Here is a 70,365-nt window from a genome sequence, read left to right on the forward strand (position 1 = left end):
GTTCAAATTGTGCATCATCATATTGCATCATGAGAAATGATTGGATTACTTTATTCACATTGTGTAGGACAAGATTGCTCAACATAGATACAAGGACATGGAAGCTTCAGAAGGCAATTTTTTCAAACTAGAGCATTGTTGGGAGTTGCTCCAAAAGTGCGAGAAGTGGAAGTTGATGGACAAAGAATCCCCACCAAAGAGAGGCTCATTTACAAACATGGATGAATATGAGGATGATGATGGCCCAAGAAATTTGCACAAGCCCGATGGTGACAAGAAGACCAAGGAGAAGATGAAGAGAGAGCAAGAAGCATCAAGCTTGAGGGAGAAGATTGATGCCATGGTGCATTCCAACGAGTCGATGTTGTTGAAATCGTTGGAGATCAAGAAAGAGTTGGCCGAGAAGAAGGCGAAGGAGAAGCAAGAAAAGTGGTAGTTGCTCAAGGAAGAGGGGCTGCGCAAAGCTTCCATCGACGTGAGAAGAGCACGCGCCGTCGAAAACAAATCTATGTCCATGTTGCTCGCCGAAGAGAACAAAATCATGTCAATGAACCGCAATGACATGGACGACCTCACCAAAACATGGCATGATATGGCTAGGAGAGAAATCTTGAAGAGAAGAATGGTGGCGTCGGCCGGTCCATGCTACAGTTTCGATGATGTTTTGTCCGCTCCATATGGTGGCAATGTGGATGATTTCGGTGCGGGAGTTGGAACAAGCGCCGGAGGTGGATTCGGTGGCGCCGATGAACGCCAAGGTGGACTCGATGGCGCGGAGTGAAGATCGATCAAGATGATGCCGGACATAAGCGCAAACCTTTTGCAGGGCCCTCTTTTGCGTTAGCCGTGATGAACTTGACTTCTATTTGAGCGTAAAACTGTTTATGTCGTTTGAATTTGAACTTGTTTGTGAAATCCTATGTTAAATGTGAGACTTGCAGTTTATCTGTTTGCGGGTCGTCACGGTGGTGTCCGAGTAGAACCCGCATAGTTGACCCGTAAAAAGCATATTCTGCAAATATACTTTTTTACGGATCCGTTTGTGAGGTCTGCAACTGTGCCAGCCCGCGTCGGCCCGCAAAAGCGGTTTTACGCGAACTGCAAACGCGTTTTGCGGGCCGGCGAGATGCGGGGTCTGCTAAAGTTTCTCTTAGAATAACGAGCACACTAATTGACTACTTTTACAAAATACATAATTGATCTACTACTACTCGAACATCTATATTGGTTGAAAAGATTTTTGAGTGCATTCAGTCCTTTAAACAAAAAAAGGGAGGGAGTACTTATTTCGCTTTCGCAACACTAAGGGCATCTCCAGCCGTTGGCCCCCCAGGAGGGGCAAAAAATCGCCCCCTGGGGCGCACCGGCGCTAAACCGCGCACTGGGGGCGTGATGCCCCTCAGTCGCGGCGCCCACGGTTAGTCAAAAAAGTCAAATACGGCGCAAAAACGACTCAAATTTAACGCAAATATCGGCGAGTTCGTTCAAACTTAAACATATTTTACAAAAAAGGAAGAAACTACCGCGGGCTACCCCCGCCGTCTCCCTCGCCGCCCGCCTCGCCGCCCGCCCACGCGGTTTTACATGCCGAGGAGGCTGTAGAACCGCGTGTAGTCACCGCCGTCGTCGTCGTCGTCGCCGCCGCCCCCACCTACGCCTCCGCCGTCCCTGCTGCATCCCTCCCCCGGTTGGCGCGGCGGGTTGGACGGTCCGGGGGCGTCGTCGTCGTCGTCGCTGTCGAGGACCACGACGTCGTGCTCGTCCTCGCGCCCACGCTTGCGGGCGGCGATCTCCTGCAGGGCCCAGCGCTGCCGGACCATCTCGTCGCGGAGGTAATCGTCCCGCGCCCACCGCAGGGCGTCCTCGTCGGAGAAGCCGCGCCGGGCTATCTCCTCATACTCCGCGGGGAGGCCGGGCTCCGGCTTGGGCTCGATGAGGACGAAGTGGCCGGTGGGTGGGGAGGCGTTGGCGCCGATGCGGACGCCGAAGCTGCGGGTGCGCGCGCTGACCGGCGTGCCCTGGGGCTCCGGCTTGACGGGGCGGAGGCAGGGCGAGCCGCCGGACGAGGAGGAGGACCCCCCCGGTCTCCATGCGCCTCGGGGTCCAGGAGCTTCCCCGGCGGCGTGAGAAGGAAGGGGGGCGGGGTACTCGAGGCGCGGCGTGTTGCCGCCCTCGATGTATTTGAGGACGGCCTCCAACGTGCGCCCGGGCACACCCCACCACCGACGCCGGCCGACGGCGTTGAGCCTGCCGGAGGGCTCGACGCCGTTGGTGGCCTCGAGCTGCTCGGCGTGTCGGCGGCGAAAGTAGGGCTCCCAGAGCGGGCTGTCGGGGACGTACAGTGGCCCCTCCCTCGCCGCACGCGGCAGGGACGAGCGGATGCGTGCAATCTCCGCACGCCGCGCCGCGCCGGTGGGTATCGGGGGCACCGGCACACCGCCGGCGCTGATCCTCCACGCCCCGGGTACCCGCATGTCCGACGGGACCGGGTACTCGGCCTCAAAAAGGAGGCGAGCCTCGCTCTCGTGAAGATGGCGGCGGCCGAATCCGTTCGCCGCCGCGCCGTCGCCTGGGAAGCGCTCGGCCATGGGTGCTGGAGACGGCGAGAGAGAGGAGAAGGAGGAACGACGACGGCGAGAGAGAGGCGAGGGAGGAACGACGACGGCGAGAGAGTACGAGTCGCCGAGTGCTCTGGGGCGCGTCTTATATAGGCCGAGGCGCCGCCCGTGCGCGAGCCGCCGTGAGTACGCGTGGCAGGCGAGGGACGCGCGTCATCCAGTCTTCACTGCGCCGCCGTGAGGCATCAATGGCGCAGGTTGACCGGTGTGGCAGCTTTGGCATTGATTCGTCGCGGGAAACGAGGTGATGAGGACGAGGAAGGGCCGAGAAGAGGGTAGAGTCGCTGACGCGGCGGGCCCGTGGCTGTTTCGCGCCAAAACAGTTCGCCCGGCGCCCCCGGGCGTCCCCAGCGCGCCGCGTTTGGCCTGGGTCCGCCGGCGCTGTTTTCGGCCCAAGCCGGCGAAAATCGGGCTTCTGAGAACGCGACTGGGCCGATTTTTCGGCGTCGGCGTAAAAAAAACGTTCTGAAGAGGTCTTCCTGAGGGCGCGGCTGCAGATGCCCTGAGCTCCAGGGAGGCGGGCGTTGAATCCGCACTTGCCTAGTTGACCGAGCGGCCGCGTTGTCATCTCCACTTCCACCCATTCCTCCCGGCGATGGGTTTCATCGTCGGGGACACGCTCGCGTCGGCGGTGGTGAAGGAGGCGGTGAACATGATCCGCGTCGCGGCCGAGCGCGAGGCGGGGCTGCTCTGGAGCTTCAAGGACGACCTGGGGGCCATGGGGGACACGCTGGAGACCATCCACGCGGCGCTCAGGGACGCGGACGCCGCCCGGGGGCCGGCGCCGGCGAGGATGGACGAGAGGACGCGCCTGCTGCTCGGGCGCCTCAAGGCGGCGGCGCAAGACATCGAGGACCTGCTGGAGGAGTTCGCGGACGCCGGCGCCCGGGGCCGCCGCAGCAACTGGCTCCGCGAGGTTCGTCGTGTTTTACCGGAAATTGGCATGTGTCATGTGTGCATCCACTAGCTCTGAAGCTGCAGTTTCCAAAGTGTGCAATTTTTTTAGCAAAATGTCGCTCTCCCTACTTTTGGAGTGATGTGGTGATGGTGGATTGTTGTTCAGACGAACTACAAGCTAACCGTAATTTACACGAATGTTTTTCTGTATCTTCATAGTATTACTGCAAACCTGTAGAGAACCTTCCTCTCAGTATGTTTCATACGTACTTCCATTTCACCATCTTTTTCCTACTGAACGGGCGTTAACTACTACCAACAGGGGCCCCGCTGCCGCTGGTGCTATAATATATCTCTGTCGCGCAGCATCTTGGCTCACAAAATGAAGAAGATGAGGGAAAGATTAGGACGAATTCAAGCAGATGCTGGCCTTGCTAGATCCCATGGTGGCACGAGTAGCGACCTCCATGATCAGGATGATGATATCAGCCGAAGAGAAACATGGTCGGATTTCAGAGAATATATCGTGGGGAGAGAGGAGGACAGAGAAGCTGTAGTGAGCGCTTTGCTCAGGCACACCGAGAAAGAGCTCTCTGTTATTTCGATTCATGGCTTTGGCGGTTTAGGGAAGACGACACTTGCCCGGCTGGCCTTCAATGCTGAGCCTGTGATTAGAGCCTTCGATTGTAGGGTCTGGATTCATGTGTCTATGAAATATGATTTGATAAAAATTGGCAAGTCGATACTTTCCAAACTTGAAGCAAATTGTTCTGGTGATTTGGATCACTTGAAGACGCAACTGAAAGGATTGCTCAAGGACAAGACCTTCTTGATCGTTCTGGATGACATTTGGGAGGAAGACCCGCATGAACTGCTGAAGTTGATGGATTTTCTGAATGTTGGTGCAAAAGGAAGCATGGTCTTAGTTACTACACGATACGAGAAAATCGCTATAAACATGGACCCTGTCCTGTGCCACAGGCTGGAGAGTTTATCTGATGGAGAATGTTGGGATCTTTTCAAGGAAACGGCCTTCGTCTCTCAAGCCAAAGAAGCAAGACTGCAACACATCGGCAGAGACATAGTAAAGAAGTGCAAAGGTGTTCCTCTGGCTGTGAGATCGCTTGCATTCGTACTAAAATGGAAGGAAGGGGTTGATGAGTGGGAAGATATCAGGGATAGTCACCTCTGGGAATTGGAGGAAAAACAGGATATATCTTTTGAGAGTGTCCTACCATCATTGAAGTTGAGCTTTCAACATATGTCTGCCACCTTGAAATTATGCTTTGTGTATTGCTCTGTCTTCCCAAAAGGCAGTTACATTGATAAGGACTTGCTGATCCAACAATGGATTGCACTTGGGTTTATTCGGCTTAATGAGGCGTTCCATCCTGAAAGGCGCGGTGAGGAGTATGTTAAACAACTTTTGGGGATGTCCTTCCTTCAGATTTCAACTACACAAACACCTGTGAGTCACCCTGTAGGCTTTTATAAATATTTTCTCAGGTTTAGTTTCATTCTGTTCCTTATCAAATACCAGATAGTCGCATACCATGACCCAGTTCCCAATTTATGGAAGCAGAAGAACCAATATGTGAATTCAATATGCAATCATAGGTGTAGATGTCATCCAAGTGTTGTGATTATTTATGAATATGCATCACTTGAAAATACGAGTATATGTCGTTGGTGTTATCCAAATCAGCTCATTATACTTTTGTGTTGGATTGTTCTGTTGTTTTTGTCTTTAAAAGTGGAATTGCTCAGCATTTGGCTGCCACATGGTGTTTGTTTGTAACATTTTTTCTTCCAGATTTCCAGGAAATGTATTGAAGCACCACATGTATTCCGTTTGCATGACCTAGTATATGACTTGGCAAGATCGCTGGCGATGGTGGACCTACTTTTCCTTGACACTGAGAGTAACCTTAAAGTTAGTTCCACACACAGTGATTGCCGTTATGCAGTGCTCACCAATTGCAATCCAACAACTCTCCGTAACAACATGATGAGAAAACTGAGGGCTCTCCATGTTAACGAATGGAAGCAAGAAAAGATCCCTAACAAAATATTTTCTACTAAATTCTTGAGAGTCTTGAATTTAAGTGGATGTTCTCTTTTGGTGCTGCCAAGTTGCATCAAACAGTTGAAGCTACTGAGGTACCTTGATGCTTCAGGAATGCAAGATCAAACGCTTAATCACTTGAGCAGTCTGCAGAATTTACAGGCATTAAAGCTCTCAGGTAGCTTGATTGGGGCACTTCCACATGACATGGGTTCTCTTGAGAAGCTGCGTTACTTAAATCTGAGTGGTTGTTCTAATCTTTTGGTACTGCCAGAATCATTATGTAGTCTTGGAAAGTTGCAGTATCTAGACATGTCGAACTGCTCTGCAATTAAGGAGTTGCCTCCACATTTTGGCAATCTTTTTAGCCTGTCAACTCTGGATTTATCATCTTGTTGCGACTTAACAAAGCTTCCAGAGAGTCTTGGTAGCCTTCAAAAGCTTCGTGTTCTAGATCTTTCAAACTGTTGGAAACTTGATGCATTGTCTGATTCTTTTGCTAAACTTGATCATTTGAAGGGTCTAAATTTGTCATGTTGTTATCAACTTAAAGAGCTACCAGAACTATTTGGCAACCTTGAGACTCTGGATCTGTCAGATTGTCACAAGCTTCAGAAATTGCCTGAATCTATTTCTGGACTTAAAAATTTGAAGGTACTAATTCTATCTGACTGCTGGGAACTAACTGTACTTCCTGAGTCATTCGGGAATCTCAAACAACTCCAGTATCTAGACCTGTCAAGTTCTCAGATTTCTGCATTGCCTGAATCTGTTAGTGAACTTGTCAATTTAGAGCATATGAATATATCATGGTGCACGGATCTTCATAATTTACCTGGTAACTATGGCAATTTAGTCAAACTTGAAGAGCTGAACATGTCATACATTGGCAATGGTAATGTCAACATTCCGAAGGGAATAGCTGAAATGTCCAATCTCAAGATTCTGCTGGCGGATGGCCTTATCAATTGGTCATGGGAAAATGAAGAAGATATCGTGTTCTTTAATGCTTTAAGTAGCTCCAGGTCTAGTTTTTTCTTTACTGGGGAGAATAAACCAAGTGATTTAAGCATAAAGGATAATACTCTTCAAGTTGGAGATCTTGGGCGTGTGCAGAATCTTGCGGAAGTTGAGGAACTGCAATTATCGAAAAGGCGGCAGCTGCGCTCACTGATTGTCTCGGGGCATGGTTATGGGACTGGTACAGAACTAGCACAAGAACTTGTGCCTCAAGAGGCCGTGCTTGAGAAATTGCAACCTCCAAGGACACTAGAGCGGTTTGAATTGTTGGGCTGTACTATTTCTACATTTCCTAGTTGGATGACAGACATTGCATCTTTCCTCCCAAACCTTGCTCACCTTGAACTACGCCATCTGGAAACATGTGGCTGCCTTCCACCCCTTGGACAACTGCCTAAGCTACATATGTTGGTGATATCTGACATGCCTCACATCAAGGAAGTCAATCAAGAATTCTCAGGGGGTGCTAGACCATTTCAGAAGTTAAGAAACATTGTGATAGAGAATATGCCAAACCTGGAGAAATGGCACACAGATGCTACTGTAAGTGGCAATGATGTGGAATTCATGTTCCCAGTTCTTCATCATGTGAAGATACACAAATGTCCAAAGTTGAGATTTCAGCCGTTCCTTCCTCGATCTGTGTCATTGGAAATTTATAGAAGCAATCAAGTTCTATCGTCAGGAGTTCGATCAAATGGCCATTTGTATTACATGCCAACAATAAGGGTGCTGATCGATTCCTGCACACTATCTTCTGATGGTTTGATGGGGTTGCAGTCTCTTACCTCCCTCAAGTTCCTCGGTGTGCGCCACTGCAAAGGTCTGGATAACTGGAGAGGTAGCATTGCCATGCTAACTTCACTGAAGAGTTTAGATATAGCAATGAGCAGTGTTCCTGAATGCTTGGGAGGCGTCACTTCACTGGAGTGTCTGAAAATCCACAACTGCCTAGTAAATTATAACACTCTAGAGCAAGTACTACATCTTACTGCATTGGTGGACCTGTCGCTTTGTTGTAGCCACCCGACTAAATTAGTAAATGACCAAGAGGTAAGAAGCATAACCAACAAGATACGTTTTTCTTACTTTGACACGCTTCACTCTTCACAAAATGACACAGATCTGTATAGAAATTACATATATTTCATGTAGGGCATTGCGTGCTGTCATTTAACATCATAATCTGTCAAATCATAGACCCATGAATTGAAAAAGATAATTTTGTGTGCCAACAATATGCAGTTTCTGGTGGAACCAGCCAACCAGGCTTCAAGTAGAATTCAGAATGACAAAAAGAACACAAATGGACAATAAACCTCAAAAAAATGTAGGAGAAGAATCATAATTTCTGATAATTTGGCATCTTCGTTTTACAGGTCAATTGGTTGACGAATATGGCATCCTGTCTCAAGAATCTTGTAAATCTTGAGCTTGACAATTTCATTGGCTGCGACCGACTTCCCCCCCTTGGCTGTCTAGAAAAGCTACGTTCATTGACACTACGACAGATGCCTGATCTCAAGACAGTGCATCAGGATATTTCCGGGGGCAGCAATTGTTTGCCGATGCTACAAACCCTCAAGATAGGGAGCATGCCTAATCTTGAAAGGTGGACTACCGCGCATGCTCCTGCAGCACATGCTGCTCATGTGAGGATCTTACCTGATCTTCAACTACTCAAGGTTTTTGACTGTCCAAAGCTTAAGTTTGTGCCATTTCTTCCAGTCTGCTCAAAGTGCATTATCAGTGTGACTAGTGACGTAATAGTGCCGGAGCACCATGATGATCCTGCTCCCTGGGACATGCCCACATCAGAACTATTCTGCTTCTATTTACATGGTAGATGCACAGGACTCCAATACTTCAAAGTCCTGAGATTACTATCAGTTTATGGCTGTACAAATATGAGCAGTTGGCAAGAAAGCATCCTCCTCCTTACCTCCCTTCAGAAACTGGAGTTGCATGGGAGTGACATGCCTGGATGGTTGTGTAAACTCTCCTCACTGCGTGAACTTCACATCATAAAGAGCAAACCACCGCTCAACCTATCCCAGTTTGTTTATGATCGTCACCAGATTGCCTTGAGAATCGAGGATTGCCAGGGGACACTCAAGCAGGTGCCTTCTGTGGTGATTTTGGACATGATAAGACACATTACTTTTGTGGAAATAATTGGTGTAAGTTCTGTCTTGCACCTTAAATATACGAACATGCCATTTTTTTAAATGTTTTTTGATACAAAAGTTATGCAATTACTTTCTTCCTAATTCTTAGCCGATGTCAAGGTAACTGTGCAAGGTCCATTTCTGAATTATACTTTTCACCTGTGCTATTACGTTGACACCCCATGCAGAAGTGTGACGTGCTTCTTTCTATGTGCAAGATTCTATCGAGACAATGATTCTGTAACACTAGTAACTAGAATTCCAAATCATCCTCTTCTTTTGGGTAACATTCATGTAATTAAACCATTTTTCTGTAAAAAATGTATTTGAATATTGTGTGGCACAGTCAAACAGTGATTTCAAGATTTTGGCATAATCTTATTTCATTCAGTGACATGACAAGATGGTCACTTCCATCCCTCATCTTGTTCTAATGCTCTAGCATTTTTATGTCAGTGTGAGCCGATAATGCATGCAGAGTGGCGAAATGGTGAACTCTTCAAGTGCAAACTTCGAAAGTCCAGTGAGGTGAGTATGGCTTGATTGACCTACTTAAATGCTTTGGCTCATGTAGACATCAGATTAACCTTGTCGTTCTAATAGAAGATGGCATTCTAATTTAAAGCACCTATTTACCCTCACTCATTTCGATCAAAATTTACCGTCACTCATAACATTTATCATGTTACTGGTTCCTCTTGGTGTAGTATTCATTATGATTATTCTAGTCCCGTAAACAAACATGGAAGCACTCATATGGATACTGAAGGACATGGATATCTCACGAAATGATGGTGAAAAGTCACCTTGGAATCATAGAATATCATGTACCCGAGGTCAATTCTCTGAAGCTAATTTGACAATATACTAGAGAATGGAAGCAGCACATAGTAGGGCTTTAGGGGGTGTTTGGTTAGGCTTATTGGAGGTGGCTTTTGTCTTATAAGACAAAACCGAAAGAAACGTGTTTCTGTAACCTGTTTATGTTCTTTTGGCTTTGGCTATTGGCCTATATATTATAATAGCTGTATGCTTTGGAAGAAGCTTGTATTTCAAAAGGGTTTTTTTGAGAGAAAAGAAGAATCTATTCAACCAATATGCCCTAAGGCACGGCCATGCATAACTTATAAATCGCACGTGGAAGGGGTGGGCGATTATCTAATATCTAATCAGTTTGCCAAACGACCTACAATATTCCCACAACAGAGAGCCCACAGCCTTTTTTTTTGCAACAGACAGTGCACATCCCAACCAAACACGCCCTTATACTCATGTCCCTTACGAGACTGCACAGTTTTCTTATTCCCATGATAAGCTGATATTACTATGCTACAAAGAGTCACAAACTTAACAGAGTAGACTGAAGATTTTCACTTTGCTGTTGCAGTGGTACATGCCGGATGCAGATGCTGGGTCACTGCCGACCATCCTTGGCACATGGCAAGAGGTGCAAGCAGAAAACTCGAACCTCGATACTTTTATCTGTTTGAAGTATCCTGAAGCATGGTCAGCATTTCTAATCCCACTGAAAACTCTACGGTCAATGCAGGAACCGACAGAGTTCCTCTCTGGTGATGCAGCCAACCCTGACCAACCAGGCCCTTCAGGAACCAAGTGACTGATGATGATGATGCGAATAAGGAGATGGCGGCGGCGAAGACCTCCCTCCGCCGGATGCTTCTTCCTCGGTGAAATACATGAGTTTCTCATTTCTGTTGTGTGCTGCAAACACAGCACCCAGCTGCAAAACGTACTCCTTGCTATCCGTATTGTTGCTTCGCGTTAATTTGAAGCCAATGCATCCACGGTGATTCGAATCGCCGCATAGGCAATATGTTCATGCAAATCAGGTCTGCGAAAGTTGTATATGGCTAACTGGTTTGGTTGTGTTGCTGTTCAGAAAAACGAAAAGTGCTTTGGTTGTGTTCAAACGGATTTTACAGATTGAAGGGTCCATTACTGGAGTCAGCAGTACTGTGAGGGTATATTCATTGTATTGGTAATATGACGTGCAGAGGGCAGGCCTGGCGCAGTGGTGAAGTCCTCCCCACTTGTGCCAAGAGGTCCTGGGTTCGAACCAGCCTCTCTGCATTGCACTTTGCAGGGGTAAGACTAGGTTCCTATAATCCCTCCCCAGACCCCACCTTGTGTGGGAGCTTCTATGCACTGGGTCTGTCCTTTATTGGTAATATGACGTGCCATGTCACAATATCAAAATGTTGTTGACAATTTGGTGTGCATGGGTTATCTGGGAGCTACTTACTGGTCTGACCTGTACCAATGTGTAATTCCAACTTTCTCTTCTTCTCTTATTTACTCTGCGAGAATAGTTGAATTCGTCTTCTAAGCAACTACTCCCTCCGTTCCGAATTACTGTCGCAGAAATGGATGTATCTAGTTGTGTCCCCCGGTATCTAGATGTACCAATGTTTTGCTTTATTCTGCTGAAAGTTTCAGTCACTGTTTGTTTTGCTTTATTGCCACTACTTTAAATAAGAGAAGAAGAGAAAGTTGGAATTACACATTGGTACAGGTCAGACCAGTAAGTACTCCCTCCGTTTCTTTTTAGTCTGCATATAAGGTTTGGTCAAAATCAAGCTTTGTAAAGTTTGACTAATTTTATATTAAAAAATATAAACATTGACAATATGAAATCAATATTATCAGATGCATCACAAAATGTATTTTCATACTATATAGTTTTAATATTGTAGATGTTCATTTTTTTATATAAATTTGGTCAAACTTTGTGTAGTTTGACTTTGACCAAATCTTATATGCGGAGTAAAAAGAAACGGAGGGAGTAGCTCCCAGATAACCCATGCACACCAAATCCAATCTACTGGGGGACACAACCTGAATTACTTGTCGCAGAAATGGAGCTACATTTCAGACACCGGGGGACACAGCCTGAAAATAAAGCAAAACAAACAGTGACTGAAACTTTCAGCAGAATAACGAAACTCAAGTGCTCAACTCACTGCAAGAACCGCCACATCTGCATCGACACCAAATGCTTCATCTAAGAGAAAATGCAGCTAGCAACTTTAAAGTAGTGGCCATTGTCAACACATTACAGACTGATGCCACTGCATCATTGTTCAAACAGTTTCAGAATTTTAGAACCGTGATGCCAACGAAATAGGTTTCCTACTGTCAGGAGAACAAACCAAGTTTAGCTAACTAGCAGAAACACAAAAACTGCTGGGTTTTCCTGAACCCATATCTCAACGGAAGGAACCGGGCTCTAATGTCATCGTGTCCGAGGCGGCGACACTTCTGAAGACGTGGACAGGAAGGCGACTTGTAGGGGTATCTCTCTACTCTGCATCAACATCCGCGTACCGCAGCCGCGCGTGAACTGAATTAGCAGAAAAATAGTTAAGCAGTTAGGCATCATGTGTCACAAGTGCTGCAACAAGTTTAAATACGAAGATAATAAAGAAGATGTACAGAACCTCAAAACAATGTAATGTGTTACTCGGTACAGTTACAGTAGGCTGAAAAACAGAAATCATCATCTTCTCTGTAAGTCTGAACTAGGCAGACCGAACTGATTTGGGTTTTGAAGTTCAGAAGTTTTCCACTAGTGGCATACATATGGTATATTGGTATTAATTAAATTGAAGAACTGAATCATCTGAATGGAAACACAGTGGCATCAAAACCAACAGTTTCCAACTAGCTTCAGACAAACAGTGTGTATTTTAGAATTATGAAATGATTTTCACCCCAACAAACAACTAGCTTCAGACAACTGATTTGATCCAGCAACTTTTACTGATGCCTATAATCCTACAGCAGTTCAGATTCCTAACTGAAACAGAGTAGCAGCAAAAGTTTCAGCAAACAGACTGCTTTTCAGACTACTAGTTTCGATTCGAACACTGTTTCCCAAGCACGGGCAGATCAGCACTCAACTGAAATGAAACCCAAAACATCCGGACAAGTTCAAGACTAGTGCAAATAAGAGTTTCTTGCCAAAGGACAAGAGTTAGGATAACTTAGGAAGTAGAGGGGCTCTTACGAGGCGTCCCGGCGATGACGACGACGACGTGGAGGGGCTGGCGGTTGTTGGGCAGGTCGACGAGGAGTGGGAAAAGCCGGCCATCACGTGTGGGGAGGCACAAGACGAGGTCGCCGACGCCCAAGACTTGGACGGCGTTGAGCAGCCTGGCCAGCTCCTTCCTCAGGTGGAACACGGATCTCCCCCTGAACGTGTGCCAGCCGCTGGTGATGAGGTCCCCGTGGTTGTCCGTCCACACGTACACGATCTGCCGCGACGGCAGCACGGCCCGGGGGAGGGTAAGCTGCAGTTGAGCCCCAACATCGTCAGCAGATCAAAATCATCAGATACGAATTTGAGATGCCAAGAATTTGAAAGCGCAAATTTGGCAAGAACCGAGCCAAGAATTGCTCCCAGGCGAACGAAATTAACACGATTTGCGATCTCCGCGGTCATATTCCGATGCATGTTAACGACGTCCAATCCAAGAACCCAGCTCGCGCGAATTCGATGGGGAAGAATCAAGAAGCGGGCATGGCGGACTCACCCCGGTCGAACGTGGGAGGGGAGGCATGGTCTCCCGGGCGGGGATGGGCTCCACGACCCAGTGCATCATCGTGCTGGCGCCGTCGATGTGGCCGATGCTGGCGCCGTTGTTCCAGGGGAGGTACTTGCCGTTGGCGCGGAGGCAGCCGAGGTTGAAGTGCTGGAGCCGGACGTCGTCCCCGGACCCCGTCCGGCTGGCCGTCCAGCATACCGCGTCCGCCTCGCGATGGTCGTAGCTGCGCAGCTCGACGCGGAACCCGCGGAGGCCCACCGGCGCCGGCCCGTCCGTGGCGGCGAGGTACAGGCCGTAGGCGGCGCTGTGGAGGAGCAGGTACGGCACCTGCGCGCGTGGGGGATGGTGCACGTGCACCGCCCACGCCGCGTTCATCGACGCCCGGCGGTGGTGGAGGGAGGCGCCCTGCCCGTCATCGTCGGCGTGCAGGTACGTGCCCAGCGCGCGGCTCCGCAGCCGCACGTGCTGGCCGTGCTGGAACAGCTCCATGGGTCGCTTGAGCTGGACCGCCGCGGAGGAGAGGAGGTGGGATCTGCGCGGCGGAGACGGGGAGCGGGTTCTTGGTTTCTTGGCGCTCCGGCGACGGGGGGAGAGGGGGAGCGAAGGCTGTTGGTTGCGACGGTTATGTTTGGGCGCCAAGGCGGAGTATTTCAAGGAGTGTGTGCCTGACGCCGTCCCCGTGCTCAGCTTTCGGCACTAGGTGGGCTTGTGGGCCGTGGCCTCGGAAACGTAATATTTATCTGTTTCTCAGCTAAGCTAAATAAAGCCCGTTTCTAATAAACAAAACATGATCCTAAAAAACATCCAATAAACAACAGAGTGACTAGAAAACTAGAGAGCTATGAGAGTAAACCAATTTTAAGCTTTGCTTTTGGAACAACTCATGCCTTATTTCAAATTTTCATGATTAAAAAAAGCAAAATGCTTCGCTACGGCTTTTCTTAGCTTCTAGCCGAGCCGTTGCTAAATGACATAGCCCGCTATTTGAAACTTTGATCATAAGAGGAGGCCAAAAGGACATCCTACTAGTGCGAGAATGTTTCCAAGTCTTCAACTACTCAAGGTGTATATGACTGTCTAAAGATAAAGTTCGTGACATTTCTTCCCGTCTACTCAAAGTGTATTATAAATGCGAACAATGAAGTAGTAACACCAGAGCACCAAAATAATGCTCATACAAAATCAATTTCGCTTGATCCATCGTGAAAGATATTCTCATATTTCATTTAATTAGTGTTGTAGATATTGCTATTTTTTCTATAAACTGGTCAAAGATAAAAAAAAAGGTTTAACTTTATAAAAAGGAACTCAAGGAATAATAGAAATGTAGGAGAAGAGGCATATGTTTTAAAATAGTTATTTTTAAAGTGCATGAAATTCTCGCTCATAGAAATAAATGTAGGGAAAATAAATTACTCTCTGCAGTCCAAACTAATTGATGTTCGTTTAGTACAATTTTGTACTAAATCAACGTTAATTAATATGGATCCGAGGGAGTACTTTCGCCCAATTTATTTCGAGTTAGAGTGTATGATAGAACAAATGGAGGTTAAATAGAAGAGAAAGTGTTACCATACCGACAATCCACTTCAGAGCCCAGACTCAGTTGCATCCGCGCTGACGAAACAAATCAAAACAAATACTAGAAAATTTAAACAAATCCAATTCTTTTTGTGTGGTAGATAAATTGATGCGTGAGGTCCGCTCCAATTTTCAACTCATTTGGACATCTGAGCAGCTCTCGGCAAAAAAGACAAATTCAGGGTCTGTGAAAAAGTTTATTGTTCACGCATTGTTCTAAGCCGATTTGTCTTTTTGCCGAGAACTATTCAGATGTCCAAATGAGTTGAAAATTGAAGCGTACCTCAAGTATCAATTTATCTTGCACACAAAAAAAATTGATTTTTTTGGATTTCTTCAGTATTTGTTTTGATTTATTTTCTGACCGGGTGCAAATGAGCCTGGGCACGGAAACGCCATACTCTTACCATAGTTCTTTTCCCAGATTTCACTGGTCTTATAACATACTTTTTATAGTTGACTGATAATGCTTTCGCTCTTTCCACAAAAAGAGAATGTTAAAAATAGTAATTGATTAGGACTAATAAGCAATAATAATGATTGATTAGCTTTACAGCTACATGTTTTGAATGTAGAACTTGGACAACAGTTTGGTCCATTGCAATTCTTGAAAAATGAAATGATCACTAATATATTTTTGAACACTTGTATTGGTAAACCGTGCTTAATTACTCATAAGAATGTGATACGGGTGGCTGAATAAAGAGAAATAGATAGAAACTAAGTAAACTAGATAATACCTCGCGCGTTGCTGTGGGAATTGTTAACAAATAATTTGATGTTTAAAAACATGAAAAAGTTTATGAAGCATAGTCTAAGTTGATGGCAAAGAATTTTGTATGGAAAACTATTGTTAGAGTAAGCATCTAGAGAAAATTTGATGAAAAAAATAAAAAATGAGTCTTTTTTTATTAATTTATTATCTTGAGAATATATCAGCAAGGCGATATGAGATGAAAAAAATTTGAGTAGTAACAGTAGAGACATCTGAACCCTTGGCTAAACCTAAAACAACGATACTAACTACATATGTGCATTCATAAAGAAGCATAGCTCGCATAGAAAAATAAAACACGAGTTCACTCTTAATTTGATTTTTAATATAAAAAATAAGGTTGTTTATTAATCATGAGGCCCATTGTTGAGTAAAGCATACTTCTCACTAGATCAACCATGTGCAGTGTACTGCAGCCATTCATCACAATATACCCACGTAGCTCTAATTCTTGCCCATTAGTTGACTCTTAGTTCTGTCATTTTTTTCTTAGTTCTGTCATTAAAAAAAGCCTTATTAGCTACTTGTGTGTATTCAATTGAACTAAGTTGAGATTAAAAGGTTACATGGAAACAGTGGATTCTTAAAACAGAAATAAACTTGGTGATCTACCTCTTTGTACACAATTTAATCAAATTGGAATGTAAAGGTTGCTTGGAACACCGGAGGTTCAAGGGAACAAAGGCATCTGGCGAAATTCTGAGGCATGTGGGCAGCAAAGAGATATGGACATAAAGCTCGAGAGAAGGAGAATGATAAAAGACGGTCGTTTGGGCTTCCGGAATTAGGCGATCGCATCAGCAACACTAAAATCAACCAAAATGGTTGGACGGGGACTCATGCTAGTTGTCTGGTCTGGATCAGATGACGCCAAGACATATATCTATACCAATATAAAAAGATTCAAATGGGCAGATCCAAACCATTTTGACCGTCAAATCATGTTATCTAGCGGTTTAAATCGTTTCAATATTAAGCACCAAACACGTTTAACGCTTTAATTTACCCATCACTGCCATTGGTTATAAACACGTTTTGACTCAACACTATCCCTTGAAATCTGCCATGTAATTAATATCCTACCATTCCCGTGAAAAAATAATTGATATTTTACCGAATACCAACGTGCAACAGATATATCTTATCTAATATAATGTGCAACTAATATCTTACCTAATATAAACGTGCATTGCACGTACATTATTACTAGTAGATAGCAAAAAACCTAGGATGACATGGCTGATTGAGATCACATGAAAAATAATAATGAATGATTATTCATGGCAGGTTGCATGCGCATGAAGAGTTAGAGGGCTCATGTGCATGCTAAGTTAGTAGAAAAACATCTTTACATGTGAACCTACTTGATGACGTGGATAGATTGCATGTCAAGATGAATAATATAATGGGATGAATCTTTCTACTTGTATGAAGCTCAAGCTCGTGCCATTTCTTCCGGTCTACTTATAAATGCGAGCAGTAAGGGCATCTTCAGCCGTTGGCCCCACAGGGGGCGTCTAAAAGCGCCGCCTGGGGGTGAGCCGGCGCAAAAAATGGCCCTGGGGCGAGTTGGTCCCCAGCCGTCGGCCCCCAGGGCCGCACCCAGACGCGTATTTAAAAAAAAAGGACCGTTCGGCGAAGTTATGATAAAAGCTAGTTAAATTTCGGCCAAACATGACAAATTTCGGTGAAATTCGCGCATTTTCATTACATTAACCTAATCTAAAAAAGAAAAGGGTTGAAGTCGTCGCCGTCATCGTCGTCGTCGGCCTTCTCCTCCTTGACGCGGGCGCCCCTGCTGGACCCCTGCCCGGCGTCACCATGGCGGACTGGCGGCGGCGCGTCATCGTCGTCGTCGCTGTCGCATAAGACGACGACCCCGTCTTCAACGCGGCCGCGTCGGCGCTCCTCGAAGCGGCGCAGGGCGGCGCGCTGGCGTTCCTTCTCCTTCTCCCGGCGCGCCTTCTCCATCGCAATGGAGTCCTGGCGCGCCCATTCTAGGACCGCGTCGTCGTCGTCAAACTCCGCCTCCACCGGCGCCAGCCCCGGCTCCGTCTTCACCGGCGCCAGCCCCGGCTCCATCTTCGGCTTGACGAAGCGCAGAGGAGCCGACGAGGAGGGGGCGCGCCGGCCGCCCTTGTTGATGACGATGCCGATGTCGCGAGTGCGCCGACCGATTGGCGTCTCCGCCGCGGGCTCGGCCTTGACGCTGAGAAGCGCCGGAGAACCGGAGGAGTGGGAAGATGAGCGAGAGGAGGAAGACGAGGAGGAGGCGAACCTCCTTGGCGCCCATGCGCGTCGGTGTTGCGACGGGGCGGCCCCCATCGCAGGATAGGTCAACGGCGGGTTGTTGCCGCCGTCGAGGTGCATCAGCATGCCTTCCAGCGTGCGGCCCGGGACGCCCCACCACAGGTGGCGCCCCATGCTGTTCTTGACGTCGCCGACCACCGGCGCGTCGTTGGTGGAGGCCAGGCGCTGCTGCTGGCGGCGCTGGAAGTACGCCGCCCAAGCCGCGTGATTGCCGGCGGCATACTGGGGGAGGGAGCGCTCGTCGTTGATCAGGGAGGCACGCGCGACCTCGACCTCCTCGGCGAAGTATGTGGGCTTCGCCACGGCGTCGGGTAACGGGGGGACGGGCACTCCCCCGTCGCTGAGCCGCCACCCCATCGGCCCGGCGCGCATGTCCGGCGGCGCCGGGATGTTCGCCTGGAACAGGAGCCAGGACTCCTGTTTGCGGAGCGAACGCCGGCCGAAGCCGTTCGCCGCCGCCTCGTCTCCGGGGAAGCGCTCTGCCATGGCGACGGGCTCAGCGGTAGTAGAAAGGGAGAGAGAGGGGCTGCCGGTGGCGCTCGGGAGAGGAAGACGGAGACGGAGAGAGAGGGGTTGGGCAGCGGCGAGGGGCGAGTCTGGTGTGGGCACCGGCGAGAACCGCCGGCTTTTATAGCCGCTCCGCGCCCGTGTGTACGCGTGCGAGGGAGGGGAGGCGTCGGCGTGCCGTCCCGAGACGCGCCGCCCGTGAGGAATCAATGGCAAGGCTGACCGGCGGCAGCCTTGCCATTGATTCCCCGCGGGAACCGAGGCAGTTGGGGGGAGACGAGCCGCCGTGTCCCTGACGCGGCTGGCCCGCGGCTTTTTCGCGCCAAAACAGTTCGCCCCGGCGCCCCCGGGCGCCCCCCAGCGCGCCGGGTTCGGCCTGGGTCTGCCGGCGCTGTTTTCAGCCCAGGCCGGCGAAAATCGGGCTCCTGGGGGCGCGACTGGGCCCTTTTTTCGGCGCCGGCGCCAAAAAAACGCCTGGGGAGACCTTCCTAAAGGCGCGGCTGGAGATACCCTAAGTGCTAATCCGGAGCACCGGAATATTCCTCCCATGGAAATGCCTCCACTTGATGTTTTTTCCTCAGTAAGTACATAACAATGAGAGCGGCGTTTCAGCGCCGGGGCTCAGATGAGCCCGGGCGAAATCAAAAAATCATTAAAAAAATCCTTCTTTTTTGGCTTGTGTGCATGATGTTCGTGCAAATTTTGGTGGAGACATTCGAGGAGTGCACGACAAAAAAGACAAAAATCGGCTCTGTGAGTAAGGTTACTGTTCACACATTTTTTTTGGCCGTTTTTCTCTTTTTTGCCACAAGCTCCACAGATGTTCAAATAGGCTGAAATCTTGCACGCACATCCTGCACTCGAACATCTTCCAAGCAAAAAAAAATCAATTTTTTTTGAATTTGTTTCTTTTTTTATGGCGTTACTGTTCGCCTGGTTCGTCTAGACCCGGGCACCGAATTGGATATTCGCATGACAGTTCTCATCTCTATTGTGTAGAAGCACAGCACCGAGTCGCAAGAACACCACATGGAGCAAATATTCGATAGTTTGAACTTTCCTTTTTGTCGGCAACATGTTCATGCAAAGCGAGTTTGCGGAAGTAAGATGGTTAACTGGCTGCCTTGGTCGTGTTGAGAAGGATTTACAGAATGAAGGGCTCGTTAAGGATTTGGTATTACTGGACCAGTATCTTTAACTGTATTGGTAATATGATGTGCCATGTCACACAATATGAACATATTGTTCACAATTTTTTGTGTGCGGTTCATCTGAGACTGGGAGCTACTGGTCTGACATGTCAGCATGCATTGTGAAGGAAAAGCATCCTCTCGACACATATTCAACTCATTTAGCAGCTGATTCCAGGTTATCTCTGTTACAGATTCATTATAGTTTGTGGCTGGGATACCAAGAACATCCATGCAAAAATATATAATACCCTAATGTCTATGATAATAATACAATCTCTGGCTACATCTGTGCCGCGTATAGTTACCCTACAAAATTTGAAGCGCCTATATTATCCCAATACTTCTAAGGGATTCAGGGTTTATTAGGCAATTGACGCTATCCGGTTTCAAACACCTTCTAAAAGTACTCCAAGGATGAAACTGAACTTGCCGAGTAGGAAAACACAGTTAAACTGCCGATCAAAACTTGTGGAAACAGTACGTATATTGTATCGTGTCTTACGGTCCTTTCAAGTCTGGTGGCTTGGTGCTCTGCTGACTTGATTGATCTTCCATTGCTTCCTCACATTCCTTCAGAAATCTCTCAACACCTGGATCATAAGCAGTAGCCGCTCGCAGGTATTTCGCAGCCTCAGATTTCCGTCCTTCATTTGATAGTATACTGCAAACAAATGTCAGTGACTTCAGCTACTACATAGCAATTAGGTTTCTCTTCCAAAACCAAGGGGTGAAATAATATAATAAGTCAATTTCATATTTTACAGGGCGCAAATATTTCTGCACCCTTTTTGTTTCGGACGGTGCACATGCTAGTCCAACTACCAGAGATGGCATTAAGTCACCCCCTCCCATTCTAGCCCTGTGCAGCCTTTTCTCCGCTCATCGTATACACATGCATAATACGTTGCTTACAGAGTGCGTGTGAGAGAGTGACCAACTGGTTGCAGTGGTAAATTCAGCCCATGCATACCTCCCATGCAAGCCTCGTCTAGTAAGCACACTGTAAGAGCATCTCCAACAGATGATGTAAAATACATCACTAAATTGTGCTTGGAGTAAAATTTACATCACCAAAAACTTCCCAACTCCAACAGATGATGTAAAATTTACATCACTGTGGAGGCGGCCATGATGAGGTGCGCCGGAGCAGCGTTGGCAGTCGCGAGGTCTGAAGAGGCGTCCATGGGGTCTGACGGCGGCAGGAGGGCGGCGGGAGCTCAGCGGGAAGGTTCCACGCGGCCTCGCCCAACGAGTGGCGGATTTGGTTTGGATGGGGTCTCGCTTGGACGCTGGGGAGATCCATAGATCTGGATAGAGTCTTTCTCGCTCAGTGCAGTTGGGGCTGCGCATGTTTTGCTCGAGCGGCCCAAGTGATGCAAATTTGCATCACTTGGTGTCCTATTTTACATAATTACATCAAGAGCAAATCTCGAGTAAAAAAACAATTTTGCATCTACATCATCTGTTGGAGCAGCTTTTTGTGCGGCTTGGTGATGCTCTAATCTTTGTGTTGGGTAACTAGTAGTGGAGTTAAACTAAGTTTCATAAGTTCACTACAAGCAGATAACCTGAATAACAGTGGACTAACTGCTTTACTAAATTGGCTACATGCAGCTGACACTACAACACAACCTACGTATACCAAGTGTTCAAACCAAACACAACAGTGAACTTATGTACGCCCGCACGCTCCTGCTACTTATAACTTATAAGACACAAAAAAGATGCAATACAAAATGGGGAACTGGCAAGTGTTCCTAGCTCATTTTGCCGCGATCAATACTCGGAAGAGTGGAGACTACTCAAGTTGTAAGCTTACATTGATAAAATGATCTGAAAAGGGTTTAGTTACCTTCCTAGAGCAATAAAGCCTTGGAAATAGCATGCTTTGTTCATCACTTGTTCTGGTTCCTTGAGCTCTGTTAGTCTTTGCAGGAGCTTGATTGCCGCCTCCTTATCGCCCTACAATGGGAAGTGATGATGGAGGCGCTTATGTTATTCACTGCTATTTCTAATCTAATGGCTTAAAAACAGGTGAACGGATACTCTACCTGATTTTTACGTGAAAGACCCGCACTAAAGTACGCAAGCACAAGAAGAGGATCTTGTTCTTCAATCTACACAACAGAAAGCAGTAAATCTTACTGTGTGTTATATTACATCAATCCATAACCAACAAAGTACCAAAGAACATATGAGGTTACAACATACCTTCGGTATAGCATGTTCAAAACACACTGAGGCTTCAGGAAACAACTTATTTGAGAACAAGGTTTGCCCCATTCCAATCAAAGCTATATGTAGATCTGGGTTTTTCTCTATTGCTGTTCTGTAGTAAAAGATTGTTCATCAACTTGTACTGTTTGCAGATGAACCAAAAAGGCAAACAGATACAAATTATACCTGATAAGTGGAACAGCTTGATCTTGGCAGCCAGTTCCCAAATATTGTAACGCTTGCTATCAGAAAAAATACAGATATATGCTTCAGAATTAATGATAAAATAATATTCCATGACAAAGATTCTATAGATTCCAGTCATCCATACTTGAAGAAGCTCCTCAGGTGAACTGGACTCAGCAGATACATTTTCATCCATTATTTTACTATCCTCAAACATGAACTTTGGAGTTGTAGACGATTCCAATTTCGATTGCATGCGGGAATCTCCAAGGGGCCACCGCTGCAAGTTATATTATAAGAGAATAAACCAAACTGCAGCAACAAAACAGGTATATACTAAAAAAATGCAATAATTTGTTCTAGCTGAGATGGAACAGGATGGAAAATTACCAAATCAATAGTTAGATTAGCATGACGGCAACTGCACATGATGCATATAAATATAATAAGAACTGTGCATGTCTACAACATTTAAACCTTCAGATGGTTTTACCTGCATTATCTTCTGACCCTCGTGAAGAGATTTTGGCGATGTATTACCAGCGAGAGCTCCAGTATCAGGCAATCCCAACATCTTGCGGACAATATCATTTCTGAGGGACAATTGCTGCATTTTAATCATTTAAAAAATTAGAATGCAATGCAAAAGCAAAATACATACTGTCAACTGCACAGTTAAGTTTGTTTAAGTAAAACATATGAGAAGCTACCTGGCCATTTTATTGACTATTGGAACAGAAATATAAAATTCTACAGCATAACTATGTACACATTAGAGGGCAGGCCTGTCGCAGTGGTGAAGTCCTCCCCACTTGTGCCAAGAGGTCCTGGGTTCGAATCAGCCTCTCTGCATTGCACTTTGCAGGGGTAAGACTAGGTTCCTATAATCCCTCCCCAGACCCCACCTTGTATGGGAGCTTCTATGCACTGGGTCTGTCCTTTTTAACTATGTACACATGCCAAAATCACTGATACTAGAACATATACTGGACTAACAGCAAGCTGGCAAAAACAAAAGAGAGAACTGGTGGGCCTTAAAAGCATTCCTTGCATTACTCTACCAGATCTGTTATGACCCATGTTCTCCCTTTTCTACATAATATGTAAAATTAGTCCATGCCACATAATTATATTTCCAACTCTAGAAAAAAAAACGTAAAAGAACTGGTGGGCCTTAAAATGCATTACTTGCATACATCAAATATATACATATATGTAAGCATGGAGTTCTTAGAAAAACTGGTGCAGCAATATCCAAAGTTAACAAAGAAATGGCTTCCATTGCAAGAATGAAAAGCTTCAGCTGACCTGAGCTACGTGAAATAAACCATTGGTAGTCCAGTAGACCAGGCTCCCCTGCCAATCAAAGAGAATTTGAGTAAATAAAATGCATCACTATCATCTGAATGTGACCTGAATGAAACAAAATTTGCACTAAATAATGATTCTTCTTCCAGTCTGTTGGATGATGTTGCATGATTACGTTTAAGATAATAAAAATCACCTTCTATTGAACTCTTAGTACAACAACATCATTCCTAATATTAGCTTAAAGCTCTGCCCCGAGAACTTTGATTACTTCAAACAACTTGAGCCGTTAAAATTTCAATATGATATGCTTCCCCCTCCAATTGCAGTATCTTTAATAAATTATCCAATACAACGCAGTTTGCTAGGACAGTGCAAACAGGGATAAGTGCAGGTACTTTTCAGTACTGTGCACTGAAATATCGTAATGTGGGGCAGAAATTGTCCTCGAAATAGAGAAAAAAGATATAACTATCTAATTTGCAGAATTAATATGTCTAAGCAAATTGGAAGGAACTGACCTGAGGGACCACATATGCGATAAGAAACAAAGGAATAGCCAGAATATCAAGGTAAATCTTGTAGTACTGCAAGCAAGATAGAAATATTTTCACAACATAAGAGTGAAGATACACATAAGATCATTCCGGAATAAAATTCATGGGCATTCAAATGTTATTGAGCAGGTTTTCTTAAATAAAAAATGAATGTCATATTGCAGATAGCAAGGCCAACACTGGAGCTTTCACCAAACAAAGTCCATGCCTACGCAGGGTTTTATTCATCTTACAGCAGGACCATAACTTCTACTCCCTCCGATCCATATTAATTGTCGCTGCTTTAGTACAACTTTGTACTAAAGTTATACTAAAGCAGCGACAATTAATATGGATCAGAGGGAGTACTATATTAAACCAGAAAGTCAGCATAGCAGCTCAGCAACAGCAACATTAGCATGCCTATAACAGTACAACATTTTTTAAGTGAATAACAGTATACCATTCATCATACAGTTAAAAAAAATATGTCATTTGAAAGAGGAGGACCAAATATTCAACCTTGTGCAATCTAGTTACACTTAGAAAACATGTGGAGTGTGCTCTTGGTAGTACTGACCAACTAACCCCATATGTGCACAAATCCATCCAGTGCTACTTACTGAAACAATTCTAATGAAAATATGTACTTTGCCGAGTGAGCTGCCAACCATTCATGCTCTTTACACAAGATATTGGCAATATGCCAATTATGCGAGTAATTTACAGGTAACTTGTGACAACTAGCAAACTGTATCAAATATGCCATTGGTTTGAGAAACATGCCTTTGCTAATAAACCTAAAACTCCGGGGTAGTGCTTTGCCTGGCTTTTCTGGAAGGAAATCTGAGGAAGGCAAGAAAACAAAGTCAAAGATAGTTTACTGCAAACTGGAGCAAGTCCTAGCTTCATTGAATATATAAAGTAGTGTTATCATCCAGTTAGCAATGAAAAGAACAGACAACCTTTCAACTCTCATCAGAAGAGATCTAGCATATAAACTCTCATCAGAAGATATTTTGTGATTAAATCAAGAGAAGTGATTTCATCAGGAAACAGAAAAGAAAGATTGCTACTCTAGTGTTAGGTTAATTGACAGATGGACTGATAGCTCAAACTTTGATATCATGGTCCCTCCACTAAGAGACAGATGGTCATTAGCAACCAACAAAAAAAAACACCAACTTCTAATCGGCTCAAAACTAGTTAAAGCCCTAATTGCAATATCTTAATTCACACTCATGTGATGAGTTCCAACCTACGACTCCCAGGTATAGCAGTTGGACTTGTAAACCTGAATGTCCAATATTCCAAGACATGCCAACCTCTTTTCAAGAGAAAATTACTAACAGATGTGTCCAGACAATGAAATTAATGATCACACGATGTAAGACAACACATAGTCCCTCCGTTTCAAATTGTTGGGCACATTTCGACTCCCCAATTTAAAATTTTGACTGCAATTTTCAAGTATAATACTGTTCATATTTCATAAAACTGATATCATAAAAGGTATTGTTGATTACAAATTCAATGATATCAATTTTGTGTAACTTAACCCATATTTGGCATTCGCCTTTTACAACTGTGTGTTGGCCAGGCAATAACAGGTAACTAACTAAAAAGGGGGGAAATGGCAAGAGAAATCTTACACACACAAAAAAACTCGATACAAAACAGTAGAGTACCTGGACATTTAAATAATGGAGCCCAGCAACTAAGATAGGAAAAACAGGACCTAAAGCACCATGTGGAAACTCGGTCAAGTTATTAAACCACAGAATACCGCCCTGTGTAATTGTCAAGAAAAACCAACAGAATATTATATATATATAGATCGCTTGAAATCAAAATTAACTTGTCAAATATGAATATTTATATCACAGACAAAAGAACCCAAAACCTTGAACATTTTCCACTACACGATGTATATTATTAATGAAGATGCAAGAAATTTCTCTCCTTTGCCACAAGAAACAATGCCAATGTTAAGCAAATTTCTTACAATTTCCTACATGATACAAAAAATATCAAATTGCATCACTTATCAGTTATGTGCTTTTTGAGTTCAGCTCATCAACTTTCCTTCGTTTAAATGTGAATTACAGACATTAGTAGTTAAGTTGGTGTGAATGCCAAACTTTGCTCTCATATAATTTACATCCGTTGGATCATGAACGAAATTAAAAAAAATGCTGCTGCATATGAATCATCATCTCTGTAATGGAAATTTAAGCTGCAAAACTATTCAAGTGATTTGTTTCCAATGAAATGAAACACAAGTCTTTTGCATTCTCCCGATAAAAAACTACTCAAGTGAGCATAGTTCATGAATGCCTATACAACATAGAATATGCATTGAAACAAATGTATGGTTACAACACCAAACCTTCACAGACGAATACTCTTTTAAAGAAGCTTAGGAATATTAGATGGAATGTGATAAAAGATAATTGGGTACAGAGATACCTTGAACATACATTATCTAATCCAGGGTGATTACTGAGGCACATACTCCGGATGCTTGCCATCCACAGTATAAAGCAAGGGAACTGCATATACGACCAAACAGCTGAGTGAAGAGATGATAACAAGAAAGTGCAGAATTAGTTGGTGTTGAATGCTCTTTTAATTGCTTTTGAAACAACGAATAGGAGGGAAAGGAGATTAGGAACAAGAAACATATAAGGGGCTCTTTGGAAAATCAATTGCAATGTTATCTATTCTCAAACAGTGTGAATCGTAGAAGATTTTATCACAAGATTTGTATCATTACCTGAACTGAAAAGTAGGCAAAATTCCAAAGAAAGGAGGGGCAACCAAGCTCTCGCCTTTTCTTCTGGAAAAGAGAGTATTGGTCACGATAACTCCTTCCTGATAGAGGAGGGGGCAATGGAGGGGGCACTTTAAAAGGAGATATATGAGAGTAAAATCAGAGACACATAAACAGAAACAGAAACAGAAAATGTAAACAACCTGAATTCAATCAGACAGGAATAGAATAGACTCTGGGAGGCTCAGCTACGATGAACATTTCGATTTCAAGAATAGAATAGGCTCTGGAAGGGGCATTCCCCACAAATTAAGTTTACCAGTTGGTAAATGCTATATGAATCCAGCGATTTAAGAATAATTTTATGAAAGATAAAACAACAGTGGTCTGCTGAATCGGGTATTCTGTCGGCACTAGCAAGTCAATGCACACCAAACATTTGAACACAAGAAAGTAAAGTGAGAAGCTGGCGGAACATACATTTTCGAAAAAGTTGGCCGATTTTAGCAGTCTTCTGAAGTTGTACTATCAGGGTGGGGAGTATGATTAGCCGCATGGCCACTGTGGAGGCGGAGATTGTTATCCACCTGCAAGGAAAATCAGCAGTTATATTCACAACTAAGTTCAACTTAACACCGGCTATGGTAGCAGCAGCAGCAGCAATAACAACAGTGACGGAAAACTGACGAGCCTTCCACCGCACAATGCCTACCATGGCAGACCAGTGAGATTATGGAAGCCGTCGAGGACGCCGATCAACGAGTCCATAGCGAACCCCGACAGGCCGCCTCCATTGCCGCCAGCGGCCACTCCGACGGCGGCATCCGCCGCGCCATCTGCCGCGGCGGCGAGCTCTTCACCGTAATCGACGGTGCTCGCATCGTCAAAGTAAACAACCCCTTCCTTCTCGGCGTCCGCGCCCTCGTCGGCCGGAAACTCTGGGGCCGCGGGGGGAGCGGGGCTGGCGGGGGAGCGGGAGTACCAGGAGAAGCCCCGCGCGGGCACGGCGAAAGGGGGGACAGGAGAGGGGAAATGGAGCGGGGGAGCAGGAGAGGGCGGCTCGTGGGTGGGGCCTCGGTGGGGCGAGGCGGCGGAGAGGTGGGCGAGGGCGGCGAGCGGCGGCGGGAGGCGGGCCCGGCGGCCGCCGCCGCCGATGCGGCCGAGGAGTCGGAGCGGGAGCGCCATGGGGTCTGTCAGTCCGTGACGTGGCCAGGGGGCAAAAGAGGATCCAAGGCTACAAGCACGGGCACGCGCTCCTCACCGCCGTCCGATCAAGATCGGGCGGCCCACATCTGCGATCGCCTGCCCTTTTCGCCAAACGGCCCTCGCGTTTCTCAATATAGCATACACGGGCCTCCGCCTCTCCCCTTCTGCTTTGCTTCCGGTAACGAACCCTAGCCCACTTACCGCGGCGCGACTCCAGGGCAGCCGATCTCGCGGTCCGGTCGGCGGCGGCTGCGGCGGCGATGGCGAGATGGTGGTGGTGGGGGGCGGCGGCGGGAATGCGTGGGCCAAGGAGATGACCCTCCGCCGGAGGATGTCCAGCATGTATGTGCGCGCTCCCTCCCTCCCTCTCCTCTGGTTCCTCTGCACAAATTTCCGCTGTCGAAGCTGCTAGGGCTGATTCCTTTTCTGTGGATGCCGGCGCAGATTCAACAAGACGCGGGAGCACTTCCCGTCGCTGAAAGACTACAACGATTACCTGGAGGAGGTGGAGGATATGAGTGAGTTGTCCCTCCATCCCTGTTCGTATGCCGCTCGTTCTTGGATGCAGCAGTTGGCAGGATTTTGATCGCTGCTTCGAATTTTGTGTCTTTTCAAGCATTCAACCTGATCGAAGGAATCGACGTGGAGGCGATCGAGGCGAGGATTGCCAGGTATCAGCAGGAGAATGCTGAGCAGATATACTTGTCGCGAGCTAAGAGGGTATGCTGTTCTTACATACATACATTCAGTACAAATTCAGTAAAATGGTGTTTTTGTGATAAGGCTTGTCGGCCCTGATTGAGAGTTTTCTGGCTGATGTGCAGGCTGAAGATCTTGCCGTGGCGCTTAAAGCGAGCAGAATGGTCACTGTAAAGGCTGGCCCCACTGATACGGTTAGTTGATGTTCGCAGTCTATGATACACTTCATATGTCCTGTTCCATCAGCTTTGTGTAATTACAAGCCTTCATGTATGGGAATGTTCAGTGTTTTTGTTCTACACTTACTTAATAGTTGTCAAATATTAGAACTGACAATTTTGTTTAAAAAATGGTATCAGTGAAATGCTCATTTTTTAAGTGCCAACTTTTTAGATCTTACAACATAATGCCCATATCAGATATCTGTCAAATATTGTGAAAGTCTAAATCTGGATGAAATATGCTAGCTGGTTTGTGATGGAATGGTCTACTTTAGCAAGCTGGATATTCCACTAGCATTTTTCAGTTTGCAGTGAATTTGCATTTCGTCCCCAATTTATCATCCTGTCTTCAAACAAATTTTGCGTAGAGGTATTGCAACTTTAGATATGGTTGTGTAGTTGTCTAATCATCAACAGGCTATTATCATGTTAACTTTGTGCCCTGATTTTCTAGTCGCTTATTATATTCAGTTATTTTATTTACTCCACATTGACTACCTGCATATTTACCTGTAAACCATAAAGAGCTTGAGTCCTCTTCAGCTTTCCAATGATTTCTGTTCTGTACTACTGAAAGTTGAAGCATTGTGTTTTAATCTATCTGAAGTGATTCTTGTATTTTTGTTGTGCAAATGTCAATGTAACAGGCGGCTGGAACCTCCCAGGGTATTAGTGGTGGAGCAGGAGTTCAAGGCCAGTATGCACCTGCCGCGGTTCCTGGTGGGTTGAATCAGCCTCGTCCGACAGGAAACGCTCCGCAGCCAATCGGTGGTTCATCCGATCCTCTACATGGATATGATGAGGAGACCATGCGACTACGTGCGGAGAGAGGAGCTCGGGCAGGTGGTTGGACTGCTGAGTTAGGCAGGCGAAGAGCACTGGAAGAGGCATTTAACAGCATATTCGTATAAAGGTTAAGATCAGGCGCAGCTACTGCCCCAGAGGATGCATGGTTAACTTATTACGACCCTTATACCACAGCGCGTACTTGTCCAGCTATAACCTGTTGGTTGTGGCCTACATTTTGGACATCAAAGCAGAAGGGATTGAAGTGTCTGATCAGCATCAAGCGGCCCAGTTGTCATCCCTTTTTGCAAGTCGAGAAGTTGCATATCGATGTACCTATGATCATGCCAATGACTGAAACTTCTGTCATTGCTCCCCTAATGGCATGATTTTGTTGTTCATCAAACCTCGGCTCCTTTTGAATATAATATGAGTGTTATCAGTATCGCTTTTTCTTTTGTGGCAGTTTTTAGTACCTGATCGTGTTTACCAGTTTGTCTGATCTCTGATATCATTCTTTCACTCACTTAGTGTGGTTATGAGTATACTTAGGGGCTGTTCGGCAACGCTTCGCTCCACAACTCCCGGAGCGGAGTTGGCGGAGCTGTAGTTTAAAATGGTGGAGTTGCCATTAACCCACTCCGCAGATTCTGGGAGCAGACCATTACCGAACAGGGCCTTATATTTCTAGTATTGAACTATCAACTCTAGTGCGGTTACGAGTATACTTATATTTCTAGTTTTCTGCATATTTCATCATCAGATCAAATTAATCCAGGCATTTCTCGGTTCCGAGCTTTTAGAGATCTGACGATAGTTTTGTTAGAATGACACCATATAAACATCAATGCAAATATCAAGAACAGTGTTTCTTTTACATGTTACAGCTTTTGGTCTGTTGTTTCAATACATTTGCAATAGATCAATGCAAATATCAATACATTTTGTATAAAGGGAGCCTATCGCTGCTTAGAAACTAGGCTCACTTTGCAAACTTCCACATCAAACCCGAAATCCATCAGGACAAAAATCCAAGCACGTTGCTGCTCAGAGAGCTGATCCTTTGGTCCTTTGACCTCCACAAGTTTAGCTTCAGCACCACCTCGTTCATCCAGGAAACGCCATAGCAGCAGATCAGGCATCCCGCTGGACCAGCTCCTGTAATCGAGGGCTAGATGCCGAAGAAGTAATGCCAAGCGATGCCCACCAGCGCCCGCAACGACAGCCCGTACATCGGCCATTGGATGCCGGTCCCAGTTGACACCCCTGCAGGATGTCCCTTGATGTAGCTCCCAGGAGCTGATAAGCATCTCTTCGGCCATTCCATCTTGTATCCTTTTCAACTGTGCTTCTATAAGGTCCTTTCTTGACTTGTAGAAGTCATCTGTTTCAAAATCAAGAGGGGCCGTCTGCAAGAGAACACCCGAATCAAGCTATAATGATTACAAGGAAGCCAAGTAAAAGACCATGATGAAAAAACAGCATTCACCGTCAACTCAAACGTGCAAGCAGTACCAGTATCAAAAGCATAGTCGTTGCAACATGCTGACAAAATGCACATTGTTATGCAAACCAAAAAAAATTGGTCTGTAAGTCAAGTACCTGAAATTTAGAATGGAAAACATCGGATACTTCTGAGAATATTACATCCCACATTAGAAGGCCAAAGATTGTCATCCATATGCCACCTTCTGAATGGGTACCTTCCCAGCCACCTCCCTCGTCAGCATAATACTGCAAAGCTAATTGCTCTACCCCACAACGGTCACCATCATAGCCATAAAACACATTCTTTGCTCCTATTTCACAATTTAATGGCCTTCCTTCGATGTTCACCTGGTAACAAAAAACGTGTGATGTATCCCAATGATAGATTATTTAGCATTTCCATGTTACCACCTCAATCCAGTAGACAGACACAAAAAAACTTTCTCCTGACTGACCATCAGAGTGATATACATATATACCTCTTTTATGTTTCTCTTAAGAGAATCAGCATAACTGGGAACTTTCCAGCGCCGTGGAGGTTTGCCTAAACGCAGAACTCTCTTCTGCAGTGCAATCTTTGGCCCAGCACGGATCCATGGATCGGTCACTCCTCCTTCAGCTATTGAAAGGCTCTCATTAGGGCGACCCATATGCTCCAAATCAATAGATAATCTCAGTGTCCAATATCCTCGCCGTCTACCAGAAGCAACTTTACTAAGTAGTATCTTTAGAGTCCTTATTGCATCTGCATACCTGCAGAATAGAGTCAGCGTGATATCTAGTTCCCCAAAAATTATTAAGATAGGTACTGCGTGAAAAGCACACTCAAAAGCTCTTTAAAATTATAAGTTTCAACAAAAAAAGGAAATGATCCCTCCTGTGAATGCATTCATATATTCCTGAGAAGATTAGGTTTCTTCATGAAAAAAACTGAGCTTCAGTTCAAAACTTTACATTAATCTATAATTTGCATACAAGATGAAACTTTACAGCCTGCCTAGTCGAAGTGTATGCAAGAGAATATCTTTTCTTTTAAATAGTGCAACTCAATATCTGACAGCTGTAAGAGAACTAAAGCACCCAATTATGCGTACAGCAGACCAGAAGACATGTCCACAGAACCAAGAAATAGTATAGTCAAGGGTTCCAGTTCAATCAAAATTGAATGGAACACATATATTCATGCCAATATCAGTTGAATTGATCCATAAGTTTATCACAACTTACCTGCGTTCGCGTTCGTAAACAGAGACACCTAGTGTGAGTATTTTGGAATAGATCCAGGTAGATGAAAAGCATGAATAGAATGATGGAGGAGAATCAGCTAAACTGCTATCTTCTTCTTTTAACGAAGTGCATAGTCGATTCTCAGACAAATCAGTGCATCTTGACACTAATTCCATGTTATCATTATCAAGAGATTCATCCATGAACTGTGCCACTCGAATTGCCTATTTGAAACATAAGATGTTAAACACATATGCAGATTGGCAGGTTATGCTTCTGTTTTTTAGAAAGAAATGAAAAGTTCACCTCTTCATACTCAAGTAAATCATTTCTTTCTTGAAAAATGCGATGAACAACGCTGCATGTGTAGTCTGGGAATTTCACCAGACCAAGATCCACTAATAGAAAGGATGACAGATCTTGATCACCGTTTAGAAAAAATAGCCTCTGCATGGTTGTTCTCGATCATCAGACTGTTGGATGGAATAATACTGTAAATAGGATAAACAGTTTAAGCAAGATCTATATTCACCTGAACAAGCCACAGAAGTTCATCAGCCATATTGGAGACTCTTATACAGGTTCCTGTCCATTTAAAAATTCGCTTTGGAAGCACTGTGCTGCATCAGGAGGTGATTTTGCTTACAAGGCCATAATGTCCAAGAATGACTGAATGAAACAAGGAAAGAGCCTTTACCAGGTTCCATTATTGTACATAGAGAGAAGGGTGCTAAGAAGCTCATGTCGACGGGTGCAGTTTGTGTTATCCTGGGAAGCAAAATAAATGAATGTGATATTCATTGAGAAAACCAGGTTGAGTATAGAAATCAACTGCAAGTTAGCGCAGAGAGAAAAACAACTCGCAGTAGCTGGTAGTTGATCAAAATACCAATCAGTTTTCCGATATTTATTTTATTTTTCAATATATAGAAATGTGATGTTTGTATTCTTGCATAGAAACACTCTGTTAACAATGCCTCGAGACTTGTGGTGATTGTAACAACTTCTGATGGAAACCTAAAATTGAATAGAACACTTGAAATAAGGTATGGGTGGTAGTTACAATGTAACACAACGATGCTAATACATGTTCTCAGGCTTTTCCTCTATCAATTAGAGCAAGATTACATGTTTCTAAATATCTATCTTTCATTGGTGTACATTATGTGCTACCACGTATCATACTCAGAAGTTGTTGGGCATATTTAAAGGAAAAGGTGTAGGTGTATACCCACATCATTTTCTCTGAGCGTTGGTAGGCAAACATTATGGATAAATGACTGATATTCTATTTATTGCCAGATCATAGGTCTTAGTTATTTTGCAGGTTATGCATTATCATGGCTGTGCCATCACTGACATGCTATTGTGTGAGTATATGTGAATCCGGATGTGTGGATGCAATGTAGATCAACAGCACCACTACCAAGTTCGCACTGATATGCTGCCATACTGGTATTAAATAAACTAGTAATCCTGTACGTGCAATGCACGTTGGTATTAAGTAGGACGTTAATTGCCCACTTGATATTAGGTAGGATATTAATTGTGTTTTAATCAGGTAGTTAACAGTGACGTTTATATTAGGTATGATATTAATTGCATGCTAAACATGTCAGGCGCTCAACATTAGAGCCATGTAGGTCACTAGATTGACATGGTTTGATGGCCAAGATTAGTTGGATCTGCCGTTTGGGTCTTTTTATATTGGTATAGATATAGTGCAGGAGTAAGGTTTGCCTCGTATAATCCTTCCCCTGGTGTGGGAGCTTCTAGCATTGGGTCTGTCCTTTTTTATACATATAGATGTGCTACTGCCAATCCTAAAGTATTGTATAACTTCCCTAAGTAGCAACATGAACAAATGGTGATTCTAAACGACAATAGGAAAATGATTGGGTTGGAAAAGGGAAACAACATACTTTTGCACAATAAGAAAGGAGTTGAAGATAAGATTGAAACCTTAGGGAGCTCCTTTAGGATTTCCTTCATTTCAGGAACACTTAGCACATTGAGAATCTCTTTCATATCATGTTCAAATGGAACATCGGTGCAAGAAAACATGTCTACATAACCTGCCACTATAAAAAAGAACTTCCAGTTCAAATACCTAAAGAATGGCAACATGCTAGTAACAGAAAATGAGTAGGGCTAGGTTATTACACTTCAACTCCATGGCTGCATGCTCAACATCTGATATCTCACGATACGAAATGCTGCTCAACCGAAACCATGGCCCTGCAAGAAATTCAGTTAGTCAAATGCAAAGTTATGTTTGCTTAATAAATGGCTCCATTGTTCTTAACCTACTAAAAGTAATACATGCACTAAACTTAAGTCGTTAGCACTATAAACATGAATGGAGCCAATTCAACATTTTACCTATCAATCGACATTATGGACATCAGGAGCTAACCTTTTCGAGTGTAAATCTTCACAAAAAGCCTTTGGCCATCGTTCAATAACGACTTAAAAGATCCTATTGGATGTTAAAACATATACTTTGTCATTAAGATTTCTTGATCATAAGATGGAATGGGAAGGAAATAAAATAAACAACCTAAAAATGATGTTTCCGTATCACTGAAAAGGTGTGTATGGTTGGTCATAACATCCAATAGCATCGTACTGAAATTTGCCTGGTATCTTGCACTGCTAGGTTGCTGGAAATTTCCATTTCTAACAACACCAAGAAAATTTTCCCACAAGGATTGTTGGTATCTCAGATCTTCATAATTCTGATTGTCATTTTCACATTTCTTACAAGTTAGTTGGATGGGCACATTGTCAAGCTGTTGTTCAGGCAAACCAGCCACAAATCCCTAACAAAATAGGAAAGTAAGCAATCAGGAGTTGGATGGTTATCCACTTGATACAAAAAAAAAATCTGCCAAAAAGCGATGCTCGAAGTTGCAGCAAAAACCTCACGACCTTCCTATAGCAAACACAATAAAAAAATTACTGCCACCAAAATCGATGGCATCAGAAAAGCTGACACCGAAGTCACCACCAGATTTTTTTCCCTAGCCTTGCCGGTTTAAGGGAATTAATCTCAATAAAAACTATCAAAGCAAACTTTCAGGCTTAAAGAGAGTGTTACTTCTGATTAAGCATCTGTTTACACCAGAGTATATGTGTTATTCTACTTAACTACTTTCACAGCTACCGTGGGCTTCCAGTGACTTGAAGGGCTGCTTGCCCTGAGTATAAATGGATATGAAGTCGGTTCAGTCCTTTCCAGGGATTTAGTTAGGCAATGTACCTCCCGATCCTACAAACCTTTATTCAAACTGAACTTTCTCTACGGGTAGAGTAGGTTTCATACAAAAGAGTTTTAGGTGGGAGCTTGTATATGAACATATGAACTTTGTTGGAATCCTGATTAAAACAGTGGCGATGTGCCTACAGTTTGAGAGAAATACCCTAAACTGCCTGTCTGAGAAAACTCGTTGAGACCGACTACTGAGAAAACAGCTTAAATTACAGACACAAGGCAACCACCTAAAGTCATTAACATGGTGACATAGCTCGCGGCTGAAATTAACGCAGAACAGGAGATGCGCTAGACCTTCCTTACAACTGCTGGGTATGAAAAGGACAGACCCAGTGCTACAAGCTCCCACACCAGGTGGGGTCTGGGGAAATATTATACGAGGCAAGCCTTACCCCTGCCCAGTGCAATGCAGAGAGGGTGTTGACTGTCAAACCCAGGACCTCTTGGCACAAGTGGGGAGTATTCCACCACTGCGCCAGGCCGTATGAAAATATTAAGGCTTATAGTCAATTAGCAGAAAATTAGCTAAAATGTGAGAGAAGAAATATACAGAGAGAGATCATATATGATGTTCAAGCTGTTCTATCCAAGTGGAGCATCCAAATTAATACTTGAAGCCTGACTATGCAGGGTTAATTTACTGCGTCTTTTTAGCATCAGTGGGCATTCACTAAGATGGCATGGAGTGAGATTTCTAAGAGAACTTGCCACAGGTGCTCAAGGCTAGTTTATTCATCACTAATCATTCAGCGTAAAGTTGACGGCATATGTTATTCAACTGATTCGTCCTACGACGACTGTAACCGACTCCCTATCTTTTCAATGTAATGAAACGCAAAGGTCTTTTGCGTTTTCTCGAGAAAAAAAATGTTATTCAACAAGAGAGTAGCCTATATAACTCTTGAGGACCTAACAACTGTATGCCATATTACACTTCTTCAGCAATATAATAAGGAATCACCTCGCATTCAATAAAATGTGTATCCAGTAGAGGAGCCAAGACTTTAGCCAGCTCTCGAGGCAAATATCCAAGCATCTGCCCGCAATCAGACCCTGCATAAAGCACCTATCCATGGTATTAGGGGGAAAACATGAATGGGATGTAAACAGAAAATATAATTTATTCATAAAGGATGGAAACCTTGACAGCATCAGAGTCCTTGGCATTCTGCGGGTCTCTTAAGACAGTAATGCCCATGCCCTCTTGCAGTTCAAAGCTTTCACGGAACCTCCGGCCCACTATGACAGTGTCAACAGCTACCGTGGTGCTAGAATCCACGTCTGGACATGCATCAATACTGACAGAAGTTGTTGCTGCTGAAAACGAGCAGGAAGAGGCCTTCTCGACAGCATCGTTATTTTCAGCGTTCTTCATAATTGGCAAGCCAGCATTTGAAGGTCTACATGTATTGAGCGTCTTAGAAATGCCAGGTGAACCACGCAGGCAACAAGTTAATAAAGCAGTTGCGCTATCCATGGGACTTCCAGTGTCGCCATTCATGGAGGAAAATTCTCTGTCGGTAGATACGTCTCCATCCGTCAGTCCCTTGTTTTCTGCCTCGTCACCGTTGTTCAAGATCTCTGGGGTAGGCTCAGCTGTTGTTTTTTTGCTGAATCTGAAATCGAGAAGGCTGCTCTGTGTTAACTTTCGTTTCGCTCCTCTGGAGAGGCATATATCTGCACAGTTCATGTGAAATGAAAATAGAAGTCTTCAGAACATTATAGCATTGGTAAGTAGGACATGCTTGGTATGCATCCCAGTATATACTAGGAGTAAATTTTTACATGAACTAGTCACCCATTATCCTAAATCAACCGAGACAACAGACATAGTGAAGTCAAAATTTCTGACAGCTTTTTCCCCCTGTCTTCAAGTCAAGCCAGTGACTGACTGTAAATGACAGTGCAGCACGTGAGGGTGATAAAGTGCAACTGCACAAGCAGGGAAGCACATCGACATGAGCTTGCAATCAGGAAGTGGGCAGGTAGCTGGATATTTAGGCATTACACAATTTAGTCAAAGCGGAAAGCAATGAACATTTCGGACTAAACACGGCCCAGCAAAACGAGCACTCAATGAGCATTTGGCGGGTTCAGAGAAGTGTGTGAATGTGTGGAAGGGGGGCACGCACCGAGGTGGGTGTTGACGCAGTAGTCCGAGCCGGGGATGAACTCGCCGCAGACGGGGCAGGCCACCCGCTCCGCGCCGGCGCCCCCTCCCGACGAAGAAGGGCCCGCAGCGGCCGCCTCACCCACGTCGTCGGCCTGGAGAAAAAAAGAGGAGCGTTAAGCGGCGGACGGATGGCATGGGCGGAAGAGAACCAACCGGGGAGTGGTCTGGGGTTTGGGGGTCTGACCTGGTGGGGGTGGAGGGGGAGGGGGAGAGGAGCGCGGTGGCGAGGGGGGCGGGGAGAGGGGAGCGGCGGCGGCGGCCGATGAGGCGGACCAGGCTCTCCCTGCCGGTCAGCATAGCCCCCGCCAGCGCCGTCGGCGGCCGGGATGGGGCCATGGAGGGCTGGAGGACAGGACGGGAGCGAGGCGGCGGGAAGGAATGGGGAATAGGGGCGCCTCAGTGGCGGGCTTCCAGTTCCAGTCCGCTTGTTTTTCTTTTCGCGGCTAGTGACGTGGGCGTGGTCGTTCGTGGGCGGGATGGGCCGGGCGGCGGGGTGGTTGGGCTGGGTTGGGTTGGGCCTGGGTTGGTGGATGCGTGCGCCGCACCGTGCCTGCCTGGAGCCTGCCTGCAGGTAGGGGTGGGCACTTTTGAACCGAAAACCAGCGGAAATCCGTTGGTGCTCTTGCACACGAAAAAAATATTTCCCCTCTCGCTAGGGTTTCTTCTTCCTCTCGGCGGCGACTCAGTCTCCGCCGTAGAGATCTTTCTCCCCTGCTGTTCTCTCCTATCGCCGGTCATCAAGGCCCCGGGTCGAGGTGCGGGTGAGATCGGGACAGCTAGGGACACTATCGCCCGCGGATCGTGACCACGGGCAAGAGATCTGATCGATGGCGGATAAAGCGGAAAGTTCGGGCTCCTCTGAGCTCGAGGCGATGATGGCAGAGTTGGGACTCAAGGAGGATGATCTGCAGGATGTGATCGTAGAAGAGGACGAGCTTCCGGAGGAGGCGACCCGCTGGATGGCAATTGCTAGGGTTCATACTGATAAAACCTACAGTCAGTATTGGTTCTTCCGCAATATGCGGGTGGCATGGGATCTAGCCCAAGAGGTGAAGATTAAACCACTCGAGGAAAATCTCTATACAATGCAGTTTTCGTGTTTGGGGGACTGGGAACGGGTCATGGAAGACGGACCATGGAATTTCAAAGGAAAGGCAGTCGTCATGGCGCCTTATGATGGCTTTACTAAGCCCTCCTCTATCGAGCTCAATAAGATAGAGATGTGGGTGCAGATACACGACTTCCCTCAAGGATATTTCTCCAAGATCAAAGCCCTATCGTCGACAGTGGGGGAGTTCATCTATGCTGAACCAATGGCGCAGGACTTTGAAGGAAATTTTGCTCGAGTGCGTGTGAACATTGATGTCACGAAACCCCTAAAGAACGCCGTCTCCCTAGTGGTAAAGAAGAAGGGAGAGGTTCAGAGGGTCCTTTTCAGGGTGAAGTATGAGAGATTGCCGGACTGGTGTGCGGTTTGTGGATATTTGGGCCACACTTTCAAGGAGTGTGGGGATGGGGTTCATCCTCCCAATGCACTAGTGTTCAAAGAGCTTAAAGCAACTTGGTTTCGAGGACCCGGGAGAGGCCCTGGCGAAAATCAAGGAAACAGAGGTGGCCGAGGAAGAGGCCGTGGTGGCCGAGGCAGCGGCAGAGGAAGAGGGGGAATGCAGCAAAATGCGTTCGTGCCCAGGAGCGATGATGACACTGTGAACACAATGGACACAGCCATGGCAGACGGCGAGAGGAATCGCAAGAGGGGCGCTGCTGATCTCAAGGACCCCCTCCCTAACCTTTCTCCTCAAATCGGAAAGGGTACCCCACCTTTACCTCTACCGGCGCCAGAAATACCACCCAGCCCATCGACCAAACAGGAACCGAAGAGAAACAAGTCAACAACCATAGCCACAGAGAAAGGATCAGTGAAGAGCCTGGCCTCTAGCAAACAAAATGATGCGCGTTTGGCGGGCCCCCATGAGGGGTCGCGCCAGGCGCAATGAGTCTTCTATGCTGGAACTGTCGTGGGGCTGGCAAACCCGCGACAGTTCGTGAGCTTCGTGACCTCACGAGGCAACTTGCCCCCTCTATAGTTTGTATTGTTGAAACCCAGATAGAGGGCTCCAGGGTGGAGAATTTGGTAGGCACTTTAGGCTATGATAAAAGTTTTGCAGTTAGTAGTTGTGGTCGAAGTGGGGGACTTGGAATATTTTGGAACGAGGAAATAAAACTTGAAGTTATTGGCTACTCGGAGTATCACATTGACATTGCTGTGGAGGAACTAGTTAATATCCCGACGAGAATCACTTTTATATACGGAGAAGCGCAGGTGACCGAGCGATACAAAACATGGGACCTGCTACGGGGGATAACGGGAGACAACACCCAGCCGTGGGTGGTCATGGGCGATTTCAATGAAGTTCTTCTGCAGAGCGAGCATGACGGAGTTGGCAACAGAAGCCAAGCCCAGATGGACTCCTTTCGGGATGCACTTGACACTTGTGGCTTGACCGACATTGGATACAAGGGAAGGAATTGGACCTTTGAGAAGAAAGTAGCAGGCGGAACACACACCAGGGTTCGGCTAGATAGATGTGTCGCAAACATGGCGTGGTGCACGGCGTTTCCTAACGCGATCACAGAGCACAGAGAGGCAGCGTCTTCTGATCACATACCCATATTCCTCGACGTGGGTGGAGTGCATGCATGCAGACGGGACCCGCGTACATTTAAGTACGAGCTCTGCTGGGAGAGGGATCCAGCCCTGGCGGGAGTGGTGCAGGCTGCATGGGCGCGAAGCCCGACAGATTCTGTCGCTGGCATGCGCGACAAACTCCAGGCTCTGGCGACTGACCTTTCGCAGTGGGACCGCCAACACTTTGGTAACGTCCGAGCTCAGATAAAACAGCTGCAGAATCAGCTACAAGAGATGCGGGGATCCCCAGGTAGATCTGGACCGACAGGAGCTGAAATCAAGGTGACGGATCGATTGGTTGAGCTCTATCATCGTGAAGAAATATTGTGGAGGCAAAGAGCAAGAATTGAGTGGTTGAAACATGGAGACAAAAACACTTATTTTTTTCACCTACGTGCTAGCCGCCGCCGCAGGAAAAACAAAATAAAAGCTCTCCAGAGAAATGATGGCCAGTTAACTGATGATACGAAGGAAATGGAGGCGATGACAACGAAATTTTACAAAACCCTGTACACTTCGGAAGGGGTCCAAGACATGGATCAAGTGCTTGATACGGTGCCGAGGAAGGTCACGGATGAAATGAATGCTACCTTAAACGCCCCATATGATATCAAGGAAGTCAAGACAGCTCTTTTCCAAATGTTTCCAACCAAGGCGCCCGGACCGGATGGATTCCCGGCACACTTTTTCCAGCGACATTGGGAAACTTGTGGAGAAGAGATAACCAGGATGGTGTTGCGGATAATTGATGGCACAGAGTCAGCGGAGAGCATTAACGAGACCATCTTGGTCCTTATACCGAAGGTAAAAAACCCTACCGTTCTGTCTCAATTCCGCCCAATAAGTTTGTGCAACGTCTTTTATAAGATTGCTTCAAAAGTGATATCAAATCGTCTGAAACTAATCTTACCGGATATCATATCCGAGGAACAGTCCGCTTTTGTGCCGGGGAGGATGATAACTGACAATATTATCATTGCATACGAGTGTTTGCATTTCATGAAGAGGAACAAAGCAAAGAAACACCAATCTTGTGCACTGAAGTTAGATATGATGAAAGCATATGATAGGGTTGAATGGCCATATCTAAAGGCAATCATGCTCAAACTTGGATTCTCGAACAGATGGGTAAACATTGTCATGAACATGGTATCTACAGTTAATTTTTCAGTGCTTTTTAATGGAAAGAGGCTTGAAGGGTTTAAGCCAACCCGTGGCATAAGACAAGGGGATCCGATGTCACCTTACTTGTTCTTGTTAGCAGCAGAGGGCCTGTCGTGCCTGTTAAAATCTAGAAGACAGTCATCCAACATGGAGGGGTTACAGGTGTCATCAACAGCACCTAAGATTAACCACCTCCTATTCGCTGATGACAGCCTGCTGTTTTTCAAGGCAAATAGTGAGGGAGCGGAGGAGGTAAACCAAGTCTTGGACACTTATTGCAGAGCATCTGGTCAGAGAGTCAATCATGCAAAATCAACTATCTTTTTCAGCAAAGGTGTGCCAGATAGTGCTCGAAATAACATCAAGGTTGCTCTAAATGTACCAAATGAAACTTTGAATGAAAAATATCTCGGGATGCCATCTGATATTGGGAACAGCAAGAATGGAGCATTCAAATACCTCAAAGACCGCCTATGGAGCAAAGTGCAAGGTTGGATTGAGAGTTCTATGTCGGCGGCAGGGAAGGAAGTACTGATTAAATCAGTAGCCCAAGCGGTTCCGGTGTATTCCATGTCATGTTTTAAGCTGCCAAGGGGACTATGTGAGCATCTAAACAAACTGATCCGGAAATTCTGGTGGGGTTGCAAGGATGGCAAAAGGAAACCGCATTGGGTCTCTTGGAACGAGATGACTAAGCCAAAAGGACTGGGGGGCCTGGGCTTTAAGGACTTTGAGCTTTTCAACATGGCAATGCTCGCTAAGCAGGCGTGGCGCCTCGTACAACAACCTGCCAGCTTATGTGCACGTTTGCTTGAGAGCATATACTATCCAGGAGAACAGTTTTTGAACTCTGAGCTGGGATCTCACCCAAGCCAGGTATGGAGAGCTATAACAGAAGGCAAGGACGTGCTGAAACAAGGCCTAATTCGGCGCATAGGCAATGGTCAATCTACCAGAATTTGGACGGACAATTGGATCCCGAGAGAGGAGATGATGAGGCCGTATGGCCAACTACAACAAAGCCCGTTAGTATATGTGGCTGAGCTAATTGATCAAACGTCAGCATCGTGGGACAAACAGCTAGTACAGGCAACGTTCCTGCCAATGGACGCAAAATGCATTCTCGGCATTCCATTGTGCACGAAAAACATCGAAGATTTCTGGAGCTGGAACCATGAGAGGTCTGGGCTATTCACGGTGAGGAGTGCATACCGCATGCTGGTAAGCACTAAGGCAAGAAGGGAAGCATGGCTAGAAACAACAGCGGGACCATCGAGTACGGCACCGGAGGAGGGGGCATGGAAAACACTTTGGAAGGTGCAAGTGCCCGCGAAAATCCGAGTGTTCCTATGGAGACTATCAAAACATTCCATCCCTACAAATGATGTCCGCGAGCATCGACACATGACGGATTCTAGCTCATGCGGTATGTGTGGTCAGCCCGACTCGTGGAGGCATTCGCTGTTGCAGTGTACTATGTCACGGTGCATATGGGCTCTAGCAGATGAGGATCTCTCTCAGCGGCTGGTTGGTGTCATGGAACCAAGCGCCAAGCAATGGCTATTCACACTCATGGAGCTGTTAACACATGACCAGTTTGTTACATGCGCGGTCACGCTATGGGCCATTTGGTCATCGCGACGCAAAGCCATACATGAGGGAATATTTCAGAGTCCACAAAGTACACACGCATTTATTTGCAGGTTCATACAAGATCTCGAACTGGTTCGAGAACCAGGGAAAAGCACCGCCACTCGAGGACCAGGCCCAGTGCAACAAACGATACGACCAAAAGCTCCACCGCCGGAAGTTGCGAAAGTACATGTTGATGCTGCATGTCGCAGGGGCATAGGTGGTGTTGCAGCGGCAGTGTGCCGTGATGCTAATGGTGGATTTCTGGGAAGCTCAGCCCTCGGAATAGCTGGCGTTGATGATCCGGCGATAGTCGAGACAATAGCATGCAGAGAAGCACTAGCTCTAGCCCAGGATCTCAATCTCCGGAACGTGCTAGTGGCATCAGATGCTAAGGCAGTCGTGAATGCTATCAATAATTCGGATCAGGGTGTGAATGGTGCAATCATAGCAGAGATAAACAGCTTATCTTCTTTACTTAGCTTTACTTTTACTTATGAGTCTCGTGCCGTCAATGTAGAGGCACATAGTTTAGCCAAGCATGCCTTTTCATTGGGACCGGGGCGCCATATGTGGCTAGGCCAATCCCATGATCAGCGTTGTATCCCACACCATGTGGAATTCTCTGAATAAAGCTTGGTTCTAGTCGCTCAAAAAAAAAACTTTTGAACCGAAAACCGAAAAACCAAACCGAACCGAACCATATTAACCGATTTATCTATTAGTTTGGTGATTCGATTTTTTGTTCGGTGGGAAATTTTAAGGTTGTTCGGTGTTTGGTTTTTGTTCGGTTTCCAGTGCCCAAAAACCGAATACACCGAAAAAACCGATATGTACGATACCCCATGCAATACCTTGTTTTCGAAAGTTCAGCGGGGGCGCGTCCTCTGACAAATACTTGTTGGTTGTGGCAGACGTCGGGCCAGCCCCTAGATGAGTTTCTAATCTCACAATCTAACTAGTACTCCTATGTAACGCCATACTAGCATGGCTAACTGAATTTGTTTAGATTATTTTACTATTGTTTGCATGCAACATAGTCAATGGCCGTATCCTTCTAGCAAGTACTTATTGAGATTTCTTTTTTTTGTTTGAAAACTTATTAAGATTTCTATCCATGCAATATCGCGTAGGAGTATGTATGCATGCCCGGCGCTTGCTTATGGAATACTAGCAATTAGTGTATCAATTAATGCATGAGTTGCTTAGTTTACACGCATCACACATATTCTTCCGTACATAATACATATAACGCCCCATGTGATTTTACACTTAGTTATGTTCACTAGTTTGCTTGACCGAATAAAGCACTGACTGATGTTAAGGTTGCTAGCTCTTGTGATATATACTGATGAGTGCATGTATTTTGGTTTTTCGGTTAACCGAATAAACCGAACCGATATATTATGGTTAATATGGTTCGGTTTCTAAATATTGTGTGATTAATTCGGTTTCCATTTCTTCAAAACCGAAATTATAAAACACTGAATAAACCGAACCGTATTAACCATATAAACCGAATGCCCAGCCCTACCTGCAGGTTTCTTTCTTCGTTGCACGACGTACGCTTCTGACTTTTGGGGGTTTGGGGAATGGGGCGCAAGCCACACGATGTCATGGTCTTAACCTTGTTAAAAAGAACCTTGTCAGGCACAGAAGACGTCTGCAGACATGTTTTTATAAGGAGAGTAGATCGAGTGAAAAATCACAAAACTGGCCCTTTGGTTAAAGTTCAGCACAAAATGGCCCTCTTTTGAAAATATTTCATAAAATGGCCCTACACGCATGACGCCCGCACCCGGGGCGCCATACTAGGTACCATAACGCCTCGGTCAAGGGCGCCATACTGGTCAACGCTGACCTGCCACGTTGGCAGGGCATGCCACCATGGCGCCCCAGGCCAGGGCGCCGTGCTGATGGTCATGACGCCCCCGCTCAAGGCGCCATGCCCCTTGCGTGCACGAGATAGTGGTTGAATGCTTCCGTATCGAAAGCCCGCGGGGGAGGCTTAGAAATAGGTTCACGCAATGAGAGCTCAATCTTATTAATCGTGTGCTTGAACTCCTGGATATACATGTCATGCTCACGATTCCACTTCTTTATACTCTTCTGCTTCATCTTGTCCAAGCTGCTTATTCAAATTCATCATGTTCGTTAGTAGCATGAAACAATGAAAAGAATACCTTCAAGTACTATTAAGCATTTACCTATGCAGATGTATCGAAATGTCCTTGTACTTTGGCGGGGTCTCCTGATATAAGCCAAACTGTGTCATAACCCGCTGTGGCTGATGAAACTCAACGGCATAGTAACAAATCAATGGGCAACGCATTCGCCATAGGTTTGCTTCTTCATAACACTTTCGGTTCAATTTGAAAGTGAGACTTCTGCCAATATTGCCTGCCGTTCCGTATGGCTCCCAGGTCACCTGTAGCGTCAAATAATAAAATAGATGCTTAATATGATTTTTGGAAAACCAAAGGGGCAACACACTCAACAAACTAACCTGCTCCGGGGTCATGATGTCGAGCTCATTGCAATAGTGCAAATACATGGTCTTTGAATTGCCAACAAAACCTTCAACCTTGTCCCACTTATACGCCCATGTAGGCATACGGTCCGGGTCATCATGATCATCCCATGGCTCATAACCAAGACCCGCAGGTGTTGGCCGCCCAACTGGCAAGCGTTCCCAACTCCAGACCGACAAGAGAAGCATGGGACCACCGATATTGGCTTCCTTTGCCTTGGCGGTGTTCTTTGGATCCACGCCCCTACGTCAAGCCTTGTCCAACTACACACAAATAATAGATATTCAGTACAAACCATATAAAATATCTACATTGTTAAGATACTATGTAAAACTAGTTACCTGCCGATACAAATAAGCTAGTGCCGCCGTACCCCAACTCAGTCCATGTTCCCACCTAGCAAACAACTTTAACCACATAAAGGAAGCATTCACGCCCGTGCCATCCGAGAAAAGAGTCCAGCTGACTACATACCACAAGTATGCCATGCAATACTGTTGCACCATTTCATCATCAACATCATCCGGGCACTTACTAAAGTTCTCGGCAATCCAATGATAACTTGCACCGGCGGACTTCCCTTGCACCCCCGGCTCCTTCCCAATGAGTCCCACCATAGTCTCACGCCATCCCTCTGAATCTGTGCTAAAACAAATAGGCTCTCCTTTGATAGGAAGTCCAGTGATCATTGTAACATCCTGCAAAGTCACCGTCATCTCTCCACCAAAGAAGTGGAAAGTATGTGTCTCAGGGCGCCATCGGTCAACTAGTGTCGTGATCGCACAAGGATTCATCTTCGGCATCAAACGAGACACGAGTGAGACAAATGGGAGAAGCCTAGTCTTCCGGATATACTCCGTGTATCACTCGTCATATTCCATCTTCTCATGAACTGCACCACACCTCAAGTGAAGCTAATCAAAAACCCTTCTTTCATCTGCCATGAACCGTGCACGATGAAGTAGATCGTACGATGGATGGATCAGAGAAGCCATCCTACATAATTACAATGTACATCGTAAGCCTCCGTTTCATTTCTAAATATCCAGAATAATGGAAATATAAACATACATACAGCTGCAAATATCCATATCGATACAACAAATGGATACATACAACTACAAATCTGCACCTAAGCCAAATCATCCATACAAGTGAATATGTACACAACCTTCTATTCTCTATGTCAAATTTGCTACCAAATACATAAAAACTAAAAAAACCAACTATAAGTACCAAATACTAATCATACCATACATATCCCTACCCATACATTTCTAATACAAATGCAAATATCAACAAATTTTGAAAAAGGGGATGAACTAGGGTTTCTACACATGGGGTCAATGCAACAAAATTAACCAATAAAAAGAGGAGAGAGTTGGGGGATTACCTAGAGGATTAGGAGGGGAAGAAGATCCACCGGTTTTCCCCTTCGATCTGTCCTTCTTGGCCGCGGATTTGGAGGAGGGAAGTGAGGGGCGGCGGGCTGGGCGATGAGAGGAAGAACAAAGACAGAGGCCTCTGTCTCGCTCTGTAGGGAATCCCGACAGAAGGGGATATTTTCATCGAAGGGGCATGGCGCCCCGACCCAGGGCGTCATGGTTCCGCCCATAGCGCCCCCGCCCCTGGGGCGTCATGCAACCACAGATGGGCCCAGGCGTACAGACGTGGCTGGTCAGCGCCGCGGCATGGCGCCCTTGACCGGGGCGTTATGATGTCTAGCATGGCGCCCCAGGTGCGGGCGCCATGAGGAAAGGGCCATTTTGTGAAATATTTTAAAAAAGGGTTCATTTTGTGCTGAATTTTGGCCAAAGGGCCAGTTTTGTGATTTTTCACGTAGATCGATCCGTTGGTTGGTTCATTGTGTACAATGTATAAGTGACGAATTGGAGCCGTGGAGCTTAAAATTTGACGAAACCAATCGAGTGAGTAACCGACGGAGACATCATTTTCCCAAAGAACAATCACGTCACTTAATTTGAAACGGATGGAGTATTCATTGATGAGGCGCGCATATATCCGTCAAATCTAAGGTTTAAAAACGTCATTGATTTAGAGGATACGCTCCGCGTTGTCTCCCGCGAGGCGGCCGGAGGCCAACCCCATCCCTCGCCGCTGCTCCCGCCTCCCCCCTCCTCCTTGTTGGAAATATGCCCTAGAGGCAATAATAAAATGGTTATTATTATATTTCTTTGTTCATGATTATTGTCTATTATTCATGCTATAATTGTGTTATCCGGAAATCGTAATACATATGTGAATACATAGACCATAACACGTCCCTAGTGAGCCTCTAGTTGACTAGCTCGTTGATCAAAAGATAGTCATGGTTTCCTGACTATGGACATTGGATGTCATTGATAACGGGATCACATCATTAGGAGAATGATGTGATGGACAAGACCCAATCCTAAGCACAGCTCAAAGATCGTGTAGTTCGTTTGCTGTAGCTTTTCCGAATGTCAAGTATCATTTCCTTAGACCATGAGATTGTGCAACTCCCGGATACCGTAGGAGTGCCTTGGGTGTGCCAAAAGTCATAACGTAACTGGGTGACTATAAAGGTACACTACAGGTATCTCCGAAAGTGTCTGTTGGGTTGGCATGAATCGAGACTGGGATTTGTCACTCCGTATGACGGAGAGGTATCTCTGGGCCCACTCGGTAATGCATCATCATAATGAGCTCAATGTGACCAAGTGGTTGATCACGGGATCATGCATTACGGCACGAGTAAAGTGACTTGCCGGTAACGAGATTGAACGAGGTATTGGAATACCGACGATAGAGTCTCGGGCAAGTAACGTATCGATTGACAAAGGGAATTGTATACGGATTGATTGAATCCTCGACATCGTGGTTCATCCGATGAGATCATCGTGGAGCATGTGGGAGCCAACATGGGTATCCAGATCCCGCTGTTGGTTATTGACCGGAGAGGCGTCTCGGTCATGTCTGCATGTCTCCCGAACCAGTAGGGTCTACACACTTAAGGTTCGGTGACGCTAGGGTTGTAGAGATATTAGTATGCAGTAACCCAAAAGTTGTTTGGAGTCCCGGATGAGATCCCGAACGTCACGAGGAGTTCCGGAATGGTCCGGAGGTAAAGATTTATATATAGGAAGTCCAGTTTCAGCCATCGGGAAGGTTTCGGGGGTGGCCGGTATTGTACCGGGACCACCGGAAGGGTCCTGGGGGTCCACCAGGTGGGGCCACCTATCCCGGAGGGCCCCATGGGCTGAATTGGGAGGGGAACCAGCCCCTAGTGGGCTGGTGCCCCCCCTTGGGCCTCCCCTACGCCTAGGGTTGGGAAACCCTAGGGGTGGGGGCGCCCCCCACTTGGCTTGGGGGGGAAGCCACCCCTTGGCCGCCGCCCCCCTTGGAGATTCATCTCTTAGGGCCGGCGCCCCCCAAGGTCCCTATATAAAGAGGGGGAGGGAGGGCAGCCGCACCCCTTGCATTTGGCGCCTCCCTCTCCCTTCGTAACACCTCTCCTCCCCGCTTGCGCTTGGCGAAGCCCTGCCGGGATCTTGCTGCATCCACCACCACGCCGTCGTGCTGCTGGATCTTCATAAACCTCTCCTTCCCCCTTGCTGGATCAAGAAGGAGGAGACGTCTTTCCAATCGTACATGTGTTGAACGCGGAGGTGATGTCCGTTCGGCACTTGGTCATCGGTGATTTGGATCACGTCGAGTACGACTCCATCAACCCCGTTCTCTTGAACGCTTCCGTGCGCAATCTACAAGGGTATGTAGATGCACTCCTCTCTCCCTCGTTGCTAGATGACTCCATAGATTGATCTTGGTGATGCGTAGAAAATTTTAAAATTCTGCTACGTTCCCCAACAGTGGCATCATGAGCTAGGTCTATGCGTAGTCTCTATGCACGAGTAGAACACAAAGCAGTTGTGGGCATCGATATTGTCAATTATCTTGCCGTTACTAGTCTTATCTTGATTCGGCGGCATTGTGGGATGAAGCGGCCCGGACCGACCTTACACGTACGCTTACGTGAGACTGGTTCCACCGATTAACATGCACTGGTTGCATAAGGTGGCTGGCGGGTGTCTGTCTCTCCCACTTTAGTCGGATCGGATTCGATGAACAGGGTCCTTATGAAGGGTAAATAGAAATTGGCAATTCACGTTGTGGTTTTGGCGTAGGTAAGAAACGTTCTTGCTAGAAACCTATAGCAGCCACGTAAAAACTTGCAACAACAATTAGAGGATGTCTAACTTGTTTTTGCAGCAAGTGTTTTGTGATGTGATATGGCCAAAGGATGTGATGAATGATATATGTGATGTATGAGATGATCATGTTCTTGTAATAGGAATCACGACTTGCATGTCGATGAGTATGACAACCGGCAGGAGCCATAGGAGTTGTCTTTATTTATTTATGACCTGCGTGTCAACATAAACGTCATGTAATTACTTTATTGCTAAAGTGTTAGCCATAGTAGTAGAAGTAATAGATGATGAGACAACTTCAAGAAGACATGATGATGGAGATCATGGTGTCATGCCGGTGACAACGATGATCATGGAGCCCCGAAGATGGAGATCAAAAGGAGCAAATAATATTGGCCATATCATGTCACTAATTGATTGCATGTGATGTTTATCATGTTTTACATCTTAGTTGCTTAGAACGATGGTAGCTTAAATAAGATGACCCCGTAATAATTTCAAGAAAGTGTTCCCCCTAACTGTGCACCGTTGCGAAGGTTCGTTGTTTCGAAGCACCACGTGATGATCGGGTGTGATAGATTCTAAAGTTTGAATACAACGGGTGTAAGCCAGATTTACACACGCAATACACTTAGGTTGACTTGACGAGCCTAGCATGTACAGACATGGCCTCGGAACACAGAAGACCGAAAGGTCGAGCATGAGTCGTATAGAAGATACGATCAACATGAAGATGTTCACCGATGTTGACTAGTCCGTCTCACGTGATGATCGGACACGACCTAGTTGACTCGGATCATGTTTCACTTAGATGACTAGAGGGATGTCTATCTGAGTGGGAGTTCATTGAATAATTTGATTAGATGAACTTAATTATCATGAACTTAGTCTAAAATCTTTACAATATGTCTTGTAGATCAAATAGCCCACGTTGTCCTCAACTTCAACGCGTTCCTAGAGAAAACCAAGCTGAAAGATGATGGCAGCAACTATACGGACTGGGTCCGGAACCTGAGGATCATCCTCATAGCTGCCAAGAAAGATTATGTCCTAGAAGCACCGCTAGGTAACGCACATGTCCCAGAGAACCAAGACGTTATGAATGCTTGGCAGTCACGTGCTGATGATTACTCCCTCATTCAGTATGGCATGCTTTACAGCTTAGAACCGGGGCTCCAAAAGCGTTTTGAGAGACACGGAGCATATGATATGTTCGAAGAGCTGAAAATGGTTTTCCAAGCTCATGCCCGGGTTGAGAGATATGAAGTCTCCAACAAGTTCTTCAGCTATAAGATGGAGGAAAATAGTTCTATCAGTGAGCACATACTCAAAATGTCTGGGTTGCATAACCGCTTGACTCAGCTGGGAGTTAATCTCCCGGATGACGTGGTCATTGACAGAATCCTTCAGTCGCTTCCACCGAGCTACAAGAGCTTTGTGATGAACTTCAATATGCAGGGGATGGAAAAGACCATTCCTGAGGTATATTCAATGCTGAAATCAACAGAGGTGGGAATCAAAAAGGAACATCAAGTGTTGATGGTGAATAAAACCACTAAGTTCAAGAAAGGCAAGGGTAAGAAGAACTTCAAGAAGGATGGCAAGGGAGTTGCCGCGCCCGGTAAGCAAGCTGCCGGGAAGAAGCCAAAGAATGGACCCAAGCCCGAGACTGAGTGTTTTTATTGCAAGGGAAGTGGTCACTGGAAGCGGAACTGCCCCAAATACTTAGCGGACAAGAAGGTCGGCAACACTAAAGGTATATGTGATATACATGTAATTGATGTGTACCTTACCAGTACTCGTAGTAGCTCCTGGGTATTTGATACCGGTGCGGTTGCTCACATTTGTAACTCAAAGCAGGAGCTGCGGAATAAACGGAGACTGGCGAAGGACGAGGTGACGATGCGCGTCGGGAATGGTTCCAAGGTCGATGTGATCGCCGTCGGCACGCTGCCTCTACATTTACCTACGGGATTAGTTTTAAACCTCGATAATTGTTATTTAGTGCCAGCTTTGAGCATGAACATTGTATCAGGATCTCGTTTAATTCGAGATGGCTACTCATTTAAATCCGAGAATAATGGTTGTTCTATTTATATGAGAGATATGTTTTATGGTCATGCTCCGTTGGTGAATGGTTTATTCTTAATGAATCTCAAGCGTAATGTTACACATATTCATAGTGTGAATGCCAAAATATGTAAGGTTGATAATGATAGTCCCACATACTTGTGCCACTGCCGCCTTGGTCACATAGGTGTCAAATGCATGAAGAAGCTCCATGCAGATGGACTTTTGGAGTCTCTTGGTTACGAATCATTTGACACGTGCGAACCATGCCTCATGGGTAAAATGACCAAGACTCAATTCTCAGGAACAATGGAGCGAGCAACCAACTTATTGGAAATCATACATACTGATGTGTGCGGTCCAATGAGTGTTGAGGCTCGTGGTGGCTATCGTTATGTTCTCACCCTCACTGATGACTTGAGTAGATATGGGTATGTCTACTTAATGAAACACAAGTCTGAGACCTTTGAAAAGTTCAAGGAATTTCAGAGCGAGGTTGAGAATCAATGCGAAGAAAAATCAAGTTCTTGCGATCAGATCGTGGGGGAGAATACTTGAGTCATGAATTTGGCACACACTTAAGAAAATGTGGAATAGTTTCACAACTCACGCCGCCTGGAACATCTCAGCGTAATGGTGTGTCCAAACGTCGTAATCGCACCCTATTGGATATGGTGCGATCTATGATGTCTCTTACCGATTTACCGCTGTCATTTTGGGGCTATGCTTTAGAGACTGCCGCATTCACTTTAAATAGGGCTCCGTCGAAATCCGTTGATACGACACCGTATGAATTATAGTTTGTGAAGAAACCTAAGCTGTCGTTTCTAAAAGTTTGGGGATGCGATGCTTATGTCAAGAAACTTCAACCTGAAAAGCTCGAACCCAAATCGGAAAAAATGCGTCTTCATAGCATACCCTAAAGAAACTATTGGGTATACCTTCTACCTTAGATCCGAAGGCAAGATCTTTGTTGCCAAGAATGGGTCCTTTCTAGAGAAAGAGTTTCTCTCGAAAGAAATAAGTGGGAGGAAAGTAGAACTTGATGAAGTATTACCTCTTGAACCGGCTAGTGGCGCAGCTCAAGAAAATGTTCCTGAGGTGCCTGCACTGACTAAGAGGAAGTTGATGATGATGATCATGAAACTTCAGATCAAGTTGCTACTGAACTTCGTAGGTCCACAAGGACATGTTCCGCACCAGAGTGGTACGGCAACCCTGTCTTGGAAATCATGTTGTTAGACAACGGTGAACCTTCGAACTATGAAGAAGCGATGGCGGGCCCGGATTCTGACAAATGGCTGGAAGCCATGAAATCTGAGATAGGATCCATGTATGAAAACAAAGTATGGACTTTGACTGACTTGCCCGATGATCGGCGAGCCATAGAAAATAAATGGATCTTTAAGAAGAAGACAGACGCGGATGGTAACGTAACCATCTATAAAGCTCGGGTTGTCGCTAAGGGTTATCGACAAGTTCAAGGGGTTGACTACGATGAGGCTTTCTCACCCGTAGCGAAGCTGAAGTCCGTCTGAATCATGTTAGCAATTGCCGCATTCTATGATTATGAGATATGGCAAATGGACATCAAAACGGCATTCCTTAATGGTTTCCTTAAGGAAGAATTGTATATGATGCAGCCGGAAGGTTTTGTCGATCCTAAGAATGCTGACAAGGTGTGCAAGCTCCAACGCTCGATTTATGGGCTGGTGCAAGCATCTCGGAGTTGGAACATTCATTTTGATGAGATGATCAAAGCGTTTGGGTTTATGCAGACTTATGGAGAAGCCTGCATTTACAAGAAAGTGAGTGGGAGCTCTGTAGCATTTCTCATATTGTATGTGGATGACATACTGTTGATGGGAAATGATATAGAATTCTTGGAAAGCATAAAGGCCTACTTGAACAAGTGTTTTTCAATGAAGGATCTTGGAGAAGCTGCTTAATATCAGGCATCAAGATCTATAGAGATAGATCGAGACGCCTCATTGGTCTTTCACAGAGTACGTACCTTGACAAGATATTGAAGAAGTTCAAAATGGATCAGTCAAAGAAGGGGTTCTTGCCTGTATTGCAAGGTACAAGATTGAGCATAGCTCAATGCCCGACCACGGCAGAAGATATAGAAAAGATGAGTGTCGTCCCCTATGCCTCGGCCATACGGTCTATCATGTATGTTATGCTGTGTACCAGACCTGATGTAAACCTTGCCGTAAGTTTGGTAGGAAGGTACCAAAGTAATCCCGGCATGGAACACTGGACAGCGGTCAAGAATATCCTGAAGTACCTGAAAAGGACTAAGGATATGTTTCTCATTTATGGAGGTGATGAAGAGCTCGTCGTAAAGGGTTACGTCGATGCTAGCTTCGACACAGATCTGGATGACTCTAAGTCACAAACCGGATACGTGTATATTTTGAATGGTGGGGCAATAAGCTGGTGCAGTTGCAAGCAAAGTGTTGTGGCGGGATCTACATGTGAAGCGGAGTACATGGCAGCCTCAGAGGCAGCACAAGAAGCAGTCTGGGTGAAGGAGTTCATTACCAACCTAGGAGTCATACCCAATGCGTCGGGCCCGATGACTCTCTTCTGTGACAACACTGGAGCTATTGCCCTTGCCAAGGAGCCTAGGTTTTACAGGAAGACCATGCATATCAAGCGTCGCTTCAACTCCATTCGTGAAAGTGTTCAAAATGGAGACATAGAGATTTGTAAAGTACATACGGACCTGAATGTGGCAGATCCGTTGACTAAACCCCTCCCTAGAGCAAAACATGATCAACACCAGAACTGCATGGGTCTTCGATTCATCACAATGTAACTAGACTATTGACTCTAGTGCAAGTGGGAGACTGTTGGAAATATGCCCTAGAGGCAATAATAAAATGGTTATTATTATATTTCTTTGTTCATGATAATTTTCTATTATTCATGCTATAATTGTGTTATCCGGAAATCGTAATACATGTGTGAATACATAGACCATAACACGTCCCTAGTGAGCCTATAGTTGACTAGCTCGTTGATCAAAAGATAGTCATGGTTTCCTGACTATGGACATTGGATGTCATTGATAACGGGATCACATCATTAGGAGAATGATGTGATGGACAAGACCCAATCCTAAGCATAGCTCAAAGATCGTGTAGTTCGTTTGCTGTAGCTTTTCCGAATGTCAAGTATCATTTCCTTAGACCATGAGATTGTGCAACTCCCGGATACCGTAGGAGTGCCTTGGGTGTGCCAAACGTCACAACATAACTGGGTGACTATAAAGGTACACTACAGGTATCTCCAAAAGTGTCTGTTGGGTTGGCATGAATCGAGACTGGGATTTGTCACTCCGTATGACGGAGAGGTATCTCTGGGCCCACTCGGTAATGCATCATCATAATGAGCTCAATGTGACCAAGTGGTTGATCACGGGATCATGCATTACGAAACGAGTAAAGTGACTTGCCGATAACGAGATTGAACAAGGTATTGGAATACCGACGATCGAGTCTCGGGCAAGTAACGTACCGATTGACAAAGGGAATTGTATACGGATTGATTGAATCCTCGACATCGTGGTTCATCCAATGAGATCATCGTGGAGCATGTGGGAGCCAACATGGGTATCCAGATCCCGCTGTTGGTTATTGACCGGAGAGGCGTCTCGGTCATGTCTGCATGTCTCCCAAACCCGTAGGGTCTACACACTTAAGGTTCAGTGACGCTAGGGTTGTAGATATATTAGTATGCAGTAACCCGAAAGTTGTTCAGAGTCCCGGATGAGATCCCGGACGTCACGAGGAGTTCAGGAATGGTCCGGAGGTAAAGATTTATATATAGGAAGTCCAGTTTCGGCCATCGGGAAGGTTTCGGGGGTGGCCAGTATTGTACCAGGACCACCGGAAGGGTCCCGGGGGTCCACCGGGTGGGGCCACCTATCCCGAAGGGCCCCATGGGCTGAATTGGGAGGGGAACCAGCCCCTAGTGGGCTGGTGCCCCCCCCCTTGGGCCTCCCCTGCGCCTAGGGTTGGGAAACCCTAGGGGTGGGGGCGCCCCCCACTTGGCTTGGGGGGGAAGCCGCCCCTTGGCCGCCGCCCCCCTTGGAGATTCATCTCCTAGGGCCGGCGCCCCCCCAAGGCCCCTATATAAAGAGGGGGGAGGGAGGGCAGCCGCACCCCTTGCATTTGGCGCCTCCCTCTCCCTCCGTAACACCTCTCCTCCCCGCTTGCGCTTGGCGAAGCCCTGCCGGGATCCTGCTGCATCCACCACCACGCCGCCGTGCTGCTGGATCTTCATCAACCTCTCCTTCCCCCTTGCTAGATCAAGAAGGAGGAGACGTCTTCCCAACCGTACGTGTGTTGAACGCGGAGGTGCTGTCCGTTCGGCACTTGGTCATCGGTGATTTGGATCACGTCGAGTACGACTCCATCAACCCCGTTCTCTTGAACGCTTCCGCGCGCGATCTGCAAGGGTATGTAGATGCACTCCTCTCTCCCTCATTGCTAGATGACTCCGTAGATTGATCTTGATGATGCGTAGAAAATTTTAAAATTCTGCTACGTTTCCCAACACTCCTCCCTCGCTGTCGCCCAAGGGCGCGGCCGGGCGAAGCCCGGCTGCTACCGGCAGTGGTGGGGCCCCCTTTGTCTCCCCACTCGGGCGTTTCTGGCGCGGACTGGAGCCCCGGTCCGGGTCGTGGAGCTGCGGCCGGGCTCCATGGCAGCGTGGCGGGCTGGGGCGGCTCCCTATCGTCCCTCCCTCCCCCCACGGCGGGCGGCTAGGCGGGTGGCGCGCCTGTGCCTGAGTCGGCGGCGGCTCTTGCGCGGCCAGATCTGGCTCATGGCGGCGCTGGCTGCCGGTGGCCTCCTCTGCCGTGGCCGCGGCAGGTGGTGGCGGCACCGTGGCAGATGGAGGTGGTGGTGCGGGCTGGAGGTCGGAGTCGGCGGCCGCGGCGGCTTTTCCGGATCTGGCCTCTCGGCGGCGCGGGCCGCGACCGCTAGGGCTGCGGCCGGCGGCCCTGACTGAGGCCCCCTCGGCTGGTCGGGGTGGCGGTGCAGTGGTGGTAGTTCTGGTGGTGCATGCTCGGCGGCTCCGGCGCTTGGAGCCCGCCGGGCGACGCGGATGGGCAGCGGGCGGGCGTGGCTGCTGCTCCGGCCATGGGCGGCAGCATGGGTAGGTCTTGGTGGCCTTCCGTTGTCGTGGCGGCTTCACGGTGACTCGATGGTTCTGTCCGCGGCAACGGCCGGCTCCTCCTGCGTTGGTTTGTCTGCGTTTGGACCGTCTCGTCCTTCACCCCATCCCCTCGTCGCCCGGTCGCTACTTCCATCCAAGGGCTGGCCCTCTCCCATCTGCGGTCCACTGCTCGTCTCGCGCCCGTTGCCGCAGGACAGAGCTCGTCTCGCGCACGATGCAGCTGGACCGAGCTCATCTCGCGCACGATGCAGCTGGACTGACCTTGCCCCCCTCTCGTCGCTACAGGACCGAGCTCATCCCGCGCTTGGGGCAGCAGGATGGGTCGGTGGATGCCAGTTCTGGCTGACCTATTGGGTCTCGACGCTGGGGGTCGCCCAGGGGCGCGAAAGGTGGGACATTTCCGCTCGTCTCTTTCATCGGGGTGCGGCGGGTCACGAGTGAGGTGGTGTCAAGGTCTTGGATGTTGGGGCGGCGGCCCTGGTGGTGGTGGTTGCGCGGTGCTCTTGGACAAAGCCCGTGCCTTGGTGCTGCCCGGTCATCATGGTCGTGTGGGCGGCGTGGTTGCCGGGGTGTGGCGTTCAGTGGCGGTGATTGTTGGTCGAGGTGAAAACCTGCTCTATCTTCGGATGGACCGGCAGCGGCGAAGATCGCTCCCTTCTTGAAGGCGTCGTCACGGCTCTCATTGTCCGTCATGCGGCTCCGAGGGAAACTCTGATCCTTGGGTCGGGCGGTGGCGGCGCTCCGACGTCGTATCCTTCTCGAAGGCGCCGCCTTGGAGCACATGGTTCGTCATATGTAGCTTCATATCTTCGGGGCGGTAATGCTAGGAGTGGTGTTGCTGCGCTCAGCGCCTATGTATCATGTCTTAGGTGTGTGCGTGTGTTGCGGTGGCGTGGCGTGTCGTTGTACTGGATGCTTGTGATTTGGTGCTTTATATATAAAGTGGGGCGAAAGCCTTTTTCGGTAATACCTAATTTACTCGCATGTATGCTTCAACATCGACTGTGTACAACATATACTATTTGTTTTTATTTTTATAGACATAGTACAAACGTGTATGCTCACATATACGCACATGCATTGACCTGTATACAAACTATGGAATAAATCATTCAGGTACCTATACAGATAAGCTTGCATTAGGGTTTTTTTTGCGGGAGTAGCTTGCATTAGGTTAGACTTGAATATATACACACTGACGGAGTTTGACACGAATCTAAGGGGGGCCAAAGACAAAAATAATAATTTAACCAACTTCAAGGAAACAGAACTTGTAGCCTCTAGGCAAATGTTTACTTATATTATCCATATTGGTTGCAGAATACATGTATGGTTAGCAACATATACTTCATAGAACTAACTACATCAAAATATGCAACTTGTCGACTTGGATATACCGCTCAGCCATCAAAGTTCAAAGTCATTCTATGAGCCAACTAACAACTAGTACAAAAAATGGTATTGCAGAACAACTTTGAATAGAACCAAAGTGAATAGGCAACTGGTGGCAACTACTACTTAGCAGAATATGGGTGAAGCAGGGAGCCATGCCCAAGCGTGATTGCGGAATGAGGTTTTTTAACATAGTCCCTAGTCTTACATCCTCTAAGAGAATAGGTAAGAAGGACCATGCTAAAATTGCTCATGAGGAATAGAAAATTTAGAAACAGAGGCAAAGTAGTCGAGAAGCCGAACATGAGTGTGTGCATACATGTGGGTGATGGGCCTTTCCCAAAGGTGTAGGGGGCACTACTATCTGGTAAATAAAATTTCCAATTGAGTTGGGGGTGATACGTCCATTTTGCATCATGTTTTCCTACTGTTATTTAGAATGTTTTTATGCATAACAATGCTTTATGGAATAATTCTAATATCTTTTCTCTTATAACATGCAAGGTTTACACAAAGAGGAAGAATGTCGGCAGCTGGAATTTTAGACCTGAAAAAGCTACGTCAGAGTTACCTATTCTGCACATCTTCAAATGAGCTGAAAATTTACGGAGAATTGTTTTGGAAAATATATAAAAATATATTGGAGCAAATAACTACTGGAGGAGGCCACCCTAGTGAGCACAAGACACCAGGGCATGCCTGGCCCCCCAGGCACGCCCTAGTGGGTTGTGCCCTCCTCGACCCACCTCTGATGCACATCTTCTTGTATATAGGTCACTTTGACCTAGAAAAAAAATAGAGGGGGACTTTCAGGACGAAGGGCCACCGTTTCGAGGCAGAACTTGGGCAGGAGCACTTTTTCCCTCCAGCGGGGCGATTCCGCCGGGGGAACTTCCCTCCCGGAGGGCGAAATCATCGTCATTGTCATCACCAACAACCCTCTCATCTTTGGAAGGGCAATCTTCATCAGCATCTTCAACAACACCATTTCCTCTCAAACCCTAGTTCATCTCCTGTGTTCAATCTTTGTACCGGAACCTCAAATTGGTACCTGTGGGTGACTAGTAGTGTAGATTACATCTTATAGTTGTTTACTGTATGGTTTATTTGATGAAAGATTATATGTTCAGATCCATTATGCTATTTAATACCCCTCTGATCTTGAGCATGATTATTATTTGTGAGTAGTTACTTTTGTTCTTGAGGTCACGGGAGAAGTCATGTTGCAAGTAATCATGTGAACTTGATATGTGTTCGATATTTTGATGATATGTATGTTGTGATTTCCTTAGTGGTGTCATGTGAACATCCAGTACATGGCACGTCACCATATTTGGGCCTAAGGGAATGCATTGTGGAGTAGTTATTAGATGATGGGTTGCTAGAGTGACCGAAGCTTAAACCCTAGTTTATGCGCTACTTCGTACTGGATCGATTTGGATTCAAAAGTTTAATGTTATGGTTAGATTTTATCTTAATATTTTTCTCGTAGTTGCGGATACTCGAGAGGGGGTTAATCATAAGTAGGAGGTTTGTTCAAGTAAGAACAACACCTAAGCATCGGTCCACCCACATATCAAATTATCAAAGTAACAAACACGGATCAAACCAACATGATGAAATTTCCATGTACCCTCAAGAACGATTTGCTTATCATAAGAGACCGTTTTGGCCTGTCCTTTGCCACAAAAGGATTGGCTACCTGGCTGCACTTTATTTACCATTATCGTTACTTGCTTGTTACAAATTATCTTGCTATCAAACTACCCGCTACCGACAATTTCAGTGCCTGCAGAAAAATACCTTGCTGAAAACCACTTGTCATTTCTCTCTGCACTTCATTGAGTTTGACACTCTTACTTATCTAAAGGATTACGATTGATCCCCTATATTTGTGGGTCATCAGGGGCGACGACCCCCTCATACTTACACGTAGCTCCGCCATCGAATATACACACATAGGTTAGACTTGAATATATACATGTTCCTTGTGGTGTCTTTGTGTTGTTTCTTTGACTGCAACCATGCGTAACCACTATCCCTAGAGTTACTAAGCTCCCACGAATTGCAGACCCTGGTGCATCAAGGGTGTAATTCCTGCTGGAGGCCCACCTGCAAGTGGGTGGATGGCTGGTGTGCTTCCTTTGGGTCCATGCACGTGGCGCTAGCAGACGATTCAGATCTTTGGTCGTTCGATCATGGTGGAAAGATCACAACCGCCCGATTACAAAACCTACCGCTGCAACCACCGCGCCAATCCCCGCCTGATACCCACTTTCCTTGTGTGCAAGGGTAGGGTCGCCCTCCTACCGTCGGGCTGCCGTCATCCACGCCTCTCCACTGCTCCCTCTTTTGTGCCCATTTGTCAGGACCCCGATTCCAAGTCACATCGATCTAGTCGGTAACACCTCATATCACTTTGCGGCCTCACGCACAGTATTCCCACGGGTGCCACCTTACCATGGCTTGGGACCGTTTGCGCCTTTTGGCTCACGTATATGATAGTGTCGCTAGCATCCATATGACAGAGAACCCGGGCCGACATGGCTAGTCGTGAACCCAAAGCGGCACCAACCTATGGGGACAGGCATACATGAATCACATCGAGCATGTCGTTCAGTAGCGTGTGAATCCGGGCTGTAGCACTGGGCTAACAGGACTCCGGGAACCCGGGCTATAGCAGGCTAAGCAGGACTCCGGATGTCACCACGTGACATTTCCCCGAAGGGACAGACACAGGAACGAAGTGAAACACATGCCGGCCAGTCAAGTGTCCTGAGCAGTAGTGCTGGGCTAACAGGACACCGGTGAACCGGGCTGTAGCGGACTACTATGGCTCATGGCAGCACTAGACTACATTTCCCCATAAGAGAGGCTGCCAAGGATAAACAACTAGATTGCCGGATCCCACACATACCAAGCATTTCAATCATACACACAATATGCTCGATATGTGTAAATACAACATGGCATCACAACATAACTCTACAACTCAAGTATTTATTCATTAGGCTCCGAGGAGTGAGATATTACAAACATGGGTCTCATGACCCAACAATCATAGCATACAAATCAAAACACATGCGGAAGCTTAACATGTCTGAGTACAGACATCTACAAATGAAAAAGGCTAAGAAGCCTGACTATCTACCAGATCCTGCCGAGGGCACAAGATCGTAGCTGATGTATCAAGCTAACGTTGAAGTCCACGCGAAACTACTAGCGAGACTGGAGTCTCTCTGCAAACCATAAATTAAGCAAACGTGAGTACAAAAGTACTCAGCAAGACTTACATCAGAACTAGCTACATATGCATCGGTATCAACAAAGGGGGGTGGTGGAGTTTAACTACAACAAGCCAGCTTTGACTCGGTGGCTATCTTAAACTACGACTGCAAGTAACTCTTTTGAGGTGGCGCACACGAGTCCACATATTCACCATATCAATACACCACTATGGATCCGCTCCCGTCTCCCTACGAGAACGCCATCCATAGCACTCATGCTTATCTTGCGCATTTTAGAGTATCCACTTTCACTTGTCTATGAACTGTTATAGGCAACCCAGAAGTCCTTTACCGCGGACGCGGCTATTCGAATAGTTTTATACCCTGCAGGGGTGTACTTCGTCACACATGTTTCCACCACTTAGCGTCTGCACATGACATGTGCTCGGCAGACTTCAAGCAAAAACCGACGTGGGTGTAGACCACGACCTGACTAACCACACAAGTCTCTAGTCCAGATTTATCGCCTATTCGGGTTCCATCCGCAAGGAAATCCGGCCGGGGTGTCCTCAACGGCCCCAAACGATGTGTATAGGGTCCCGAGACGCCAAACGGGCGCCCGGCATACCCGACCACAATGTATCTACCGCATCATAGCCCACCCCTAGGGTCAGTGCTACGCACAGCCGCCAACACATAACCTACAAACACCAGAAACTAGTTGCAACTCCTGGACAGAGGACGAGAGGGGTCAGTAAGTCGAGCGGGGTCATATTTCAGGGCCCAATTTGTGGAAGTAGCTGTTTCATGGGTCACAAACACAGAACTCAGTTCCTAAGATCGGTTTCAATGAGACAACCCACCATGTACTCCTACATGGCCTATCACCGCTACCTTTACCAAATCGTGTTCACACACTTAGCTCACACACAGTAGGACATGTTCACAACTTTCCAATTCATCCCTGATGAATCAGACCTGACACAACTCTAAGCAATAGTAGGCATGACAAGCAAACATGAAGGAGTAGGCACATCAGGGCTCAAACAACTCCTACTCATGCTAGTGGGTTTCATCTATTTACTGTGGCAATGACAGGTCATGCAAAGGAAAGGGGTTCAACTACTGCAGCATGTAACAGTTGAATCATTGTTGTCCTAATGCAGTAAAAGAGAGCAGGTGCGAGAGAGTGGGTTTGTATCGGAATGAACAAGGGGGTTTTGCTTGCCTGGCACTTCTGAAGATAGTATAGTTCTTCATCGGTGTCATCGATCTCATCGTCGGAAACATCGTCTACCGAGGGGGAACAACCACTGGCAAACACAGAAAGAACACAATCAATGCAATGCACAATATGATGCATGATCATGACATGTCAACATGCTGTGATTTGAGCTAATGCAGCTAAGAACAGAAGGTTTTGAGTTGATTTGAACCAAAGGTTCAAATTCAAATTCAAACTAAGAACTTATAAAGTGCATTATCATGTTTTGATCTAAACAGCAAGGTTAAGTTGTTTAAACATGCATGAAACCAGTACAGATGGATAGATTAGATTTTTTTGATCATTTTTCATATATAATTTGTTTCATTTGGAGTTACGGTTGAATTACTATGAATTTTTGAAGTTTAAATTAATTTCTGGAATTTCCTGAATAAGAATAAATCCAGAAAAGGTTAACTGCATCAACATGACGTCGTTGTGACGTCAGCAGGTCAACAGACTGGGTCCAGGTCAAACCTGACCAGTGGGGTCCACTGGTCAGTGGGACAGAAACTAATCCCGCGTTGACTACGGCTTGGACCCGCTGCGGGGCCCGCTGTCAGTGACTAGGTGAGGTCCAGCTGGCGGGGATTAGCACTAATGACCCCGCCACGTCGGCTGTCGCCAGAGTTGGCCAGCGGTGACCAAACCCGCGGTGGCAACGCGCCGGACTTGCGCTAAAGGCGACGGGGGTGGTGGCTAAGGGCATCGAGGCGTAGCCCGGACTCGCCCGCATCCAGGGAGGTAGGTGGGTGGCCGTGGGGGCGCCGGAGCTCGCCGGAACGGAGCTCGCCACGGCGGACGGAGCTCGGGTGACGATGGATTCGTCGCTACGGTGTGCAAAACGACCGGTTCTCGACGCCTACTATACCTACGCATGCCCACAAGCCCTTTGGACACGCTGGCACAACCAAATGGTCGCCGGAGCAACTCCGGCAACGAGCCCGAGTGGCGGCGGGATTTGGCCACGGTAGGAATCAGAGCTAGAGGGCGAGAGGAGCCGCGGTGTTAGGGGGGTAAGAGAGAGGAACTCACGGCGGTGCCGTAGGGATGGTTAGCGGGCTCGGGGACGTCCTGTGTGCGGCGGATCGATGACGATGGTGGCCGGAGCCCGAGGTGGAAGACGACGGCGATGGCGATGTTACTGGCCTCCCGGGGTCACATGCTTTGGCGTGTGGCTCTACGGCATCGAGGCGGAGCTCATGGGGGCGATGGCTGGGTGTGGGGATGCTGGTGGCCACGACAAAGACGAGCGGTGGCGACGGCTCCGCTCGGCTTTGGGAGGGAGAGCGGAAGAGGCAAGGTAGGGAGAGAGGGGAGCGCTCGAGGGGGTCCAGGGGTCTACGTGGCAAGGCCTGAGCGTCCAGGGCGTCGAGGCAGCGAAACGGAAAGCAGGAGGTGGCCGCCGGTGGCCGTGCGTGTGCTGGCGCACCGCGGGCACACGCCCCTGTGCCTTCTGGCACGAGGTTGAAGGAGGCGGCGCCGGCTGGGCCACTACAGCAGTGGGCTGGGCCAACGGTGCTGGACCACCACAGGAGCTGGGCCGGTTGGTGGCGCCAGGTTAGTCCTTCTCTCTCTCTCTCTTTTATTTTTCTTTTCTATTTTTCTGTAATCTTTGTGGCTTTTCTAAAAATACCTAGACCCTTTCAAAAATCACCAAACTGAACATGCCCACTGTATAGAATATATCCAACATGGAACATTTCAGTTTATGATTACTTGGGCATTTAAAATATTTACTAGCATTTAAATGCCCAAATTCAAATAACATATGATTTAATCCAGTGACCTTTGGATGACCTAGAAAGTTTTGCACCATTTTTGTCAGAGGTTTTAGACCAAGACAAAGATGATGAACATTTTTGAATGGCATTTCAGGATCATTGAAAAATATTTTAGTAACCCTAGTTGGATTAAGTGGTGCTGGGGGTTTCTGCCATCCCCATTCCAACTTTCTGAGGAAAAGTAAACATGATGCATGGAGGCTTTAAGGCAACTAATGGCAAGCAAATTCTAGGGCTGTGACAACTCACCCCTACTAAACGAGAATCTCGTCCCGAGATTCAAGACGTGAGGTAAGAAGACAGAGGGGGCACAAGACCAACACAATCTTCACGATCCAAGTTGCACCTCATAAGGTTGTTGATTCGTTGCATACGTTGATCTTGACATCCTCGCTTTTGAGATCTTCATCCACACGATGACGACGGAAAGAAACTCTACTAGGATTGATCTTCTCAAAGATCAAACTATACAATCTCAACTCGCGGAATGAGATGTTGAAACATCTCGAGTTGAGACACAAAACACATCGAGAGGGATGAAAGAACAAACAACGGGGTTTGATTTGGTGGGCAATCTTAGAAAGATGGTGGATGGTGTCAAGGTGGCGAGGAAATAATTGCCATGACCACGTAATGGGGCACCTTGGGGGAGGTGACTTGAAGAACTATTCCCTTAAGTGGCAAAAAGAATTACTTTTGATATCTAGATCATTAAAACTCTTTATACCAACATAAGGCAATCACAATCAATCGTTTGGTGGAGTTCAAAGGAATGGCATATCCAGATTCGAATGGATGGTGTGGACTACCTTGTTGAAGACAACGCAATGGATGACTTTTGCTTATCACCAGAAATGGATGGGACCCATGACAGGACCACTTTTGAAGATGATCCCGGACAGCAACTACTGAGAAGCGCATCCCATGGAAAGTTGGCACGATGGGGTGCAAGCTGGGAACAAAATGCAAATGTTGGGAATGTTCCAACCATCATATCTGCCTGAGATTCAGATCTGGTTGGTGTCAGGATATTCCAGACTCATCAAGTCTAGAAAGAGAAATTAAAGTTGGCAACACAAATTGACGAGATGACATTGCGAGATTCTCGGGGAGTGAACTACGATAGCAAGCTCCAAGACATGAGCTAGTTCTGCTACATACATGTGAATACGTTGTCCAAGACAAGCATGACCACATAGTAGTCTTATAATGAAACACTACCGAGTTCAGGAGGGAACCATCAACGAGGATATCGAAGTCCTTGCATAAGTCTAGCTCCTAAGAAGAAACTTCTTCTCCTTGAACAAACCAATCAGTGGCTTGGTGTGCTAGGAACACATATGGAGTGGAGGTAATCAATCTACCAAACCATAGAATACTTCGCACGTATGCATGTATGATTTGGGATGATTCCAAGGGAAACAAAACAAACCTTTCTCAAATTCATGGCCGCAACTTACACCTAGTGCATGTGAACTTAGAGAAAGTCACTTCTTTCACCAAACATATACCTCATGGGCAGAACACGAAGGAATGCTTAAAAAGTTTCCAACACTAGCTCAATGTTCAACATGAATCATGGGGGAGACAAAATGCCGCTGATGAGTTCAACAGCAACTCATCGGAATTTCCATATCACTGGACTTCCACCATCATGTGAACACGGTGATAGCATTGGTCAGACCAAAAGATGTAATGATGTATTCTCGAGGGATCAACCATGAGTAAGACAACATTACGAACATCGTTGATTCTGATTTGACTTGACGATAGCCCATACTCAAGTCAAAGTTTTGACAAGATAATAGATCCAACAACTGATCACGAGGACCAATTGGTGAAGATATCATCTTTCTTCAACATGCACACAACACAAAGATATCCCTTCAGAAAGAACCAAATTCGGCAAAGCCTTTTATCTTCCAACTCTCCAAGTTGTTGTTTAGCTTAACCATCTAACTCAGGGGTATCCAACACAGATTCTTGGAGAAGGGGTGGTTTATTGGAAAACCAACTTGATCACGAACTCAACATAACGGTCAGGGGACAACCAGGTAATACTTCCGAGAAGATATTCGAAAAATCACGAACCACCGATATGTTATTAAGCTCAAGAACAATCTTGCTTTTTAGGGCAAGACGATATGATCAAGGAGCAAGGGATTGTCACAATCCTAACTCATTGGTCGATGAGTGCACCCGGAGATATGGACTAGGTAGCACGATCAATCTTAGAATGGTAGTTCAATAACCAACACGCTAAGAATGAGAATATTGTCCATTTACTACCAAGCAACGAGTTGCTCGGAGTATTGATTTCACACATCACGATTCACTTGTCGGCATTCCGGTTACAATAACACGGAGGCCGAGGAATGAACGATGATGGCGAGAAGTATCACTGTATCAAGAGTTCATAGGAGGTTGTGCAATTCATATGATATTCCTGACATAAAGAGGGCAATACTTCAGGGTAGAACATAATCAAAAGCTGGATTGGCATTTTGATCTGCGAAATACAACTGCTTTGACCCAATCCTAGATATGGATGAGGTACTGGAGTTTGTTTCTCCTAGTCATTCTAGAATAGAATGGCTCGACGGACCACAAGAATAATAGGCATCGATGAACACGAATGCACAACTATTCCTGACTATCAAGTGATAGACTAGGGTCGGGATACAGCTGAGGAGGGTCAACTCAAGGAACATATAACTTTTTGAGTTGTGGATGCATAGATTAGTATGTCGAATCAAGTTCAACATGTTTCTTCCGGATAACCCATGCAGAGAGGTAGGACTGGCAGAGTCACAATTATGAATGGAGAACTCCTCAAGAGCACCCTGGTTGTGATCTTTGGTTCAAGAGAACTCCTTCCATGATGGTTCATGGTATTTGGAAGAATGATACACCATGGACCTCGAAGACTACCACAAAGATTATTAATATCCTAGAGGTACGAGCAACACTATCAACACGAGGTAAGTAGAGTGGATCTTGGGTCAAGAACCCAGGAATAGAATACCTACTACTAAATGGCATCACGGGATGCTTTCAAGAATGATGGCCAGAATCATCACACCGGGGATACGAAGGCATTGCTAAATTACTAGGTGACTCCCTAAAACACCTTGGGTCATAATAATAGCTCCAACATATATGTCGAGGTAGTAGAGTACCTCAACAGACCGATTAGTGTGGTTGAACTGGCCCAAAAGGACATCGGGAACGGAAAGAAGGAATTTGCAAATGCATCAGACTAGTTAGAGACCTGGGATGACTCGGACATCATAACGACTGTAAATGCTCAAAAGATTTGAGACATCCTGCAAAATGGTGGCATGACCACTCACAACACCATATCAATGTTTCGAGATCAACTGTCAACATACAGAAGTAGTATAAACGGAACTGAGGCTTGAAACTATCAATTCTATAAGTCTATGGATTAGTAACATGTCATCCTGATAGATAGATGAGAAGGCCTAGTTCTAAATCCATGTAGAAGAGAAAAGGATGACTCAGATCAGAAGGGCATAAGGTAAAGGAGTAAAAAGAGCCTTACGTTCCCTTCCACAATCAATTCCCTTACATAACTAAAGCAGTTCTAGACTCAACTTCGACCAGTTTGGCTTGGTAATCCTATAGGTAGTCAGGCTCTGATACCAAAGCTGTCAGGACCCCGATTCCAAGTCACATCGATCTAGTCGGTAACACCTCATATCACTTTGCGGCCTCACGCACGGTATTCCCACGGGTGTCACCTTACCATGGCCCGGGACCGTTTGCACCTTTTGGCTCACGTATATGATAGTGTTGCTAGCATCCATATGATAGAGAACCCGGGCCGACATGGCTAGTCCTGAACCCAAAGCGGCACCAACCTATGGGGACAGGCATACATGAATCACATTGAGCATGTCGGTCATCAGCGTGTGAATCCGGGCTGTAGCACTAGGCTAACAGGACTCCGGGAACCCGGGCTGTAGCAGGCTAAGCAGGACTCCGGATGTCACCGCGTGACATTTCCCCGAAGGGACAGACACAGGAACGAAGTGAAACACATGCCGGCCAGTCAAGTGTCCCGAGCAGTAGTGCTGGGCTAACAGGACTCCGGTGAACCGGGCTGTAGCAGACTACTATGGCTCATGGCAGCACTAGACTACATTTCCCCATAAGAGAGGCTGCCAAGGATAAACAACTAGATTGCCGGATCCCACACATACCAAGCATTTCAATCATACACACAATATGCTCGATATGTGTAAATACAACATGGCATCACAACATAACTCTACGACTCAAGTATTTATTCATTAGGCTCCGAGGAGCGAGATATTACAAACATGGGTCTCATGACCCAACAATCATAGCATACAAATCAAAACACATGCGGAAGCTTAACATGTCTGAGTACAGACATCTACAAATGAAAAAGGCTAAGAAGCCTGACTATCTACCAGATCCTGCCGAGGGCACAAGATCGTAGCTGAGGTATCAAGCTAATGTCGAAGTCCACGCGAAACTACTAGCGAGACTGGAGTCTCTCTACAAACCATAAATTAAGCAAACGTGAGTACAAAAGTACTCAGCAAGACTTACATCAGAACTAGCTACATATGCATCGGTATCAACAAAGGGGGGTGGTGGAGTTTAACTGCAGCAAGCCAGCTTTGACTCGGTGGCTATCTTAAACTACGACTGCAAGTAACTCTTTTGAGGTGGCGCACACGAGTCCACATATTCACCATATCAATACACCACTATGGATCCGCTCCCGTCTCCCTACGAGAACGCCATCCATAGCACTCACGCTTATCTTGCGCATTTTAGAGTATCCATTTTAACTTGTCTATGAACTATTATAGGCAACCCAGAAGTCCTTTACCACGGACACGGCTATTCGAATAGTTTTATACCCTGCAGGGGTGTACTTCGTCACACATGTTTCCACCACTTAGCGTCTGCACACGACATGTGCTCGGCAGACTTCAAGCGAAAACCGACGTGGGTGTAGACCACGACCTGACTAACCGCACAAGTCTCTAGTCCAGGTTTATTTCCTATTCGGGTTCCATCCGCAAGGAAATCCGGCCGGGGTGTCCTCAACGGCCCCAAACGATGTGTATAGGGTCCCGAGACGCCAAACAGGATCCCGGCATACCCGGCCACAGTGTATCTACCGCATCATAGCCCACCCCGAGGGTCAGCACTATGCACAGCCGCCAACACATAACCTACAAACACCAGAAACTAGTTGCAACTCCTGGACAGAGGACGAGAGGGGTCAGTAAGTCAAGCGGGGTCATATTTCAGGGCCCAATGTGTGGTAGTAGCTGTTTCATGGATCACAAACACAGAACTCAGTTCCTGAGATCGGTTTCAATGAGACAACCCACCATGTACTCCTACATGGCCTGTCACCGCTACTTTACC

At 46.4% G+C, this 70,365-nt stretch overlaps 5 protein-coding genes across 5 annotated transcripts; 2 read left to right on the top strand and 3 right to left on the bottom strand.

Annotated features, from left to right (window-relative positions):
• The first annotated feature begins 3,144 nt into the window (after positions 1 to 3,144).
• Positions 3,145 to 10,992, top strand: LOC123151284 (putative disease resistance protein RGA1). Its single transcript, XM_044571019.1, has 7 exons — positions 3,145 to 3,534; positions 3,838 to 4,983; positions 5,329 to 7,653; positions 7,980 to 8,780; positions 9,225 to 9,296; positions 10,156 to 10,215; positions 10,318 to 10,992. Exons 1-7 carry the CDS (start codon positions 3,214 to 3,216, stop codon positions 10,384 to 10,386), a joined length of 4,794 nt encoding a protein of 1,597 aa, XP_044426954.1. The 5' UTR covers positions 3,145 to 3,213; the 3' UTR covers positions 10,387 to 10,992.
• Positions 10,993 to 11,814: 822 nt separating this feature from the next.
• On the bottom strand, positions 11,815 to 13,979 carry LOC123152014 (uncharacterized). The gene is made up of 3 exons (XM_044571626.1): positions 13,322 to 13,979; positions 12,796 to 13,078; positions 11,815 to 12,129 (listed from the first exon to the last, which is right to left on the bottom strand). The coding sequence occupies exons 1-3, from the start codon at positions 13,820 to 13,822 to the stop codon at positions 12,089 to 12,091; spliced, it is 825 nt and encodes a 274-aa protein (XP_044427561.1). The 5' UTR covers positions 13,823 to 13,979; the 3' UTR covers positions 11,815 to 12,088.
• Positions 13,980 to 19,853: 5,874 nt separating this feature from the next.
• On the bottom strand, positions 19,854 to 27,919 carry LOC123152548 (ALBINO3-like protein 2, chloroplastic). The gene is made up of 15 exons (XM_044572074.1): positions 27,432 to 27,919; positions 27,200 to 27,306; positions 26,723 to 26,850; positions 26,427 to 26,498; positions 25,635 to 25,736; positions 24,733 to 24,792; positions 23,932 to 23,997; positions 23,411 to 23,458; positions 22,596 to 22,709; positions 22,248 to 22,382; positions 22,103 to 22,158; positions 21,911 to 22,028; positions 21,751 to 21,816; positions 21,552 to 21,661; positions 19,854 to 20,360 (listed from the first exon to the last, which is right to left on the bottom strand). The coding sequence occupies exons 1-15, from the start codon at positions 27,902 to 27,904 to the stop codon at positions 20,198 to 20,200; spliced, it is 1,818 nt and encodes a 605-aa protein (XP_044428009.1). The 5' UTR covers positions 27,905 to 27,919; the 3' UTR covers positions 19,854 to 20,197.
• Positions 27,920 to 28,065: 146 nt separating this feature from the next.
• LOC123152550 (uncharacterized) lies at positions 28,066 to 30,076 on the top strand. Its single transcript, XM_044572075.1, has 5 exons — positions 28,066 to 28,267; positions 28,370 to 28,443; positions 28,542 to 28,645; positions 28,750 to 28,818; positions 29,493 to 30,076. The coding sequence occupies exons 1-5, from the start codon at positions 28,194 to 28,196 to the stop codon at positions 29,754 to 29,756; spliced, it is 585 nt and encodes a 194-aa protein (XP_044428010.1). The 5' UTR covers positions 28,066 to 28,193; the 3' UTR covers positions 29,757 to 30,076.
• Positions 30,077 to 30,448: 372 nt separating this feature from the next.
• Positions 30,449 to 38,090, bottom strand: LOC123152551 (fanconi-associated nuclease 1 homolog). Its single transcript, XM_044572076.1, has 15 exons — positions 37,978 to 38,090; positions 37,753 to 37,895; positions 36,762 to 37,297; positions 36,582 to 36,686; positions 34,907 to 35,168; positions 34,763 to 34,825; positions 34,510 to 34,584; positions 34,309 to 34,427; positions 33,044 to 33,114; positions 32,879 to 32,966; positions 32,653 to 32,793; positions 32,347 to 32,570; positions 31,599 to 31,872; positions 31,234 to 31,467; positions 30,449 to 31,040 (listed from the first exon to the last, which is right to left on the bottom strand). The coding sequence occupies exons 1-15, from the start codon at positions 38,088 to 38,090 to the stop codon at positions 30,591 to 30,593; spliced, it is 2,898 nt and encodes a 965-aa protein (XP_044428011.1). The 3' UTR covers positions 30,449 to 30,590.
• Positions 38,091 to 70,365: the final 32,275 nt, after the last annotated feature.

This window comes from Triticum aestivum, chromosome 7A (genome assembly GCF_018294505.1).
Source record: "Triticum aestivum cultivar Chinese Spring chromosome 7A, IWGSC CS RefSeq v2.1, whole genome shotgun sequence".
Lineage (NCBI taxonomy): Eukaryota > Viridiplantae > Streptophyta > Magnoliopsida > Poales > Poaceae > Triticum > Triticum aestivum.

What these genes read in the sequence shown, in the direction of transcription:
- LOC123151284 (XM_044571019.1), top strand. Translation starts at nt 3,214, where the DNA reads ATGGGTTTCATCGTCGGGGACACGCTCGCGTCGGCGGTGGTGAAGGAG. An exon ending in GCAGCAACTGGCTCCGCGAG is followed by an intron (nt 3,535 to 3,837) that starts GTTCGTCGTGTT and finishes TACTACCAACAG; the next exon opens with GGGCCCCGCTGCCGCTGGTG. An exon ending in AATTAGTAAATGACCAAGAG is followed by an intron (nt 7,654 to 7,979) that starts GTAAGAAGCATA and finishes TTCGTTTTACAG; the next exon opens with GTCAATTGGTTGACGAATAT.
- LOC123152014 (XM_044571626.1), bottom strand. Translation starts at nt 13,822, where the DNA reads ATGGAGCTGTTCCAGCACGGCCAGCACGTGCGGCTGCGGAGCCGCGCG. An exon ending in CCCTCCCACGTTCGACCGGG is followed by an intron (nt 13,079 to 13,321) that starts GTGAGTCCGCCA and finishes GCTCAACTGCAG; the next exon opens with CTTACCCTCCCCCGGGCCGT. An exon ending in CGTCATCGCCGGGACGCCTC is followed by an intron (nt 12,130 to 12,795) that starts GTAAGAGCCCCT and finishes CTGCTAATTCAG; the next exon opens with TTCACGCGCGGCTGCGGTAC.
- LOC123152548 (XM_044572074.1), bottom strand. Translation starts at nt 27,904, where the DNA reads ATGGCGCTCCCGCTCCGACTCCTCGGCCGCATCGGCGGCGGCGGCCGC. An exon ending in CGGCCAACTTTTTCGAAAAT is followed by an intron (nt 26,851 to 27,199) that starts GTATGTTCCGCC and finishes CTCCTTTTAAAG; the next exon opens with TGCCCCCTCCATTGCCCCCT. An exon ending in TTGAACATGCTATACCGAAG is followed by an intron (nt 21,817 to 21,910) that starts GTATGTTGTAAC and finishes TCTGTTGTGTAG; the next exon opens with ATTGAAGAACAAGATCCTCT.
- LOC123152550 (XM_044572075.1), top strand. Translation starts at nt 28,194, where the DNA reads ATGGTGGTGGTGGGGGGCGGCGGCGGGAATGCGTGGGCCAAGGAGATG. An exon ending in CGCCGGAGGATGTCCAGCAT is followed by an intron (nt 28,268 to 28,369) that starts GTATGTGCGCGC and finishes ATGCCGGCGCAG; the next exon opens with ATTCAACAAGACGCGGGAGC. An exon ending in AGGCTGGCCCCACTGATACG is followed by an intron (nt 28,819 to 29,492) that starts GTTAGTTGATGT and finishes TCAATGTAACAG; the next exon opens with GCGGCTGGAACCTCCCAGGG.
- LOC123152551 (XM_044572076.1), bottom strand. Translation starts at nt 38,090, where the DNA reads ATGCTGACCGGCAGGGAGAGCCTGGTCCGCCTCATCGGCCGCCGCCGC. An exon ending in CACATTTTATTGAATGCGAG is followed by an intron (nt 35,169 to 36,581) that starts GTGATTCCTTAT and finishes CTATTTTGTTAG; the next exon opens with GGATTTGTGGCTGGTTTGCC. An exon ending in ATTTACTTGAGTATGAAGAG is followed by an intron (nt 32,571 to 32,652) that starts GTGAACTTTTCA and finishes TGTTTCAAATAG; the next exon opens with GCAATTCGAGTGGCACAGTT.